This window comes from Benincasa hispida, chromosome 8 (assembly GCF_027475165.1).
Source record: "Benincasa hispida cultivar pf3 chromosome 8, pf3_genome.v1.1, whole genome shotgun sequence".
Classification (NCBI taxonomy): domain Eukaryota; kingdom Viridiplantae; phylum Streptophyta; class Magnoliopsida; order Cucurbitales; family Cucurbitaceae; genus Benincasa; species Benincasa hispida.
Window position 1 is genome coordinate 42,971,841 of NC_143485.1, and position 72,089 is coordinate 43,043,929.

The 72,089-nt window shown below is 34.4% G+C and overlaps 2 protein-coding genes and 1 pseudogene across 3 annotated transcripts; all 3 read right to left on the bottom strand.

Annotated features, from left to right (window-relative positions):
* Window positions 1-18,023: 18,023 nt before the first annotated feature.
* LOC120082876 (DNAJ heat shock family protein) lies at window positions 18,024-21,365 on the bottom strand. 2 transcript variants are annotated; one of them, XM_039038239.2, is made up of 3 exons: window positions 20,594-21,348; window positions 19,022-19,239; window positions 18,024-18,964 (listed from the first exon to the last, which is right to left on the bottom strand). In XM_039038239.2, the coding sequence occupies exons 1-3, from the start codon at window positions 21,187-21,189 to the stop codon at window positions 18,795-18,797; spliced, it is 984 nt and encodes a 327-aa protein (XP_038894167.1). In that variant the 5' UTR covers window positions 21,190-21,348; the 3' UTR covers window positions 18,024-18,794. The 2 variants fall into 2 exon arrangements, with proteins under 2 accessions (XP_038894167.1, XP_038894165.1); XM_039038237.2 differs by having other exon boundaries at window positions 18,024-19,239; window positions 20,594-21,365.
* Window positions 21,366-23,820: 2,455 nt separating this feature from the next.
* LOC120082875 (calcium-dependent protein kinase 10) lies at window positions 23,821-29,161 on the bottom strand. The gene is made up of 7 exons (XM_039038236.2): window positions 28,299-29,161; window positions 27,994-28,137; window positions 27,725-27,877; window positions 25,756-25,871; window positions 25,314-25,481; window positions 24,755-24,985; window positions 23,821-24,438 (listed from the first exon to the last, which is right to left on the bottom strand). The coding sequence occupies exons 1-7, from the start codon at window positions 28,951-28,953 to the stop codon at window positions 24,265-24,267; spliced, it is 1,641 nt and encodes a 546-aa protein (XP_038894164.1). The 5' UTR covers window positions 28,954-29,161; the 3' UTR covers window positions 23,821-24,264.
* Window positions 29,162-43,738: 14,577 nt separating this feature from the next.
* On the bottom strand, window positions 43,739-47,674 carry LOC120084056 (secreted RxLR effector protein 161 pseudogene; annotated as a pseudogene).
* Between the last annotated feature and the right edge of the window lie 24,415 nt (window positions 47,675-72,089).

The following is a 72,089-nucleotide window of genomic DNA, read 5'->3' on the forward strand; positions in this document are numbered from 1 at the left end:
GAGAAGTTGTGGCCACTATGTTCAAGCCCAAGAATCAGCCCTTAAGGGAGCAGTCTCTCTACTTATCCCTGTTTCGGGAAATGAGTGAATTTCATCTTGTGGATTGAGTTCACAGCTCCCAGATCAGACAAGTCCCCAAAAAGGTAGGCATGTTGAGTTGGCAATCTGGCCATTCTCACCCATACTAATCAAAGGACCGCCCTCAAAGGCAGGAGTTCCCAGAACACTCAGGATTGAGGTCGTGTCACCTATGGTCGTTTAGGTGAGATGTAAGTCTCTAGTATCAACGGCGTTATATACAGAGTCTAGTCATCTCGTGGTCCAGGTCTTATACAAACTCTTTGTATAGGACACCCCCGCTCGAACGTCTCCACATGAATGGTCAGGATCAACTATCTGTAGTAGTTTACAACACTTGCAAACTTCTACAAAGTGGGCCGTATCCGTAGTGTCACCAAGATTAAGTATCCCACCTTAATCCTTATACTACAGACCTATTTAGGTTATCACTTAAGGCATGGTCCACTTGTATATCACATATACATGCTTAAGTTCACATAAGATAACCAAGGAGCTTTGTTTATTGGATATGAGTAAATACCAGAATTAAATAACACTTATTTTATTCGTTAAACAATGTGTATCTTTACAAAACAACGAGACTCCGAGAGAATTAGGACACTAATCCCAACAATCTCCCACTTGTCCTAATGACTCGAGAGACTAATGTACAATATAATTTAAAAATGTACAATATACAATAAACTAGGGCATACCTCAGTATCATCTTCCACTTGCCCTAGACAAGATGTCGCATGTCCCACAGGCCTAGACTCTTCAGGTGACCCTCGAACACTTTAGCCGTGAGGGCCTTTATAAAGGGATCAGCAACATTGTGCTCCGATGCGATCTTCGTGACTATCACATCACCACGATGCACAATCTCCCTTATCAGGTGATATTTCCGTTCTATGTGCTTACCCTGACGATGACTCTAAGGCTCCTTCGAATTTGCCACAGCCCCGCTATTATCACTATACAGTGTGATCGAAAAATTCATATTTGGAACAACTTCCAAATCTGAAAGGAACTTTCTCAACCAAGCAGCATCTTTAGCTGCTTCATAAGCGGCTACGTATTCGGCTACCATAGTGGAGTTCGCAATGCATCCTTGCTTGATGCTTCGCTAGACTACAACTCCTCTATTTAGAGTAAACATTGATCCCGATGTCGATTTGCGAGAATCTCGATCGGCTTGAAGGTCAGAGTCCGTGTATTCTGTAAGGATCAGATCCTTATCTCCATACACAAGCATGTAGTCCCTCATTCTCTGAAGATACTTGAGGATCGTCTTGACCGCTGTCCAATGATCAAATCCTGGATTGGACTGATACCGACTGATAATCTCTGCTGCATAGTAAGTGTCAGGTCTGGTACACAACATTGCATACATCAAGCTTCCTATAGTAGAAGCATATGGAATCCGTCTCATCTCCTCAACTTCTTGAGGTGTCTTAGGACATTGATCCTTAGACAGAACGATTCCATGCCTGAAGGGTAACAAACCCCTCTTGGAATCTTGCATCCTGTACCTAATCAACATTTGATCAATGTACGATGCTTGAGACAAGGTTAACAGTTTATTCTTGCGATCCTGAATGATCTGGATCCCGAGAATATACTGTGCCTCACTCAAATCTTTCTTTTGGAACTGGGTAGCTAGCCACACCTTAATATCAATCAGATACCCTACACCATTCCCAATGAGCATGTATCATCCACATACAGTACTAGGAAAGCTACTGAGTTGTTGATGATCTTCTTGTAAACATGAGACTCATCAATATTTTGATCAAAGCCAAATGACTTGACAACAGTGTCAAATCTGATATTCACTCGAGAAATATATTCCCATAGCTAGTCTTCTTTATATTGTACTTTTATTCATTTTTAGGGTTAGTCGCCTTATTAGAAAAATGTATATTGAGAGTTGAGCTTAGAGTTTGTCTAAGCCTTAACCTCCATGTATTTTTATTGAAAATCTTTATATTTGTTGTTGAGAATTTTGGTTCGGCAACCATTGTAGAACTCGGAAGGAGTTTGATTTGATATTATATTTAGGGGGAGCCTAAGTACGTTAAAGATGATGAGAACTCATAATTAGGGGGAGCTTAAATATGATGAATGTGAGGGGATCCCACTCTTAGGGGAAGCCTATGTATGTTTTTATCGAGGGGATCTCATACAAAACTTGAAGAAGCATTATTGTGGAAGTGAGAGGAACTCAAACTTATGGGGAACCTAAGTTGAAACTGAAGAGGAATCTATACGTGAGTCATTGAAGAGAGAGTCTATCAAATAAGTAATTTTGTTGTAATTACTAAACTATTTATAGTGAAGTTTCGTTCCATTGAGTACACCGCCCCCTTAACGTAGATGTTTTTACACTCTATATTGGGCGACCAATCTTTGTGTCGTCATTTTTCTGTTTGTTTTCATGTTATCCACTTGTCATACATATTGTTTGGAACATCGTGCTTGACATTGTATTCTGTGTTAGATCCACCTAATTTTTCAAATATATAGCGAGGCGTTTAGGACACTAAGTTAGTTATTATAGTCTTTGATTATTATAGTTGAGTTATAATAGTTTGTGTATAAGATGTAGATTATTTTAGTTTGGATTATAATAGTATGTGTTTGAACTGCAAACTATTTTAGTTTGAGGAGGAAATAGTAAACACTATAGAAAAGAATAAAAAATAATAATGAATGTAAAATAGTAAATATTGTAGCAAAAGAGGATTTTGAAATAATGTTGATTGTAGCTAATTGGTGATTATAAAATAGTATTTAAGCAATGAGTGGTTTAAATAGTTAAAGTCTAATTGAAGACCCAAACGGTCCCTAACTATCTAGTCCTTGTATTTTATACCATTTATTTGTAGAAAAATGTCATTTAAGATTTAATGATATATCTCACTTATAGAATCATAATGGATCAGAAATCCAATGTGTTTTATAGATTATATTGTTACAAATTTAAAAACACAACAACTAAATTTTATTTTAAAAAAATGTCAAGGATCAAAAATATTTTTTTTAACTACACTTCTATTATGTCATTAGAATTTTAGCTGAGTATGCATAGTATACGTTGTTAACTTAATATTAACTAAAAGGTGATAATACTGATAATTCTAGTCCGCCAATTTCATGGTAGATTTCGTTAGTACTAGCTATAAAACATGTGCAATGTACGTGGCTATCTTTAGAACATGAATTTTATTGGTGAAATCTTAATAACAAAATTAATATGAATTTTATTAAGTTCAAATAATAAATATGTGACATAAAGATTAAACATGATGAGATAGTTAAAAGCCAAAACTATATATATTGTACTTTATTTTAATTCACAACAAATAGAAGAATGAGTTGCACGTGTTTGGGGATCTTTGGAACATTTCAAACATAAATTTTGATGGTGACTTAAATTTTGAATCAATATATTTTTTATAGGAGTAATATAAACTGATTTTTTTTATGGGAGTAGTATAAATTGTAGATTCTGATAAAATTGAAATTGTAGAAATCTAATTAAACATCTAATTGAAACTAATAAAATGATAATAATATAAAATTTCAAGTACTAACAAAAACGGCATGCTCAGCGTTTAAATTTTAAAATAACATAAATATGTAAATCTTTGTTATGATTGAAAAGAAATACACTTAATATAATTTCCTACGAATTGAAAACTAAAAAGTGTTGCGCTCTTTGATTGAATTCAATTACTACATTTTTTAATCCAAAATAATCTTCATTGTTAATAACACTCTCTCCTTAATCTTATTATTTACTTTCACATCCGTACTTCTCCCCTTTTCCTCATTCCAACTCACACCATTTCTTATCTACCGACCCAATTCTTGTTTTATTTTTGCTTCTAGAAAATAAATTTAAAAAAATAAAGAAAATGAAACTAAATTTCCTATGTAATCAAAATTTAAATTTAAGAGTAACCTAAATATTCATTAGTGAGGAAAACAAATCTAATAATCAATATTGTATCAAAATTTAAATTTCAAGATACTTTTTTTCCCTCAAATATAACGGTTAAAGGATAATAATAAAACAAAATTTAAATATAAACATAACAATCACATCTTTTAGTGGAAGAAAATAACTTTATAGATTATCTAGGCTTCACTTTGATATGATCCAATATTTTCTTTATGAATAACAAAAAATTCAGATATCATTCTACAATTCTTTCTATCATGACATTATTAAAATGGAGATGGAGCCAAATAAAACAAGAAAACTTGTATTTATTCTTTAAAAAATGTTTAGTTATTACGTGAAGGGTTGTGCATCATTTGTAAGGAATGTGTAGGGATACATCAAAAGGATTCCATGGCAGATGAAAAAGTGTGATTATTATTTATTTTAAAAATATTTAGTTATTATGTGAAGTTTATTCACAACACGAAGGGTATGTTTGGTGGCGGGATGAGATTGTAATGTAATGTAATAAAAAATCCATATTTGGATTGAGCGTTCTGAGTTCGATTTGTAATACAAAAATTATTCTGTTCCAAAGTTCTCAATCTAACCTTCTTTCTCATTATTTCCATGCTTCACAATCTCATTTTCATTCTGTTTTCGATTACTCACGTGTTCCAACACTCTCTGATTCCCAGTAATCCTGATTACATACTAGCTCCCCAAACACACTCAAAGTGGTACATTTTTTTCGGTGATTGTATTTGTCTAAAAAGAAAAAAATAGAGAAAAAAAAGTTAAAAATATCAATATAAAATCTAAAGAGTACAAATAAAATTGTTTTCAATTATAACGGGTGTGAATATAATTTATACTAACTTACTTTTTCATTCTCTCATCTCTTTACTTTTCATATTGTTTTCCTCTCTCTCTCATTCATGTGATGCCTTCGAGGCTAATTTGTTGAAAACAAAAATCTAAAAAAAAAAAAAAAAAAAGTTACACACACTTAATGGAAATGGTATGATGGACATTTAATGAAACATGAAGGGCAAAATGGGGAGAGAAAGATTCTCCTCATATAGTCTTTTTAATATAGTAAAGATAAGGAGAAATCAAACTTCTGAATTCTTAAAGTATTTATATTGTTAAGTTAATTCAAAAGAGAATGTGAATCATTTTATAGATAGAAATGTAATAAAACTTGAAAGTTTGTATAAAAGCAATGATTTATAAAATTAAGGTTAGAATATTATCTTGATGTATATTTTTCAGCTATTTTAAATATTTTATTTTAGTCTATATTTTTTCAATAAATCTTAAATGTAGTCCCTATTGTTAATTTATTACTGATTTTTTTCACAAACTTTCTTATTAATACAAAGATTACAATGACAAAATATAAAATTAAAGAAGATTTGATGCTATGAATGTCCTTTTAAACATGTATTTATGCTCTATAACTTCTAGTGCTGTTATATATATATACATAAACACACGTTTACAGGAAATGCCAGCAAATTGGAATAAATTTAGGAAACGTGATTATTTTTTATGTTAAAATAAAACTATGTTAAGAATATTCTTGTCTTATAAAATAATTTCTCCAATAATACATTCATTTCTTCTCTTGGAGGCTTTCTTTAATCCCTTTTATTAGAATATTAGATTATGTTTTGTATTGAGGGAGACAAAAGCTAAGCTAGCAAGTAAAAAAGAAAAAGTATTTATGTTTTAATTTCTAATCAAATTTTAAATTCAAGGAGATTTTTGTAATATTGTTATTAATTTTAAGCACTTCAATAAAAATCAACTTTCATGATATTAAGTGATAGCCAAATTAAGAGAAGAGCAAAAAATGTCACAAAAACTAAAAAGTATTGCTAAAATGTGCATAGCTCAATTGACTACTTATATTATCGTCCTCAAATTCAGAGGTTTGATTTTCCCATATCACATATGGTCCAAAACAATAAAAAAAAAAAAAAAGAAAAAACTAAAAAGTGCAAGTTTATATTTGGTACGCTTTCATATTTATTTTTTATTAGTATGCATTAATATAAAATATATATATACAACACATTTTAGGTCTTAGGAGGAGATATTTAATTTTAGGTTAAAAAATACTTTTGATCCTTGAACTTTCATAAAAGTAACAATTTTAGTCCCTAAACTTTAATTGGTAATTATTTAGTTCCTATATTTTCGATTTTATAACACTTTAGCACCTAAACTTTAATAATTGACAACTATGTCTCTGTACTTTACAATTTGTAATGATTTAGTCTCATTTGTAAAAAATATTAATATGATTTAATGAATTTTCTTACATGTGTAGATTGATAAATTGGTTGGAAATCAAATTTATTTATGAACCATAAAGACTATCTTTACATAATAAAAAGTGAAAATTCAATTTTGATGAAAATTTTCACGATAGGGATTAAATCATCATTTATTTAAAGTTTATAGACTAAATTGTTATAAATTTGAAAGTATATGAATTGAATTGTTATACATTTGAAAGTATAAAGATTAAATTATTACAAAATGTGAAAGTATATAGACTAAACCGTTACTAACTAAAATTTAATAACTAAATTATTATATTTACGAAAGTTTAGAGATTAATAGGTATTGATCTAATTGATTACCAAACAAAAAAAAAAAAAAAAAAGTTGTAATTCGATTGGTCCCAAATTAAAACTCATAAATCCTTAACATAGTTATTGGAGATTTAAATGGCATTATTATTCATTTGTTTGATCCAAACACGCAATGAAGGATAGGAAATGTAGTCAAACAAGAAAAGCATTTTAACATTTGAAAAAAGAAACTTAATATCTTTATAATGGCAGATAATTTTTACAAACCTCTCTAAAATTATGCTCCATTATATATATATATATATATATTAAAAAAAAACAAAGAATGAAATTGTTCGATATATATTTTTAAAAATGAAAATTATATTAAAAAAAAAACAAGTCATCTTCATGTGAGAGGAGATGTTTCGAACTACAATGACCACCTACTTAGATTTTAAAATCTTACGAGTAATTTTGACAACCAAATATAGTAGCGTCTAGTACAATTTGTCTCATGAGAATTGTCAAGTAGTGCAAACTAGCCTAATTAAAAACTCATAAAATATATAGTGAAGAAAGTTAAATATTTCAATTTTAGTTCATGTATTTTAGTCTCGATTTGGTTTCTATGTATTTATTAAGTTTAAGTTTAAATCCTATTTTGGTTCCTGAACTTTTAATAATGTCGATTATAGTCATGAACTTTTAAAAAATGATTACTTTGGTCCCTGCTATTCTGCTATTAAAATTTTGTTAACCTTCAAACAAAATGATGAGAAGACTTATATTTTCAGATGACTAGACTGTTAAAAAAGTTCGTCACACTAAAAATATAGGGATTTAATTTTGATTTAGGTGGCAAATTGATTTTTTATAGGAGAACTCAAAAGTCATTTTGCATTCAAGATTTTGGTTGTTCAATATTTTGGTGCGTTGGTTGTCGACATTTTACTTCACTTTCATTTTGCCCAATACATGCTAGACACAATTTCATCAAAGAGTTAATAAAATATTAATAGTGGGAACCAAAATAAACACTTTTTAAAACTCCAAGGACTAAAACAATCGGTTTGAAAATTTTAAGACTAAAATTAAAAACAAGATTCAAAATTTAGGGACCAAAATAGGATTTAAACCTTGAATTGAATTTATTAAATATGGTAAATAAGATTTTTCATGATGGGTCAACTTATTTGAAGACATTTTTATGTGTGTGACAATGATTGAACAAATGTAGCAGTATAAGATTTCAACATCCAACCTCAAAGAATATAGTACATGTCAATTAGTTCTGAATTATGTTCATATTGATAAACTTATGTCAAATCTTAAAGTAGAACGTTTTGAAACAAGTAAAATTATATGTCTATTGAATTGCCGAGTTCACTCCTAAATAACTTATTGCATTGAATAATTTGTATGAGTAAAGATGCCTAGTAAAAGACAGAGGTAACATAACTTTTAAAAGTATATAGACTCATATGTACCTAAAGCAAAGGTTGAAAGGAAAAGAGAGAGAGCAAAGATTTGATGGGATGGGATTAAGATGTAAAGGAAGAAGGAAAAGGGAAAAGAAAGTTAAGAAAAGTAGAAAAAAGAGAGAGGTAGGCTAAGGGGCATGAGCATGTGGGAAAGTTAAGGGAGAATCTAAGGCGATTATATATGTTTCTTTGTTTATATATATATAAATGAAAATTGATGAACAATATTACAAACAATATTGGAGTGTACTGTAATTCGATTTACATCTATCTTTTTGTATAAATCTATCTCTATGCATTTTCTTCAACCACAACAGAAAAAATATATTAAAAAAGATTCAAATACTATTCTAGTATTCATATTTTGATATCTGTTCAATTTAAAAGTACGTGTACACGTACTTTCAAATGTCATAGTTTAGTTTTTGTACTTTGGGTCAATCTTAAATTTAATCATCGAAATTAATTTTTATTGAAATTGATTAAATAATAATAATTTTAATGAAAAAACACAATGTGTGAATATATTTTCAAAATTTATATTGAACATACTAATAAAAAATAAGAAGTAATGAAAAAGTCTATAATAGACTAGCCGTCGTAGAAACTAAATTTAAGATTTATTGAAAGTATACAAAATAAAATTAGATATTTGAAAACATAGAGATTAAAATTGAACAAATTTTAGAATATATGTACCAAAATGATATTTTAACTCTAGAAAAATATATTCTTTCTTTAGAAATTTTTTTGATTATATAACAAATTTTGATTGATTATTTGAATGAATTGCACATAGATGAATGTAACAAGGAGGATTTTTCTAATATTGAGGACAACCAAAAAGGCCAAAAAGAAGCCCTTGAGATTTTTACTATTTGTTTACAAATCCCACATGGACATTTGTACTATACCGTAGCACTCATATGCCCACCACTTCATCTCTTTTACTTTTTCTTTCCTAATTTTCAAGTCTAGAGAATCCTAGTCACTCACCTCTTTATATTACCAACTTTTGATGTGTCATCTTTTCTCTAAACCTTTCCCATCTTTGTCAAATCTTTCATCAACTTTCATTATGTTTATTAGGTGATATATAATTAAATCTATCTTCATCTATCAATTTAAGTTTTTAGGTTTATTGATGATTTAAAATGGTATCAGAGTCCATAAAACCCAAACGAGTATTTGGTCCAATAAAAAAAAATTCATGGTCTGACCAAGAATGGTGAACCCAAAAGAGGCACCATCTTGAGGGAGCATCATGTTGAGAATCCCACATTGGAAAAATCAAGGGATCAACTATTCCTCTGATTGCCAATTGATTTTGAGATAGAATCTCATACTATCAAATATGGGATCATAATGATTTAAGAATTTTTGTATACCTTCGATCAAAAGGTCAGATATTCAAACATCTACTCCACTTAATCGATTAAAGTGTTATTCTATATATAAGTATACTCAAGCTTTTGAGTAATCGTTATATATATTTGGTGAATTTTCTCAATTTTGTTTTTATATAATTTTTTTTTTTTTTTTGACAATATGTAGGTGAGGGATCAGAGCTTCAAGCCTCGAAATTGATAGTACAGATTTATGCTAGTTGAGTTATATTCATATTGCCTTATATTGTCATTAGCATTTGTTGTTAATCACATAAATATTGGTTGAATCAATATGATGTGATAAATAAAGAAATTTTTCACAAAATAACCCAAATCTCAAAAACTTATCTATGATTGATCTTTTGCCCATGTAAAATACTAAATTTACCCCCAATTTAAAAAACTTTTCAAACCGTGACACATTTCTTCTTTCTTCAAGGATTTCTTCAGCTTTTCATTCAATATATATTTAATGCAACACTAACATTCCATCAACACATTTATTCCCAACTAATATTCTACCAATAGCATTGAATAACATTGATATCAAGAATGGAAGGTCACTCCCAGTTATTTATTTTCTGTTGAGCTCACCACGAAGTTCTCCCATTGTTCTCTCAGAGCTTCAGTACAACATCCTCATTGTCGATCACTCTCATCTTTGTTCATTTTATTGTGTCTTCAGGTACAGAGTAAGATTCGTTCGCCAGATCTAGAAATGGAAAGAATGTAAGTGATATTTACAGTGTTTCTTGTCCCCTAGATCATTTATTATTGAATGAACAATATATAGACAATTGTTTATTACAACATATACGCTCGTTCAGTATTATAAACGATTGTTTAGAATTATATAAACGATCGTTTAGTACTATATGAACGATTGTTTATATAATATTTAAATGATCGTTTAGTATTATATAAACGCTTTTATATACTACTTCGCGATCGTGTAGTATTATATAAATGATCGTGTATATAATACTGAACGATCGTTTAATAGTATATACGCGATCGTGTATACAATTCTAAGTGAACACTTATAAATAGCTGGACGATTCCTTAAAATTTGATAGGGTATTGCTTAAAATTTGCTAATCCGATTGACTCTACTTCGCATCTTTGTACAATTTGATGGAAAATAGGACCAATCGGAAGTAATTATGTTGGAGGTCATATGAAAGATTTTAAAGTCAGAAATGATATAATTGTCAGTGAATTAGTGAATATTATGCACCAACAACTGAATATCAATCTAGATATATTTGATATACACATCAAATGTTGCTACAATCTATTGATCCTGGCTCTTTCAATTGACATAATCAACGATGAAGATCATAGCTTCTTTTTAAAAGGCAGTGATGCATCCCGGATGTCGTCATTTGTATCAGTTACACCATGTGAAAGTCATGAAGTACACACCGAGAATATTTACTAGCAGTACAATCCAACGAATCAACCCATTCCAACTAGTCAAAACTTTGGATATACAACCATTCCAACACATAATATTTCCATCATGTCTTCATGAATGATCATATTGAGCCAAACTTGGGGGAAGATCGAAGTGAAGCTTGGTTTGGTCCCAATAATAAACCCAAATGTACTCCATAGTTCGATATAGACCATGGATATGGATAATCTTCAGAACCACAAACTTTTCCAACACCTTACATTCATGTTCCAACCCCACCAGTTATGATGCCTCCGGTTCAAATGCATTCCACTGTTCCAACCCAATCATTTGTAGATATACCCAGACCATCAGAGGGTCCATCGTATGACGACCTCATCACAATACCTCATGACTACCTAAATGAAGAGGATATAAAGGTCGGTCAAATTTTTTTTTCGAAATCGCCGAAAGATGCTTAGCCATAAGCGATTAAGGGGGAAGGTAGAAGCTTTGCCCCTTACTTTACAAAGATTGTTATGAAATGAACGGACTAAATTACTCGATTCTCCCAAAATTCTAGCTAAGCTAATACATAGTCATTTCCCCCTTAAATCAAATTAAAAAGCTTATTGATTGATTAAGGGCGCGGATTATCCACCTAAAACCAAGGCTGTTATAAATGCTACAACAAAATTTCGTAAGAAAATCTCTCGAGAAATCTATGAAGATTGAATTCAGTCTTGATCTTAGAATTAAGGGAATCTTTAATTTTCCTCTTTGCGAAGGTAAGCCATAAAAAGTGACGGGCTAAGCGGGTATACTCATCCCTTTGCCGAACCGCCAACTTTCTGTGCATGACTTTCCATTGACACCTACTACTTACCACTCCATAGGAACATCTTAATCTCCAATCAACAAATAAGAAATAGGAAGCATCTGACTGGTTAGTAGCTGAGCGAACGCGCGAGTGGTGTTAGATTCTTTTTTTGACTTCTTAAGAAGACTGCTTTCTTTTGAAAGAGCTGTGGGCATAGCTAAACTTTGTGATAAAAAAGGTCTAGTCTAGATCATTTTTTTTTTTACAAGAGAATATGTTGGCAATGATCCTTTTATGGGAAGGGAATCGCTAAGACCAATCATTCCCTAGTCTTGCCTATATCCTATTGCTATTATATATGAGATATTATCTCTATTAAAATAGAGGAATCAGAGGTAATATCGTATAAGTCTAGCCTAAAATCATTCCTTTAGTTCCATTTATTGACTTGTCAGTTAAATTGCTAATACTTGTAATAAAAAAGAACTTCGACTAACGTCTAAAGAATTCAACGAAGAGCTTGCTAACTGTATGGTGTTCATTGGAGGAATGCAAGTGATGGGTTTGTACAAAAAAAATTGAAAGAAAGTGATTCTTTCAAAGTGACGAAATATCCAATTGAACATACATGTTCTCTTGAAATGAGAATGGGTAATCATCGAAAAGCAAAAAGTTGGGTTATTGGACACTTAATCAAATCTAAATATGAACAAGTTGGTCGAACATACTGCCCGAGGGATATCATTGAAGACGTCCAACGAGATTTTGAAGTGAATATAAGTTACGGATGGGCTTATCACGCTAGAAAATATAGATTGGTGTTTGCACAAGGGTTGCCGAAGGATCATATGCTATTGTTAGGGCATATGGCAAGGCGCTTAAGCTTGCAAATCTGGATACGATATTTGAGGTTGAAGTAGAGGACGGATATTACTTTAAGTATGTCTTCATGGCACTTAATTCGTGTATTAGGTGTTTTTTGAACTGCATCCGCCCAGTAATCGTGGTTGATGGGAACATTTGTATGAGAAATATTAAGGTATGTTGTAATAGCAACGTGCATTGATGGCAATAACAACATATATCCTATCACCTTCGGTATTGTAGATGGGGAGAATGATACATCATAGAATTGGTTTATGACTCATTTGAAGGTTTCTGTAGGAGACATTCTGAATTTAGTGATTATATCGGATCGTCACATCTCAATTGCAAAGGATGTCTCAAGTATATTCCCTAATGCATTCCATGCCCTGTGTATATACACTATTTGGAACAATTTGATGGATAGGTTCAAGAATAAGAATATAATTCCACACTTCTATCTAGCACTTAAAGGACAAATACCTAAACGATCGTGTAACAAACAACTAAACGATCACATCACAAATACCTAAATAATTGTGTAACAAACAACTAAACGATCGCATTACAAAGAACTAAACGATTGCGTAAACAAAACTAAACAATCCCACATCTTTATCTAAATGGTCGTTTATGTTTCTCTAACTGGTCGTTTAAAGGATACTAAATGTTGAACTAGGATTATCTAAACAATCTCTTAAAAATTAATACACGATTATTTAACAAAAGCTGAGTGATCATTTAATAAAAAGTAGGCGCGAACCTTTGTGAACTCTAAATGATAAGCAAGAACCCTAAACAAAAATCAACATGCATTCAAGGAGAAGAATCACATACCTTTTAGAGATCGACGACAGTGAAAAATGTGTACAAACGACCAGCGAGAAGGGGGCCAAACGTTCAGATGAAGATGGGAGACAATGAGAGAAAACAAGAGAAAAGTGAGAGAAAATGAGAGCCAAAATCGCACAGTAAGAGATGTAAGTACAAAAGTGGGATGGACGATCCTTCGTAAAGCAGTTTGAAGAGTTTTTTTAAATTGAGGATAAAATTGGTATTTCTCATGAATAAAAGATAAGTTATAGATAAGTTTTTGAAATTTTGGTCATTAAATTTTCCATAAATAAATGACAAAGAGATAGTGTACATGATAAATATAAAATAAAATGTGCAACAAACTCTCTCTTTAAAGTAATATTCTATTTTTATTAATAGAAACATAGTACTATACAAGTTTGTTTTCTGGTTTCCAATATTATCAATTTCTATTTAATGTATTAAGTTCTTCTTATTGTTTTGAAATCATATATAAACGTTCAATTACTTTAACACATCTTAAACTATATTCATATTTGTGCATCTCACATCATAATCAAATATTCCTTTTTTTTTTTTTCTTTTTGGCATGATTAGTATATGAGACAAGTACATTTATTGATGGCATCTTTTGGCTACAATAAAATAACACTATATAATTTCAATTTTTAGATTTAAATATATTGAGTGGTTGATGAAGCTTGAACTTACTTCAATTTCAATGCTTTTAATAATATATATATTTGGACCACCATGCAAAAATATTTAATATAATGTAATTTAGGTTAGAGTTTTTACCTTTAGACCCTTTTCACTCATATTTCATATTTTATATATACACATATTTTAAGGTTTCATAATGAATATGGCATCAAGAAAAATGATTGAAACCCCATGAGATTCATTCACCAAAAAGAAAGCAACCATCCACAAGGGGAACAATCCCATATCAATCATTTTGTTTACAATCAATGAATTGCAAGTTATAATATATATAATTGTAAAACAAGTATAACCGATCATATTTTAGCTTATTGAGTATGATAAACACACAAAACAAAAAGGTGGATTAATCAAAGTAATATTGAAATAAAATGATTGATCAAAATTGAGCTATCGAATTCTAAAATAGTAATTAATGGCTTATACATTATATTGAGAATAAATTTTCATAACTAATGAAAGTAATTGTGAAGAAAAAACAATTTTATAGTGAATATAATTATAATTAGATGATGATGAAGAGTTGGTGTTGGTGGGGAGTGGATGAATTTGTGGAATCTGTGGATGAGAATGGTCTTATCCCATTATTGAGAGGTGTCTTTCAAATGGGTTTTAGAGAGAGAAAGAGATTTGGATGTGTAGAGATGATGGCTAGGCTGGGATTAGGCAGCTCACATGTGCTGTTTTTCCCCCCCCCTTTTTGAAGTGGCCTGCATGCAGCCTGCAACAGCCTAAGCCCTTTCATTTATGGAACAATATCAAAGCCCATGTTCCCAAGCCATAAACAACACACACACACACACACAGAAATGGGTCCTCAAAAGACTGCTGATTTCAAACTACTCAATTTAAAGCCAATCCTAAAAATCTACATTATCCAATCTAAAATATAAACATTAAATTGAGTTCGATTAGATTAAACTTCTTCGAATTTTTCGGGTTGAATTGGATTGCAGATTGACTATAAAAAATTTTGGATTGACCTAACCCAACCCGATTTTTATATATATATATATCTTTGTTTAAAGTTTGATTACTTTAAATTGGTTAATTTGTGAACTTTAAATATTTTTCTTTTAGAATTATTATGATACTTGTCTTTTGTTTTAAGTTTGTGATAAATATCATAGATATTTGGTTTTTAACATTTGAATTTTATAAGATTTTAGTTATTAATTATGTGTTGTAAATAAATTTACATGTTTTTAATTAAAAAAGAAAAAAGTTATAATCTGATAACACCAACCCGAATTTTGGGTTGGTCTAAAAAATACCCTTAACCCAACCTATGTATACCTGTAGTGTGGGTCATTTGTGCTTATGCAAGAAAAAGTATTTCCTAATCCCAATTCTATTTCATCATTTTTCATATTCATGATATTTTTTTTTAAAAAAAATGAGTAATTGCAATGGGTAACACTTTTAGAGTTAATAATTAAATGTATGATGATATTATTAAGTATTTACAAATATAGGAAAATCTATAAATGATAAACTAGACTCTGTGAGCTAAATCTAAATTTTACTATATTTATTAAAAAAAAATTGCATTGTACTATATCTGCAAATATTTTCAATCTTATAGCTATATTTGCAACTGTCCCAAAAATATAAATACTAAGACTTATAAGAGTGTAGATGGGTTAGGTTGGGTTTGGAGTTTTATGAACTAATTAAAAAATTTGAATTGGTTGGATTGGTTACCCAAAAGACTTAAAGACTCGAGACGTGGGTTGTTGGATTTTTGTAAATTATTTTAAAACATTCAAATTTATCCACAACACATAACTCTTAATTAAAATCTCATAATATTCAAATGTTAAATATCAAATACAAACTTTAAACAAAGATAAAAATCATAACAATTCTAAAAGAAAAACATTAAAAATTTACAAATGCATTAATCCACCGTCAGTTAATTATATATGTGTGTAAAGTTTTTTTCAGTTAATATATATATATATATATATATTATTCGAATTATGTTGAGTAAATCCAAAAAAAAGAAGAAAAAAAAAATTCTAACCCACCTCAATCTTTATATTTTGGACTGGATAGTTTAAATTGTGGAGTTATTAGAACAATTTGAAAGATTCGTGAAATAATAGTAACATATTATAACAATAAATAAAATGAGTATATAGTAGAGGAAATATTTTCTATTGGAATCAGTGGCTGTTGTTATATTGAGAACTGAGAAGTACTGTTTGGTGTTGCAGCAAAGAGATAAGAAATCACATGAATTGATGAAATGGGTATGGCCAATGGCCAATCCAATTGAACAACAAGCATAACACCTCTTTTTTGGAACAATTTCTTGTTTTGGTAGAAGCTGAAACATTATTAACTCTGAAGCTACAGACTTTGTTTTGACTCACATTTATTGTTCTATCTTCTTTCTTACAATGACTGCAACTCACCTACAAAAAAAAATCAACCATAGTTGGACTTTTTATATTCCATTTTGGAGATGTTTTTAACCCACTAAATTTTTTAAATATTTCTCTTTTCTTTTTCTTTTTCATATATATCAGCAATATTTTTAATTCATTAATTTATCAAATTGTATCAATTTTAATCATAAACACCTCAAACTTAAATTAGTGTTACAACATTTACCTTAAACTTTAAAAAGGGCTCCAATTTCAATCCTCTAATAAATTCTCGTTTCAAATATTTTTTTAAAAGTGTTCTCTCTTATACATTCTCAATAGATTATAAAATATTTCTATTATATGAAGTCGATCAAATTTGAGAGAAAAACAACATTAAAGTTAAGTTTTCTTTGTTAAAATTAATGAATTTTGATAGAGTTATTCAATGTTTTTGTGCAAAATTTTATTTTATTGGAATTTAAGAGTTCATGAAGATATTTATACTTTTTTTGGGGTTAAAATTAGTAGATAAATTAGTGAAAATTGAATCAAGGACAAAAAAAAAAGGGGGAAATTGCTATACTTAGTTGAATTCGATGAAATTAAAAAATTAAGGTTGAAATTGATACAAGCTACCAAGTTTGAAATAAAAAATGATTTATTGCTTACGTAACCGGATCTTTTATTGGCATGGCTACATGTCAAGAACATGCCATATAGTACATTTATACATTAACAATGTATCTAAATATGAAAATGTCTTTTAAGAGCTTTAATGTAGGGAAGTGGTCCTCCAAGGGGACCAAAAACATGCCATTTATGGATGTTCTTTTATCCTTCAAAACCACATACAAACTTATTGCCCTACCCTAACTCATCAATGTTAATTGTAGTACAAATTCAATACTCTCAATGGTCATTTTTAGAGTATAAATTTAAGTAATACCGTAATATGGAGAACTGTCCATACTATCTCCATTCATTACGTGTCATGTAGCATTTAAGAATAATGTGAGGTCTACAAATTAAATCAATGATAAATTAATAAATTATTTAATGATATGTCAAATTATGAATGAGAGTAATAGGTCCTACAATAGTACTAGATATTTTCTCCGTTGAATTATGCTCACTTTGGTAAAGTAACGATTTTTTTTGCGTACATATCTTTCATCACATAACCCTATTATATTATTCCCTCATTTTGTATATCACAATTAATGTGGCCACTAAATTATATTATGATATAAATAAAAGAAAATGTGCAGCATGAAATAATATTGGGGTCATAAGAAGGATATACGAGAGAAAGAACATACAAAATTCAAATGGGCTGGTACGTTTGAAGATGAGAAATGTCTATTATCTTCTATTAACAGAAGATTTAAAATTAATCAGTACAGAAAGTAGTTTAAAAGCTGAAATAAATTATTACTATTTTGTCTTATTTTGGTAAATATATTATAATATTCATATCTTAATGAAATATTACAATGTAGATTCTATGATATATAAAGTTGAGAATGTTGACAGAGACCTAATGATAATGACAAAATAAAAATATACAAAATGGAAATAATTATGAGATCATTATAATCAATCAGTATCAAGTATGTAAACCATCCAATTACACTTCAAATTGCATATATTCCACATTCCCAACATAAAATAAAATGAACTTGAAGAGGTCAATTTTAACTATCAAAATTTAATTTCATTAAATAGAACTCCTTTGAAGATTGTATAAGTGGTGAAATCAACCTCTTTATAAACCCAAGATGGAGAATTAATAACAATTAGACAATAAGACATCTAAAATCAAGCTACAAAACACACAAATTCCATAAGAAAGCCAAATCTAAAAGAAGAAAAAGGGAAAACAATGCCTATGATAACCATAAAATCAACCCTTTCACAAAGACAAATCTTTTAGTCATAATAGAAAATCGATTTCACCACCTATTCAAGTTCAGAGTTCAATTTGATGAGATCAAAATTTTGAAGTTAAAAGTCGTCTAACACTAAGTACAGAGCAATAAGAAATTTCCCTCAAAAAACTAACACTAAAGAGGGAAAGAAAAACACTAACTCTGTCAAAAATCATCACAGATGACATACCCCATAAATAATATATACTGATCTAATGCCTCTTCTATGCCTGCCAGTTACCAAAAATTTCATTCGCAAGCAAATGATCCCCCACCCAAAATAAAGAAAAGACTTACCAACATTTCACATTCTTCAAGATCATGCAGAGTTTATATTTACAGGGAATAATATGCTATCTATGTGTTAATATGGGCAACTCTTTTTATTCCCAAGTGGGTGTGTATGCTATGAAACTACACCAAGAACTCTTATCAGGTCAGACTTCTGTTCTGTTGTAAGCCTTGATGGATACTTGACATCAAATTTGATTCTCAAATTTCCCTTCTTCCCAGGTTCCTTTGAGATTGGCATTCCTTCATTTGCCAGAACCATCTCATCACCAGGTTTGACAATATCTGTTATAGGGATCATGAGAGTCCTTCCATCCAGAGAAGTAAGTTCGAGAGTTTTACCTGTGAGTGATTCCAGCAGCGTTATTTCATGGTTCATCACAAGATCATTCCCATCCCTCCGGTATGTAGCATGCGGTTTTTCATCCACTACAAATATAAGATCTGCTGGAATGATGCCAGGCTCCTGATTTCCCTTCAGAGGAAAAGTGATCTTTGTCCCCTTCTTCCACCCCGGCTTTATATCTATTGTCAATATCTCTTCAACTGTCCTGAACTTGCTGCAAAAGAATCGATCAACACCACATCAGATATAAACTTCAAGGCATATTCTTTCACAACGGTATAAAAGAAAATCACATTACTAAAAAAACCAGCACGTCCCAAGTCTTGGTTTCAATCAGATTCATAATCACATCTAAAGTGTGCATGTGAGACAATTGCAAGCCTTGGAATACACGAAATTATTCAAGAACTTGTACCTATACTCCAGAGACATTACAATGCCTGCATATGCCTTGGAATGAATAATAGACACGGTGAAATAAATAGTTCATACATTTGAAATCATGCCCCTGCTACATGTTAAAACTAGAAAGTTCATCTTATAGAAACGGCTGATATCTTTTATGCTCAAAATCAGCTTGTTATGGAATCCGGTCATCTACTAGACGTTGTCTAATAATAACAAGGAATTGAATTTTGAAACCTGAGAAAGTGCACCTAAAAGTAAACAAGCGGACTACCCCCAACGCTTTAGGCAGCCCCGAGACTTTCTTTGTCTAAAGAGGCAAGGCATAAGCCACAACTTAATTTTCTTTTTCTACAAAAACCATGGCAATGTATAATCACGTATCTTATTAAAAAAATGCATAATCAAGTATTATTAGACTTAATAATTATATGAAAGCAATAGAAAAAACTCACACAATCAGTAGTTCCTTCAATGAGAATTCTAAAGGATGGATCTTAGTTAATAGTATTGGTTTATACTCCTTTCATGGTAGAGGAGTAGGCAATAAATTAACATTATTCTTCTAACCATTATATACAAGGTATAAGGACACAAAACCTCCAAGCCTCAATGTGTTCTTAAGGAGGCACAAACTTCTTCCACTAGAGCCCATGATCCGAAGGCATTAGCTTCAAGGCTAAAGATTTGTGTCTAGCCTCAAAGAGAGGGCGTAAGCAACAATAACTCTTCGAAACATAGTTATTGTCATGAAATCTATTGGGCTCAAGAGTTATGCAGCGACGTATGTATTCAAAATAGCAGTGAAAACCAAGCAAGAACTTCTTGATGGGGGTAAATAGAACACATTACGAAACATTCTACCAGAACTAGAAGGGGGCCAAAGGGCAATCAGAAGTAAACATTCTTTATCGTGCTAAGCTCCCATGAGCCATACGGCAAGCATATCTCAATCACATACAAATTCTTCAATCTTCTTTGCGATAGAATTCCATGAAAAGGGAGATTGAAAAGAGGCCAACGTAAATACACAGAGCTCAGTTACCAAATACAATCCAAAGGAGACGGCATGCAATGAAGAATAACATAACGCAAATATCAAGAATCAAAACAATACAACATCGAATTGAAATTTGAAAGAAGGAAACCGAAAAGTCACATACCCAGAAACATCATAAACATTCCTCGAAATTCTCATCTTCTTTTTAGCGCCTTTATAGAGCTCCTCCAAGGTACAAGGCAACGCATTCTCAACTGCAGCCGCTTTCTTCCCTTGAACACCATTCCCATTCTCCGTCCCATTCCGAAACCTAAAAAACTCATCCCTAACCCCTCTACTCTTCCCACCCCCATCGACATTATTACTCCCGCCACCACTCTCCGATCCGAAAAATTCCGCATAAATATCATCCGCGTTCCTGGGTTTAAACTTGAAGGTGGAAGTATTAGGATGTTGGCGTTGAAAATGCTGGTAAACCGGAGTATAAGCGGAGGAGGAGGTGGCGTGAGGTGTGGGCGGCGGAATCTTGCCGGACTTGAGGGTTTCTTCACCGTAAAGGTCGTAGATCTGACGCTTTTGAGGATCGCTAAGAACATCATAAGCCTCAGAAATTTGCTTGAATTTGGCCTCAGCTTCTTGTTTGTTAGAAGGGTTCTTGTCTGGATGCCAAAACAAAGCTAATCTCTTGTAAGCTCTCTTCAAATCTTCATCGCTGGCGCTTCGGCTTACTTTCAGTATGTTATAGTAATCCTTCCCCATAGTTTTGTTTCTCTGTAACAATGAAAGAAAGAAAGAAAGAAAAAATCGTTCTTCTTTGCTTTGCTTTGCTTTCTTCTTGCTCTTCGTTCGTTGGGGTTTTCTTTTTCTCGCCGGAAATTGGGAAGAAGAAAGATTGGCCGTTGGATGAGTAACGGAAAAGAGAATCCAGCTCCGAATCTGACGGTTATTTGGAAAGAATTCGTGTAAGAAAGGAATATTGTGTAGTGGGACCCACGATCTTGTGGACTCGGTTTCTAACACGTGCCCGAATCCGGGGCGTCAGCAACCCGACCCAGTTTTTCCCTTAAATATTATTATTATTATTATTATTATTTTAATGTAAGTTTTAGGTAAATTAGACAGGTGCAAACTCTATTCATGGGTTGGGTTGAGTTAACTTGGGTTGGATTGAAGGATTTTTTAGGTTCAACTCAATTGTTCGATTGGTGAATTTTTTCAACCCAAATAATTCTTATTAAAAAACGAACTCAACCCAACCATGAAAATTTTGAATTGGGTCGGTTCGGGTTACTTGAGTTATACATCTAAAATTTTATTTTAAAATAAGTAAAATTTTGATTTAATTATGTATATATACTTGTGTCATAAGAAAGAAAAATAAATTTTAAAATCAATAATAAGTTTGAGTTGGTTCAGGTTATTTTAGGTGAACTCATGAACCAACTCAATCTATAAATGAACTCAACTCAACCCAAATGAGTTGATAATCCAACCCAAATAGCATGGATTGGATTAGGTTGATCAATTTTTTGGGTCATCGGATTTTTTTAACGCTCCTAGTAAAAAGCAAACAGATAGTAATATTATTTTTGTCTTACTTTGTAGTTTGTTCAATTTTGGTCTCGTACTTTCAAATGTTCGGTATTAGTCTGTGTACTTTTAATAAATATTAAATTAATTTTTTCGAAGTTAATTTTGAAATTGGTTAACTAATAATAATAATTTTCATGTAAAAAATATATAATACGTGGATATATTTCTAAACTTTATAATGGAAATGCTAATAGATTAAAAAATGACAATAAGTTATCAATAAGGACTAAATTTAAGACTTATTGAAAATACAAGAACTAAAATTAGAAATTTGAAAGTATAGGAACTAAAATTAAACAAAAGTATAGAAACCAATACCTAATATTTTTTTTCCACTAAAACTAAGTGGTTTTTCATTACTCACTTTCAGTTATTTTTATCGATTGATATTATTTCTAGTTACTTTAGTAGATTGACATGTGGTAAAAAGTGAGACATAGTTTCAATAAATGCTAAAAAGTTGAGTGTTCATAGTGGCTACATAAGTTGACTCGGACACTAACAGATATTAAATGAAGAATAATTTTATTTAAGTGATTTAAAGCTGATTTTAGATGAAACTAGATGAAGATAATTATTAATTTTAATCCGTAATGATTAAATCGAATTTAAATTGATACAATCATTTATTTAGTATTTTAATAGATACATTTCCAAAAAAAATTGGATATAAGTTGATATTTGCTATTTTTTCTTATTTCTTATTGGGCATTCTGCAAAGTGGAAAGTGTAGTATAATAATAACTTGATAATAAAAATGGAAAGTCGTTTTAAATAATTAATTTTGTGTTTCAGCGTACAAAACTTATAAAAGACAACTAAACGTTCCAAATGATTCGCATTATATTTTGATGTTAATTTAATGTAAAGAAATGTAAAGAAATCAAGTCCGATCAAATAATTAATTAAATGGTGGCTTTAATTTATAAAATTGTGAAATACAGAATAATTAAAGAAAAAGAAAATTCTATTTTCTTTCCCATTACGTTTTTTTCCCTTATTTTTTGAGAAATACTCTCACGTTACGTTATGTCAATGTTATTTTAGGTGTAGGTTATGTGAATGTTAAATAGAAAAGATATCTGATTCAGTGATTTTATTACTATTGTTTTGAAAAGCACTTTTCACTCATAATACTTGTGCATAAAGGAAGTAAAATTTAAAATACTATATGGTTGCAATTTGATTGAGTGATTTTTGGTTGATTTTTTAAAAAATAAAAGATATCAAATTTGACTTCATATCCTTTTAGTTAGGAAAAAAACAATGTCGTCATGATTTGAAATCTAATGAATTTGAACAAAAATCACTCATTATTTGGAAGGAAATTTTATGGTACAGAGTAGGAAGTGAGAAAAATCCACCAGTTTCAGTCGGTGGGCATCTAATGAAAGTGATTGAAATAATAAAACTTTGGATAAAAATAATCATCAATTTGATTCATTTCACCCAAAATTAGAAACATTGCATTACCTAACATTGGCAACTTGCATTGATTTGATGTTATTGTCAAAGTTGACTGATCATACAAACAATTACTGTATTCCTTTCTGATACCGACAGAAAAATAATTAATTCAATTAAGTACGTTAAGGTGAGTTAAAAGTGAGTATAGTTCAACGGTATTTGACATATACTTTTTCCACTGGTCAAACTAATAAGGGGAGAGAAAAAAATCAATTGTGCGGCATTCTATTCTTAGAACAAACTTCCAAATTTTGGGTTTGAGTGCCAAAAAACCCTACATGAAGCTAAGGCTGTCATCCAAGAGAGCAGAAATTTGGAGTGTTTCCAATCTGTACAAACAGAAACCATTAAATTTCCTCAAACTCAAATCCCAACAAGCAGTTCCACCGTCAACTTCTTTTGCTCTATGGTGTTCCTTCAAAGTTATGAAGGCCCACCCAGTAAATCATCACAAGCAAATAATGTAAAGAAAAATATACAAGTGAAGAAGATTTTCAGGAATAAAATGCCTATTTACTCTACCTCCCTCCATGAGATCCAGGACAAGCTGCACCAAGTACTTGTTCCAATAGTGTTGTGATCTCTGCAAACTCAGAGGGTACCTAATGTCAGAGGCAGCACATTGAGGAAGCTCATCCTGGTAAACAAATCTTGCCGCCCGCTGTTCGAAACCTCTCGTACTATTCTATAACAGGCGTGATTGGGATAAATGGAATGGAAAAACTACTACACTCGGCAGGATAAACAAAAACAACATCAGGAAATGAATTCACTTCACACGACTACGGCTTTTCCAGTGACCCCGTCATGAAGCTGCAACGATCCGTCTTTCATTAGGTTAAGACTCAAACTCTTGAACCTCTCTCTAGAATACTGCCTTGATGCCTTTCGCCAATCCGTTCCAGTTTTCATCATTGCCACAAACTCGTCGTAACTTATTTGTCCGTCCTGACATTTATTGTTTTTACAAGAAATTAAAATGAGCTTATTAGGAAGAGAACTAAAAAAAAGTAAACATTGAACCTACAGATTAGAAGAGAGAGCTAATGGACCATATTTCAAAACGTTCAGATACAAGACAGCATTTCATCCCCTCTTGATCTTTTCAATGAACATCCAGTTGTGCAGTAGTATGGTGGAGTAATAAATAATTATTGTAATTTTAGTCTCTCAATTGATTTAGCTAAAGTATACCATATACACAGTTATTTTTTTCTTTTCTTTTCCGGGTCTAGGGATAGATTAGTGGACTAGAAAGTCTCACCTTGTCTGTGTCAACCTCGCGCATGATCTCATTCAGCACATCACTATCGGTTTCACCTGCTTCATCAGATAAGGCTACCCGTAGCTCATCTAATTCAATGAACCCACTTTCATTTTTATCAAAAAACATAAATGCTCTGCGAAAATGCTCGTCATTTTCCATCCTTTGCAAATGTATTGTAACTGCTACAAACTCTCCATAATCCAGTACACCATTACCATCAACATCGGCCTGTCGAGAACAGACGATCAGTTGAAATAATTTGCAATATGTAATACCAAAGTAAGTGAACTGAAATTCTTCAAGTTCCATTCAGGCAGGCAGCATTCCATGTCAAATGTCCCAAACATTTCAGGGTAAAAATGGTTGACATGAATTCATATCCAAATGATTATTAAGAGATAGCATGGGGAACAACATTGCAATTTGGAAACAAAATATCAGGAAAAAGGATTGGAATGCTTATAAATCATTCAAGTAAAAAGAGTAAGCACATTCAGCGGTAAACTTGAAACCATAAAGCAAAATTTCAGTCTGAATTGAGGACATAGAAACTTACCACTTCCATGAGCATTTTCATCTCGGGCTCAGCCAATTGTGAGCCAACCTTTTTTAGTCCCGCTTTCAGTTCCTCAAAAGATACTTTCCCATCATTGTCAGTGTCCATCAAAGAAAACATATCTCTGATCACTTCAACTTCTTCAACAGATAAGTGCTCTGCTATCACCTACACATTTTAGAAGTTTAGGTATCTCCTAGTTATCATGAATTCCATCACTGTAATACTTATTCAGTAATTCCACTTTTCTTCTTCTTCTTTCTTTTTTATTTTTTTATTTTTATTTTTATTTTTATTTTAATTGGGAGCTCAAACGTGAGGTGGTGATCGAACATCTAATATTTAATATTTAAGTTAAGTTAGATGTGTATGTCTCGACTAATTAAGCTATGCACAATGTCATTTAGTAATTCAGAAAATAATAGATCACTTTAAGGCTTACCCTTAGGGCTTTCTTTTTGAACCTATTCATAACAGAGAACTGCTTGAGTCTCATCCTTACAATATCTCCTAGTGGAACATTTGGAGCTTTTTTTGCATTTTGTAACCAAGGATGATCTGTAATTATAGTGAAAGAGCTGTCAGAAGACAAAAAATTGAACATATGCTGTGGAAAATTTATTCAAAGATCTATTATTGATGATGAACGTCAGGAATAAAAAGGACAAAGAAAAGGCAGGTTCAACATGTATTCTTTGTAGCCCCCCCCCCCCCAACCCCGCGGGGGGAAAAAAAAAAAAACTGCTAAGTCGCATTATTTTGCTAAATGCCGTGTTTGTTATGCTTGGATATAATTCGTCATGAAGCAAACTTCCAACTCAAGGAAAAAGGTTAGATATAGGTAGAGGTACCATCATTTTAGAAAGAGAAACGGATACTGAACACGATGATAATGCAAGATTGGAGTACACAAATCACAACCGTGAAGCAAATTTCATCTCCAGGAAAAAAACAAAGAAACAGATTCTCTAGTCTCCAAATAATAGAGATGTCTGACATGACAGCAAAGGAAGCCAAATGTATCATGTTCAAAGAAAATGCGGATTAGACAGGTGCCAGAGTGATTCTGAGCTCCACCAATAAATCAGCATTGCTTCAAGTTTCTACCCTTAAATTTCATTGGGGGCACACAGACTTTAAACCAACTTTATGTGTATGCCAATGAATCAAACAGTACTCAAAGTTGAACCAATCAGCCCTTAACAGCACCCACCAACAACTAACTGAAACAATGGCCATTTCAGGCTTCAAGAATTAACCCAAGACAGTAATGAGAAGCAGCAGTAAACTACTTTTTTGGTCGCTATATCATTGAACAATCTGTACTTAGCAATGTGTTAATTTTGTCAATTGAGTAAAGGAGAATTTCTAACTCAATTTCATATTTACATCACAAATGTTAGAGAACAGTTGATAAAACGAATCAATTAGATTTCATGGTAATTAAGAGATATAATTTGCCATGCTGTCTAAATGTTGTTCCATGTCACTCGATGTACCAATATCTCCACAATGCTTTTTCCAATTAAATATGCCGGAATAGTAAAATTGCAAAACTTCGTCACTTTAAGCACTAAGTTGAACTGATCAGTATGTCAATAATGATACTGAAATAGTGAAATTTAAGTTGAAATTGAAAATGAAACCAATAATAAAAAGCCAAAAGAAAAAGTAACTATCGGATTCAAGTAACCATGAACCTACTCATGGGGTTCTCGTATTTAAGCCGATAATTTGAAGGCAATGCAATTCAGTATGCTATGCTTAAAAAATGACCAGTGTGATAATTTTAAGACTGCTATGAAAAATGCCGCAGTCCACTTGAAATCATTGTTTCGTGGGAAAAAAGGTGGAAAACAGATATTACTATTTGATTCAGAGATATAGCAGATTTCAGCTACACTGAGGCATAACTCATATCTCATAAGAACTAAACTAAATGAAAGAGATACCACACAATTCTCAGTTCCGGGCAACTAACAAATGGCCTGTTTGAAATTCTCAAAAAAGTATTTTTAAGTGCAAAAACATATTTTTAAGCATTTTGGAAAGTCCATCCAACCCAGCCATAAATTTCAAACGTCCAGGATGAAAAAAATACACCAAACCCTGATTCAAGTGAAAAAGATAGATAGTTGCAACTTTGCACCCAAAACTCAAAAGCAACTAGCCAAAGAGCAATCTTTGGGTGCATCCTCAGCTGCCCCCATCTTTGTGCAACCCACCCCAATCACACAGTAAAAGAAATTCAAAATTATTTTTAAAAAGAAGAAAAAAGAGTTTGCATGAAACAGACAGTAATTGGACAATTGGATAATTTGCTAGGTTGCACAAAGTTAGGTGCAACCTAAGATGCACCAAAGTATTTTTCTTTGGATGAATGTGGGAAAAGAACAAGCCGAGCTACTTACCAAGCACCTGCTGAGCAGTTAAGCGCTTCTTAGGCTCTGGCTCCAACATCTGCCGGACAAGGCTTTTAGCACTCTCTGAAATCTGTGGCCATGGTTCCCTCTTAAAATCAAGTACGCCCCTTAAAATTGCCAGAGCTACTCCTTGTTCAGTCTCTAATAACAGATTCCCAAAATAGAAACAATCAAAAGACTTAACCATTTAACTGATCTTGAAATCAGATTAACTTAGATTTGGAGAGGTCTAAAAATGGCAAAGAAAACCATATTACCAGCCCAGAATGGCGGAACCCCGCACAATAAAATATATAATATCACACCCGCACTCCAAATATCAACCTCTGGTCCATAGTTTCTTTTCAATACTTCTGGCGCCATGTAGTATGGACTCCCCACTATCTCCGAAAACTTTTCCCCTAAAATCTCGTTAGATAGAAGCACTTAAGATTCAACACACAATCGATAAAAAATGCCATAGCTTCCAACCAACGAAAAATGGAAACAAAGGAACTTAAAAGACAACCGAATTAAGCTCTGCTGTACTCAACGAAGAGGAATCGAAGTCCAACGAACTTACCAGGCTTGAAAAACACTGAAAGACCAAAATCAATTGCTTTGAGAGGCGAATGCTCCTTCTTGTTCGCAAACAAGAAATTCTCAGGCTTCAAATCTCTGTGCATAACTCCGTTAGCGTGACACATCCTCACCACTTCAGCAATTGTTCTCGCCACGTTCGCTGCAGCACGTTCGGTGTAGTGTCCTCTGGCTACAATCCGATCGAAAAGCTCACCTCCCTCGCAAAGCTCCATAACAAGATGAACATTCTCGTTGTCCTCGTAGGTCGCTTTAAGCTTCACTATATTCGGATGTTCAGGCAAATTCGACATTATAGCAACCTCTCGCCTCACGTCTTCTATATCCACTGCAGTCCTCAGCTTCCTCTTCGATATCGATTTACAAGCCAAAGCCTCCTTCGTCTCTCTATCAGTACACAGATACGTGATCCCGAACTCTCCACGGCCTAGTTCAAGCCCCAGTATATACTTGTCGCTGATTCTCGTCCGGTGACTAAGCGGCATCACATCTTTCAAAACCCTAAGTGGAGCCGGCGACCTAGCAGCAGTATCTCGAGTATACGGATTCGATTTCCGCTCTTTTTCATTCTTCTTCCGATTCACCGACTTCTCGTCCTCTGTAGTCTCCGGTCTCACACACGCGTTACAATTTCCCATGCTCCAACAAGAATCGCAAGAAAAAGTTCCTTGTCCTCGATCTTCAGTAAAACCTCGAGTCCCCTGTGGTCGTCACCGTGAAGAAGTCAGTCGCCGGCGGCAAGGCAGGTAGTTATCGGCGAGGAGAGAAATGCAGGGGAGAAAAGAAAACGCGGGGGTCGGTTGAGAAAAAAGAAGGTATTTTGAAAAAATCATGGTAATGATATCTAATTATTATAATATTGGTTGAAAAGGGTAAATTAGGAAGACGACGAATTATGATTTGGAGTAATTAATTAATATAAATTAAATTTTCTAATCATAAGAAGTTGGATTAAAATAATACGATTTCCGCTACTAAATTTCTCTCATTTCTTCTCCCCTTTGTCCATTCCCCAATTTTGCATTTAAAAAACCATATGAACTATAAAGATGAAATTATAGTTTTAACTTTTTTTTTTTTTTTTTTTCAAATTGTATGAACTAAATTTATAATTTAATCTTTTAAATATTACAATAAATTAAAAAGATTTAACTAACTCGTAAAAGAAAGGTAATATTTTCTAGCCAACATGAGAACGTGTATTTTACTATCAATTTCATGGTGAGTACATATACTACATATACTTCATTATCAATCTTGCGGTTCGAATTCCCTTCTTTGTAAGAAGGAAAAAAAGAAAGTTAACTTTTCTAGCATTTATTACATGTAATCAATAGTTTAATTATATTGTATCATTTGTGTTTAAATATTAATTTTAATTTTTTATATTAAAATTTGGGCTAAATTAATAAAAATACTCATAAAATAAAAGTCATGACATTAATTTTGATCTTCGTATAAGAGTGTTGGAAAATTAAGATTAAAAATTGTGAACCACAATCATTTTCAATCTCAAATTTCACCAAAATTTTAAATGAAATTTAAAAGTAATTTTGAAGCTTTAGGAAAAGTCAATAATAATATTACAATTATTTTTAAAGAATGCAAATATTATCATAAACAACCTAAACTTTACTAGCTAATTATCACATCAACTGATAATCTGGGCAACATTATAAAGTATAAATTATAATTTGGGGCCAAATGAAACTACATAGTATTTAAGCAAAGAGTCAATCTCAACCGTTGATCTTGCAAATTTTTGTTGGTGAGGTTGATGGAAGGTCAAGATTTACAGCCAATAATTGTTGAAGTTGTTCACCAGCTGAAGGGATTGATGTAAGGGGCATTGACTCATTCGACTTTGCCTAACCCAAAAACATCTTAATTAATAGTATTATTATTATATTATATAATAATAATAATAATTATTATTATTATTATTATATGGGTAGTTTTGTCCATAAGATTTTGGCGCCTACTAAAGGTATAATTAGACTCCCCATTTTTCATATTAACCTAAATCTGGTTTTTTTTAAAAAAAAATTATAAATTTAGTCCTTATAATCTAAACAAGATCGATATTTTGTATCCATAATTTAAAAAGTTAGAATTTAGTCCTTATGACTCGATAAAATCCTACAAATAATTTCAATATGATTTGATAAATCCTTCATAAATAATCTCTATCATAGTGTTTAAATTCTAATTTCTCTAAATTATCGGAACCAAATTCTCAATTTAATCTAATCTTTTCTATACTTGTTTTTTTAATAGTTCAAATGGGTTATTTTTAAAACTTAGAGCTGTTTTGAAGCATTGGTTTATAACAAAATGATAAATTAATTCGATGTTTGCACGTGAAAATGCATCAAATTAAATGACTAAATCATTATGTCATTGTTAATTAATAAAATTGATTAAAGAAATTTTCTTTGTTCAAATTATTTAAAAGAAGTGACCTAAATGAAAGTCTTTACATGTTGTGTAATTCATTTTTTTAGTTAAAATTAGGTAGAATAGTTGTCCAAGTACAGTACAATAGCAAAAAGTACATCCCTCACTAATTTTTTTAGTATTAATTAGTTAAACATTAATACGAGTGATCAATCGATATTGTTCATTGTTCAAAACACAGTATAACAAAATTACAAAAATACAAAAAAATAAAAATAAAATAACTAGCAAGAAATTTTAACTTATTTATTTGTTAGTTTAAATATTTATTATTTATATTATTTTTCAAATTACTATACAATAATGACATTTCATTGATATTTCTATCAACATTATCATAAAAATAAGATATCATTATTTTCATTGACATTAGCGTCTAAAATACTTCTAACAAATTTTAACTGGTTAATCCAAAATATGTAATAGGGTATTAACATTTTGTTTTTTAATTGAGAACATGTGGGTATAGAAAAATTCAAACTTCTAATATCTTAGTTGATGATATATACATAAATTAATTGAGTTGTGTTCAATATCATTAAGGTATTAACTTAATAGGACCAAAACAATATCAATATATTTGTGCTTGATTATAGTAATAAAGATTACTAAAACACAAAATTTTCAAATTAAATGGTAATAGGATAAAACACACAAGTCTCTAAGGATGTTCATGGGTTGGATTGAATATTTTTTTAGATTCAATCCAATTATTAGAATGGTAAATTTCTTTAACCCAAATGACTTTATTAAAAAAAAAAAAAAATGAACCCAACCCAATCATAAAACATTTTGGGTTGGGTTAGTTCAGATTGGTTCGGGTGACTCAGGTTGTTTATTTAAAAATTTGATTTAACTATTTTCATATATTGAATTAAGATTAACGGCTTAATTTCAATTTATATGATGTAAAATCTCTTTCCAAAATACTAAAAAAAACTATTTTTAAGAATTATTGGATAATAAATTATCTAAAAAAACTAATGAAATTAAATAAAATTAAAATAAATATATGTATATTTAATTATATTATAAAGAAAAAAATATATATTTTAAAGTTAATAATAAGTTTGGGTTGGTTTGAGTTATTATAGGTGACTTATGAACTAATTCAATCTATAAAATTTTCGTTTATTTGAATCTAACCCAACCTAAAGAGTTAATACTCAACCGCACGTATTGAATTTGGTTGATCGGTTTTTTTGGATCACCTGATTTTTTGAACACCCGTACGTGTTTCTTTCTCATGGTATAAATAGATGTGTAAGCAAAGAATATATCATAAAGAAGAAAAAGTCTAAAACATTGAGCAAACCAAGACTAGAAGAGATGAGAAAGGGAATGAAGGTAGGTAGAGAGATTTAGCTTGGTCAAGGAAATGAGAAACTAAAGACTTTGAGAGTTCTATTTTCTTCATCATCAAGCCAATTTACTTATTTTTTTTCTTATTATATTTTAATTTCTTGGTAAGGTTCCAAAGCCAAAGTCAACAAAAATAATGAGCCTATACTTTTTCCCATCTCCTTTAATTTTGACAGGCAAAAAAACAACCAAACAAAAACTTAAAACTTCCCCCCTCTCTCTCTATTTGTTTTTTCTTTCCCTCTTTTATATATATATATATATATAGAAAAATATTTAAATTCAAATTTAAATTGATATTTATTTTATAAAAAAAAATCTCAAATTAACATATATTATTTTTTGAGGAAATTAACATTAAAAAATAATAAAGAATATATTAATTTCAAATCTAATTCAAATTAATAAAAATAAATAGGTTATATAAATTAAGATTATATTAAATTAATGAACCACCATAGTATAATTCTTTGAACATTATGTAAAATTAAGATATTCTTGAATAAAAATATTGCTATACAAATACAGTTATCCAAGTATTCGCAATTATTTGAAAAAATATTATTACAAAACAAATATTATTATTTAAAGATGTCGAAGATCTTTAATTCTAGATAACCATAATCTTAATTAGTTATCTTTCTCTAAAAAAAAACAAACAAACAATTTGATAAACAATATTTACATTTATAAGGTCTAGAAACTAGGGTTGGAAATACTAATCTTAAAATGATAACTATTTAGAAATTAAGAATGAACATAAAAAATTCAAAAATAAATAAATGAATGAATATATGAACATTTCAACGTATTTAACTCGAAAACTATGGTTGGTTAGAGGGATGTGTTTTAAAAGATAAGATACAAAAATGGATATATGGAAAAGTCTTGAGATTTGGGAGTGGCGTTGGAATTGCCACGTGGTGCAATGCAAAGAAAAGAAGACATCTTATGGTCCCCCTTGACTTTCCCCTCAGTTTCAAATTCACGTTTATTTATGATAAATTTTCACTTCGAAAAAATGCGAAACCATTTATAAAAATAACAAAAATATATATATAGATAAATATTTATGGATTTTTATCTGTATTTATTAGTGATAGATTTTTATCCGTTTTTATCGTTGATGGACACTAATAGTTTCTATCCGTCTTTGTCAAAGAAGATTAAAATTTTGATTTTTTGTGTTAATAATTTTTCTTATTTTTTTATTTTTGAAAATCTCCCTTTGTTTATTATTTTTACATATGATTTTTTTTTTTATCTTTGTAGCTAAACTACATTTATGTTGGTATTTAAATTAAAATTTTAAGAAAATAGAGAGATCCATTTTGTATCTCATATCTACTTTCTCTTTTAATTTTGTGTCTAATATGATATTTCAATTTTATATTTAATATATTCTTAATTTCATTTTTTTAAAAAAAAGTTAATAATTCACAAAATCTATTATATAAAAGAAAAAAAATTAAAATGATATTTAGAAATCTTAATTTTAAGTAATCTTTTAAACGTAAAATTTAAAATGTCCAATTATTTGAATCTCGACTTCCCTACTTGAGTATTGTATGAATATACAGGAAGTGATCCTCATTGGTGTGTGTGTGTTGGGTTGTTTTTGTTCGTGATAATGAATTTCTGGTCAAGTCAATTTGAGGGTTATGGATACACGTGCGAATTTAGGTAACAACTACTGAAGAAAAAGAGAAATGAAACTACATCCGACTAGAGATGGACGTAAGCTCATAAGCTACGTAAGGTATGGATAATCGTCCAAGTCTTTTAATGTGAAACAATAAAACCTCAAATATTTGATTATCATGGTTGGATTTGGTTGAGTTCATAATTTAATAAGAGTTATTTAGACTAAAAAAACTTACAACCTGAACAATTGGGTTAGGTCTAAAAAGTGTTTCAACTCAATCCAACTCACACTCATAACACATCCGTGTGTGAAACAATAAAGTTTTCCTGCAACTGCAAGCGGGTTAGTTCCAACATACAAGACTAAGTTTGTAATTCACTCGTTGAGAAAAGTAATAATACAGATCTTAAAGAGAAATTTGAAGGACGATCAATATTTTCTTCAACCTAATGGGTCTATCGTAAGACTAGCATTTTTTTTCCTTTTGGTTTAGGTGAACTAGAGCCTCATCTAAAAGTAGTGTAATCTTTAATTTGATGGAAAAGTAGGTTTCAAATGTACAATAATTTCAACTCCATGGCAATAGTATTATAATAGTTCTAAGAAGAAGATGTACCAAAAGAAAAACATGTCTAGAGGGGGCAGATTGCAAAGTGAATTTGTAAGGTAGAGGGAAAGGGAAATAATAATAGAGCCAAAAAAAAGAAAAAATTAAAAAAAAAGAAAAAAAAAAAAGGAGGAATTGGGACTGAAAAAATATTAGTATATATGGCCAAAAGGGAAAAGGGAAAAAGGAAAAAGGAAAAAGGAAATAATAATGATGATCATTGAAAAGGTGATGTTTGAAGGTGAGCATAGGATACTTTAAAACCTGGCATGCATGAATGAATAGTATGCCTATAAATAAACAAATTAATAATAAGAGGAAAAAAAATAGGTTTTGAGTCTAAAAAATTCACACAGTTCAAAATGTTAAACATCTGAGTTTGATTTTTAATTTAGTTTCTAAGTTTCTTAAGTTTATTTCAATTTTTATCCTCAATTTTTTACTCAATACTTACTTTTCGTCTTTAATATTAGCGTATATTAATTAATTGAAAAAAAATTATGATTAATTAAGTTATACTATTTTTCATTATTATAAAAATTTTAAATTTCACTTCATAATTAGTTTAAATTAGTTAATCAACATTAACATCAATAATTAAAGGTGAGTATTTAATGGAAAAAAAAACAATGTTAAAAGTGTAAATCATGAAACCTAAAGACCAAATTGAAATGTAACTCGAATCTTGTAAAATTGTAACATTTTTTTAAAATCTTTGTGACTAAATTGAAATTAAATCCAATACTTATATACTAAGTATATAATTGGATTAACTTTTCAACCGTTTGATTTTGAAAATAAGTAATTTTGGGGAAAAATTTGGAATTATTTGACAGTCATTCAAAATAACTTTTGAAATACTTCCAATGTGTATTTAAACCGTTTTTAAAAGAACTTTTAAATAAGAATGATTTTTCTAATTTTTTTTTCTCCAGTAAATCAAAATAAATCATAGGTGTATAACATTTTAAAAGTTAGGAGAGATTAACAAAAAATATTTGTCCCTAATAATAATTAAAATGAAAAGAAAGAAAAGGGCATGTTAGGCAACATCATGAAACCATGTGGCCTTCTCCTACCCTTACTTCCACGCCATCTTCCTCTTCATAAAGTTGGACCATGTCCTTCCTTTTTCATTTCTTCCTTTTTCTGTAATTGCCTTTAAATCTTATTTTATTTTATAACATTCATACCTCTTGACGTTGTTTTTTATTTCACTTATATGTATCATTCAATATTTGTGCATAGAGTTATTTGAGGTGCGAGTTTGATATCTTAATCTTAGATTGAGTGAGTTTTGAGTTTAATCGAAAGTTCGGAGAAATTTAGGTTTATAAAAATTGTGTTTAAAGTGTAAGTTTATAAAATACGGCTTTTAAAAAAACTCATAATATGATGATTTGAATGATGTCATATATTTGTTAGTTAGATTGGAGACGTGCAAACTCTAAACCTTAGGAAATCCGATTATTCTAACTTGCGCCTCAAATTAGAGGTGGACATAAAACCAACTAAAACCAAACCAAACAATTCATATTATATATAAAACTACAAACTGAATTGAACCTATATTATATATAAAATTGAATCGAACTAAACCAAATTAAAATGTAAACGTGCGTATATATAATTGAAAACTGGACCAAATAAAATATTGTGATTCGGTTCGATTCGATTAGGTATATGTATCAAAACTATTCCCATCCTATAAGTTAAATGAATATGATGTATGTTTGTTTAGAAGTTTTTACTAAATAATTAATGACGACTATTGATATATTGATTTAAGAAAGCAAGAACTTTGAAAGATATTTTTGTTAAGGTTGACAACAGGGCAGGAGGGGAGTTCCTCGTCTTGGTCTCGGTCTCTGATGAGGGAATTTACCCCATTCCCACCCCCATCCCCCTCCCCTGCGTCCCCAGAAAAGGTCCTCAGTTTGACCCCCCATCCCTAGATAAATTGGGAATTCAATTCGGTTCGATTGGGGTAGGACCCGATCTCGCAGGGAATTTTCCAACCCTAATTTTTATTTTGTGTTAGAATTTACTTTTGGTCTCTAATCTTTCAAAGTAACAATTTAGTTTTAAATTTTTAGTTGGTAACAATTTAGTCCGCGTCCTTTCAAAGTTGTACGAATTTAATTCTTGAACTTTAATAAATATGATTTAGCCTATGTACTTTACAATTTATAACGATTTAGTTCTTATAATATAATGGAAAAGATTATTAAAATTTAAATAAAAAAATGTTACACATATGTAGATAAAAAAAATTATCGGGAATTTATATATTTTTTTAATAAAATCCAAAGATTAAGTCGTTAAATAATAAAGTTGATACTTGATTTTGAAGATGATTTTTCATAATAAGAACTAAATTGTTACAAGTTTCAAAGTGTAGAAACTAAATTTATTACTTATTCAAATTTATGAATTAAATTGTTATAAATTTGAAAGCATGGAAATTAAATCGTAACCAACTCAAGTTTAATTATTAAATGGTCACTTCTAAAGGTTGAGAGGAAAAAAAGTATTTTTTTAATTGTTCTTTTAATATGGTTATTATTATTGACAAAAGGCTAATTCCCGATTAGAATGCCCATTATCGTGTTAACAGGACAATGGTAAAATTCATTATTCTAAGAAAATGGTAGTTACCTTATTAAGAAAATAAGTATATATTATAATTCACTAGAAGCAATAACCCTTAACTAATGTTCACACCAAAAACTTGTTATAAAAATTGCTACAAATTTTTAAGTTCAAAGTCAATATTGCAATACCTATATTTCGAGTGGTATGTACTCGAAGAATTGGCTTTCATATACCTATGATAGTCATTTACCAAATGAATGATGAAATTACAAATAATTGCATTTGAGATTAATTAAAAGTTGACATGTATCCTAAATTGAAATTGAAGACATAAATTAGCGAATTACAATAATGTCACATGTGAATCAAGACACTTAGATTGAATAAAATTAATTTGGTACAATTTGACATTATTATTTTGGCTAAAGTTCAATTGAGCCAAAAAAAAAAAAAAAAAATAGGCATAATTTGACTAAAATGTCAAATAAAGTCCAAATCTAATTAATTAGACCTAGAGGTCAGGTCCATGAACCAAGTAAATCCAAGTTCATAAAGCTCACCTGAGGACTCTATAAATAGAGGAGTTCTCTTCATTTGCGGAGATAAAAAATTTTAGATCCCAAAGAGCCAAATCTCTACAATCAAAAAACTTTTGACTCCTGAAGTTGATCACACTTGAAGATTGAAGTCTTTTGGAGATACAAATATTAGAAAATTGAAGACCTTTGGAGATACAAACATTCTTTCAAGACTCTAACTTCAAGAACATCTATCGCTCCGCTTCCATCAACACAAGTTTAAATATACAAAATACGTTCCTCCGGAGGCCTCGTGGGAACATTGATCCTCTAAGAAGATCATCAAGCCCAAAAGGTCGATCATCAAACTCAAGGGTTGATCATCCAAGAAAATCAACAAGTTTAAAGATTGATCATTCAAAAAGATCAACCAGTTTAAGGATTATAATTTATTTTGAAAACGTCAAAAAATTATGTATTAAAGATTGTATTCGCTATGCTGAAATTAATATAAAAACCAAATTCAACTCCACGAAATAAATTTTTCTAGAACTCACGTACGGCGTCAATACTTGTGGTAAAAGTTGATACACCACTTGACAAATTTATAAGTAAATTTTGATTTTTTTTCTTGATATTTATTAAAAGAATAATACTTAAAATCAGGGTCTCCCTTGGTCTCCTTTTATAGTTCTTAAATAATAAATAATAACTTTTTTATATATTATTTTAGAAATTTGCTTTTTGTTGTAAAACCGAACTTCAAATGGAAATGAAGCCAATGTGTTCATATTGAAGTTGTCTCAAAAAAGAAAACAACGGTCGTATTAAATAAAGAAAAAAGCAAGCTTTATATCCGTCAAAATAAATATATTTTCGTCTACTGTTATTATTGTCATTATTTGTGAACGAATTCCCTTCTTTTACGAATACCTTTGTTTTTTTTTAATATATATATATATATAATACTATTACAAAACAGCTTCCGAACCGTTCCAAAACTAAAATCATATCAGTATGTATGTTATAATTAAATAAATCTTGTATGTGCATATAGTATGTCATTTAGATTTAAAATCCCACCATTGGATGCATGTTACATGCATTGAAAGTATGTTATAATTGTTATAATATATAGTGTGCATGTTAGGGTTTCTTGTATTTAATATAAATGTTATATTAAATTTGAATGCCTCATGTATGTTATAGATGAATAGCATGTCTAAAGTTTTATAAGTTATTATAAAATTGGGTTAGACATTTAAAATCCATAAACAACAGTTGCATGCTCACGTAGGTTGACCACCTGTTTTAATTGTTAAAACTTGTAAAACCTAGGTTACAAACTCAACCGGTATATAATCCTGTCTAAAGCTGGGGTACTTAAGTTGACGGGTTACAGAACTCCTACCTGGGGATTATGGTCGAATTATTGAGCATTGGTAATCGGTTTTATGAGCATACGTGAGTGATGTAAGGTAATAAAATGGTTTATTACCTAGACATCATAGGTTAAAATCCAATTATAAGAGTTATACTTGGATAAACCACATAGACTTAGGGTTGTTTTATTAGCTGAAAAGAACCTAAGTATAAATCTACCCAAAATAGAACACTTCAGTAGTAGTTTAATAACTTCTATATGATAGAGTTATTAGAAAACTTCAGTGGTAGATTAATAACATATACGATACGTTATTTTTAGCTCTCACGTCTCTAAGAGTTCACCCTAGGAGTGACCTCCCTACGGAGAGTATTTTTTAGCTTAAATCTAGATTTCGGTGAATAAGAAGAAGTTGTTCAAATATAAGTCTATTATATGATAAATAGATTTCAACTGTCACGTCTCCATATAGTTTACATCGTGAGATTCATATGACGCTTCGTGTCACCCTGGGAGTGACCTCCCTACGAAAAGTGTTTTGTATGAGTCAATATCAAGGTAAACGGAGGAAGTAGTTCATAGTAAGTGGGTGAAGGATATGTGTCAATATATCCTACAGTCTTCTCTATTAGTCTGAATCGTGAGATTCCTATGTTGCACTTGCTGGTTAGCTTTAAGCGGCCCTTTGCTAGTCGTTTAGCGACGGCTGTCCCCACGGAGGGTTGTAACATAGGATTCGGAACAACACAGGCTTCAGTAAAATGAATAGGGTCTTATAGTTCCGTTTTGGATGTTGTCTTCTATTTCAGAGGCAAATTCATACCGTCCTATAGGATATGAAAATGGCGGGTCACACTTACAAGAATTACTAAGTTGTTAGTAAAGATCTTGACCAAAAACGATAACTAAATGACTATAGGAATAAGAGTTATTCCGGAGACAGTAGGAATAAGAGTTATTCTGGGAATAATGTTTGGTCAAAATTGTTTATCTTAGTGAAAGAGTATCTGAATGCCCCTTGGTAACACATATTCTGACTCACTAAAATATCGTTGCAAATAAATAATGGTTATGGGTACATTATTGCTTTTGCTAAAATTTAATTTTGGATTTAGTTACAATTTGCTAATTAGAATTTGTTTGAATTTTATCAGCATGTCGAATTCTGTAATACTCGCTTCCTATGTACAAAACAGTAAAATCAAATCAACAAACAAATTACTAGTGGTTGATTATACCAAAAGAGTTTTAACAGAGGATTGTCCTCTATCTCTCAACTTATCTAAAATTATGAATTATGTAGATGAGGATGCTGAATTCAAACAACAAGATAAATATGATTTACTTGTTATCAAAGCATGTTTAGTGAAAAACAATAAAATTTTGATAATTGATTCAGGTGTTGCTAATCATATATGTACTATCTCACAGGAAACAAGTTCCTAGAGACCGGGGAGATTGTTTCAGCCAAAGCAGTGGGAGATATGAAGTTATTTATAGGAGATAAGTACATTATTTGAAAAATGTATATTATATTCCTTCTATGAAAAGGAATCTAATTTCTGTCTCCTGTTTGCTAGAACAAAATTATAGAGTTTATTTCGAAAATGATGAAGTGTTCATCAAAATGGGAAATAAACAGATTTGCTCTGCAAAATTAGAAAATAACTTGTACATGTTAAAACCAATTGAGGTCAAAGCTGTTTTGAACATAGAGATGTTTAAAACTGCTGGGACTCATAAGAAGAGGAAGATTTCTCCAAATGCCTATCTTTGGCACTTGAGATTGGGTCACATAAATCTTAACAAGATTGAGAGATTGGTTAAGAACGGTCATCTAAATAAGTTGGAAGACATTTCATTACCACCACGTGAGTCTTGTCTTGAGGGTAAAATGACAAAAAGATCTTTTTCTGGAAAATGTCTTAGAGCCAAAGAAACCCTAGAACTGATTCACTTAGACCTTTGTGGGCCTCTAAATGTTAGAGCAAGAGGAAGGTTTGAATATTTCATCAGTTTTATAGATGATTATTCAAGATATGGGCATATTTACCTAATGCACCAAAAGTCTGAAACTTTTGAAAAGTTCAAAGAGTATAAGGTAGAGGTTCAAAACCAATTAGATAAAAAGATTAAAACACTTCGATCGGATCGAGATGGTGAGTATATGGACACAAAATTTTAGAACTGTTTGATAGAACATGGAATTTAGTCTCAACTCACAGCCCCTGGTACACCCCAGCAGAACGGTGTGGCAGAGAGGAGAAATAGAACCTTGTTGGACATGGTTCATTCCATAATGAGTTACGCTCAGTTACCAAATTCTTTTTGGGGACACGCAGTTGAGACCGTGGTGTATATTTTGAACATAGTTCTCTCGAAAAGCGTTCTGAAATGCCTTACAAGCTCTGGATGGGACGTAAAGGAAATTTATGTCACTTCAGAATTTGGGGTTGTCCAACACATGTGTTGGTGCAAAATCCTAAAAAGCTGGAACATCGTTCAAAAGGATGCCTATTTGTAGGCTACCCAAAAGAAACTAAAGGTGGTCTCTGTTATGATCCTCAGGAAGATAAAGTATTTGTATCGACAAATGCAACCTTCTTGGAGGAAGATTATATAAAGAACCATCAACCTCGCAGTAAGCTAGTAATAGAAAAAATGTCCAGAGAAACAATAAATGTATCAACAAGAGTTGTTGATCAAGCAGGCCCATCAACAAGAGTTGTTGATGAAATGGAAAAATCGACATGCGTAGCGGAAATAAGAATTGATTTTACTCTAATCGCCCAAATTAAACATGCAACCCAAGAGAATTAATTAGGGTTATTTTGAAATAATACCTTTCAAGCTCCCGAAACTCATCTATCTCTGCTCGAACACGAACCGGACAACCACTAGAACTTACCTACTATCCTCTGGACTCGGAACTAGGTTGTAGGACCCGATGGATGAAGAACCCGAGATAGAGAAAAAAAGATGAAAATAGTATAGTGAAATTGGGTTGGTTTTTTTTTCCAGCCCAATTTTAAAAACTAATTTTGCAAAATTTTCAAAAAATTTTAATCCAAAATCACAAGCCCATATTTATAGAAAAGGGCCATGCAAAATTGCATGAAAAAACTTCACAAAATCCCAACACCTAGAATCCACTATCTAAGTGGGCTTAATGTCTCCACTAAGTCAACACCTAGCCCACTATTTTGTTAGTGGAATTATCCAACAAAAGTTCGGATTTTCCCACTAACTTTAGTCAAAGGGCAAAATAGTCATTTGGTCAAAGTCAAACTTTGACCAAAAAGTCAACATTTTGACTTTTTATGATTTTTTCCGTGTAATTTTGACCTCCCAAGCATGAATCCGCATTCATTTTCTCAAAATTCAAATCACAATTGAATATAAGGTCAGTCAAAGTTTGACTTTTCAAAGTCAAAAGTCAACTATTTGACTTTTTACATCTTTGACCATTTCCATTATTTCCAAGCTTCCGAATATGAACATATTCATATTCATGATATTTAAATCATATTTAAATATTAAAGCTATATCTCTAAACTAAAAAACCGATCACTATATCACATATACTTATCTGTTTTTCTCTCTTCACCTAATTCGAACAGTTCGAATTATTCTATCATACTATTCTAAATTTATTCCATATGAGCTAGTAGGGGAATCTAATGGACCTATAGATCATGGGCTCCAACGATCCGAGATTAGCTGGCTAAACTCTTTAGACGAAGCTAATCAACATTCGTTAACTAACGGGTCATTCCACTATAATCCCGTAGTTGCACTCCCCTCACTATAGATATATTTGTATCCATTTGATATAACCATGATTAGTAAGTTAATCCTTCACAGGTTATTTGTAATCTCGGCTGGGTCATAAAAATCGTTTTACTCCCGAGACTACATCTTATTCCTTAAATTCCACTGATCCTCTAATGAATAATTGGTTTAAGATCCAACCTATAAACTGAACCCCTCTCGGGCCAATGAGAGGGTGTGGCCTCTTGTTCAAGATCTGGATTCAGTACTAAAGGGAATAACCTATCTACTATCCCTATAACGGGTAGGAGTGAATTCCGTCTTGCACCCTATGTTCCCAACTATCCACCTAATCTTACCTCTGAAATGGGAGGCTTATTGGGCCAACGATAATAAGATGTCCTCACCTATGCAGATCTAAGGATAATTTCGAGTGAACAGGAGTTCATAGTTAGCTCAGGATTAAGATTAAGTTACTTAGGTCATCAATTAACGAAATAGTCAGTTTTATACATTAAACGGCATTTAGAACGTAAAAGTGACTATTTCATGGTTCAATCTCATGTAACTCTTTACATAGGATGCCCCCATTTTCATGTCTCCACGTGAACATTTTAGGATCACATTGTTTGTACTAACTACAAAATGGGCCGCATCCATAGTGTCCCCAGAATAAGGCGTCCAATCTTATTCGAATACTATAGACCATTTTGGCTATATATTTGAACTTGATTCACATTTATGTCACTACATAAAGTTCAAACTTAAACTTAATAGCCTCGGATCCTTAGTTTATTGGATTCATGAATATAGAATTTAAATTTACTAAAGATTTTCAATAACAACTTTATTAAACAAGAATATGATATTACAAACTACGAGTTTTAGGATATAAAATCCAACAAACTCCCACTTGGACTAAAACTCCTAGTAGGATCAAACGATGCTGAATTTAACTATGAGAAATTAATATTACATATGAGTACAATAAACATATGAATACAATAAACTAGGGCATATACCTAAAAGTTCTCCCACTTGTCCTAGTTTACAAATACTGTAGACCTAAACTGTGTAGGTGACCCTAAAAAACTTTAGTCGTAAGGGTTTTTGTAAAAGGATCAGCAATGTTTTGCTCAGAAGATATCTGGGTCACTACAACATCACCACGATGTACGATTTCCCGGATAAGGTGGTACTTGCGTTCGATGTGCTTTCTCCATTTATGGCTTCGAGGTTTTTTTGAATTTGCAACTGCACCACTGTTGTCACAATACAAGGTGATGGGTAGATGTATATTTGGAACAACTTCCAAATCTGTCAAGAATTTCCTCAGCCATACTGCTTCTTTTGCTGCTTCGCAAGCAGCTATGTACTCAGCTTCCATTGTGAAGTCAGCTATACATGTCTGTTTTATGCTTCTCCACACTACTGCTCCTCCGTTAAGAGTGAACACTGATCCAGATGTAGACTTTCTAGCATCTTTATCAGTTTGGAAATCAGAGTCTGTATATCCAGTAAGGATCAGATCCTTAGCACTATACACAAGCATGTAGTCCCTAGTTCTCTTGAGATACTTTAAGATGTTCTTAACGACAGTCCAATGATCACGTCCAGGATTAGACTGGTATTTACTGACGATCCCTACTAAGTAGCATATGTTAGCTCTAGTACATAACATTGCATACACCAGGCTTCCAACTGTAGAGGCATAGGGAATATTTCTCATATCCTCAACTTCTTGAGGTGTCTTAGGACATTGTTATTTCGACAGATGAATTCCATGTCTGAAAGGCAACAGACCCTTTTTGGAATTCTGCATTTTATATCTAGACAACATTTTGTCTATATAAGATGCTTGAGACATGGCTATTGTCCTATTCTTGTGATTCCGAACAATTTAGATCCCAAGAATATACTGCGCATTTCCTAAATCTTTCATTTGGAATTGTGTATCTAGCCATTGTTTGACGTCAGTAAGATATCCTACATCATTCCCAATGAGTAGAATATCATCGACATGTAAAACTAAGAACGCTATAGTAGAATTGACGATCTTCTTGTAAACACAAGACTCGTAAACATTTTGTTCAAAGCCATAAGATTTGATCACAGTATCAAATCTTATATTCCAAGATCTAGAAGCTCATTTCAACTCATAAATGGATTTTTGAAGCTAATAAACCTTTTGTTCTTGACACTGTGTAATAAACCCCTCTGGTTGAACCATATAGATACTCTCTTCAAGATCACCGTTTAGAAAGGCTGTCTTGACATCCATCTGCCAAATTTCATAGTCATAAAAGGTGGCAATGGATAAGAGTATTCTAATCAACTTAAGCATGGCAATGGGAGAGAAAGTTTCTTCATAGTCCACTCCCTCTCTCTGGATATAACCCTTTGCCACAAGTTGAGCCTTAAAAGTCTGTACTTTACCAGCTTGGTCTCGTTTTCTCTTGTAGATCCACTTACAACCAATTGGTTTTACATCATTTGGTTGATCTACAAGTTTTCAGATAGAATTGAAGTACATAGACTCCATTTCGAGGTCCATGGCTTTGACCCACTGATCACGGTCCACATCTTTCATCGTTTGTTTATAGGTCGATGGATCCTCTATGCCGTCATCAGGTATGATGACTTGTGTTTCTGTTAAACCCAAGTAACGGTCAGGCTGCTGAACAACCCTTCCACTACGTCGAGACATTCTCAACTTTTGAGAAGTATGTGACTAACCTGATGTACTAGTTTTATCTAGTACTTTAGTAGATGAACTAGCTCTATCTGTAGTGTCTTTTGAAATTTCATTCAATATTAGTTTAATGCGAGGTTGATGACTTCTTATGTGGCCTTCCTCTAAGAATGTGGCATTTGTCGATACAAATACCTTATTTTCTTGAGGATGATAAAATAGACCACCCCTTGTTTCCTTTGGATAACCTACAAATAGGCATAATTTTGAACGATGTTCCAATTTTGTGAGATTTTGTACCAACACATGTGTTGGGCAACCCCAAATTCTAAAGTGACGTAAACTACTTTGACGCCCTTTCCATAGCTCATAAGGTGTTTCTGAAACACTTTTAGAGGGAACATTATTCAAAATATGGACAGCAGATCCAAGTGCATATCCCCAAAAGGAATCAGGCAATTGAGCATAGCTCATCATAGAGCGAACCATATCTAATAAGGTTCTGTTTCTTCTTTCTGATACACTGTTCTGCTGAGGTGTATTAGGTGCAGAGAGTTATGACTAGATCCCATTTTCTATCAAATAGTCTTGGAATCGTATGTCTATATACTCTCCACCTCGATCTGATCGAAGTGTCTTTATTGTTTTACCTAATTCATTCTCAACTTCAGCCTTATATTCTTTGAACTTTTCAAGAGAATCATACTTGTGATGAACAAGTAAACATGACCATACCTTGAATAATCATCAATAAAACTGATGAAATATTCATACCCACCTCGAGCCTTGACATTTATTGGTCCACAAAGGTCCAAATGTACGAGCTCTAAGGGTACTTTGGCTCTGAGACCTTTTCCAATAAAAGATATCTTGGTCATCTTTCCTTCAAGACAGGATTTACATGGAGGTAAAGAGTTATCTTCTAACTGACTTAAAAGTCAACTTTTGACTAATCTCTCAATTCTATTGAGATTTATGTGACCAAGTCTAAGGTGCCATAGATAGGCGTTGGAAGAAACCTTTTGTTTTTTATTATGAGTTTCTAATGTTCTAAATATTTCAGTATTTAAAACAAAATTTTCTCTAGTTGATCTTAACTTATATAAGTTATCTTCAAGTGTAGCAAAACAAATGTGAATACCTTTATAAAAAGTGAATGCTTCATTTATATTAAAAGATATTGTATATAATTGTTCTGTAATACAAGCGATAGATATCAAATTCCTCTTCATAAGAGGTGCATACAAAACATTTTTAAGTACTAGATATCTATCTTCAAAAAACAACTTCAGATCTCCCACTGCTTCAGCTGAGACAACCTCTCATGTTCCAACTTTGAGGGTTATCTCACCTTCTTCAAGCTTTTTCCAAGAACTAGTTTCCTGAAATGAGAAACAGATATGATTAGTGGCTCTTGAATCTAGTATCCAGATTGAAGTATCAGATTCCACTAAACATGTTTCAACGACCAGTAAATCATATTTACCTTGTGCCGTTTTCTAAGCTTTCTTCTCTACAAGGTACATCGAACCATTTCTCTTCCAATGCTCGTTTTGTTTATAGTGGAAACATTTTCCTTTATCTGTATCCTTCTTTCTCTTCTTTATCTTGGGAGCTTGCCCTTTTCCCTTCTTTTTCATTTGAGCTTTAGAGGGTCTAGCTTTGGTTTTAGAGGACGATCCTCTTAAAAACTTTTTCTCAGTGGTAGCAACATTTGCTTCCACTTCCTTCCCCTTACCTAAAGTAAGGTTTTGGAATCGCTGGAGCTCGTTAAGAAGGGTAGTGAGGTTAAATTCTATCTTATTTAAAGACGCATTTGTCTCGAAAGGTATAAAACTCTTCGGAAGAGATTGTAAGATAATGCTAACCTGGTTAGCCTCATCAATGGGTCCGCCATTTACTTCAGTGATATTGAAGTACATCATCATGTCCAGGACATGTTCTCTACAGAGGTCCCCTCCTTCATCCGCTTCGTGTAAATGTGTTTAATTGTCTCGTGTCTAAGGGACCATGATGGTTGCCCAAACATTTTTCTTAATGAATCTATTATCTCTTTAGCTGTAGCTAAGGATTCATGTTTCTTTGCCAAAACATCAGACATGCTGGCAAGAATGTAAACACAGGCCTTTTCATTGACTCTGACCCATCGATCGTATGCTTCCCGCACAGTTCGATTAGCATTTGAGGTTGGGGCTTGAGGACATTCCTCAGTTAAGATAAATCTAAATCGTCAATTACCAGTATTGTGTTTAGATTTTATTTCCACGTCAAATAATTATCACTGTTTAGTTTCTCAAAAGCTAAGAGTTGAATTATTGAGCTATTCATGCTGAAAAAGATAAACATGTTCTTTTAGAAAAAAAACTATAATCACAAAGAAACCAATTTAATTTAGCAAAAACTAATAATGTACCCTTTATTATTATATTTTGTAACAATATTTCAAAAGTTTAGAGTAACCTCCACCGAAGGGCAGTCGATTATTCCTCTTTTGAACCAAGACAATCTTGACTAGATGTTAACCCCAGAATAACTCTTTATTCTTATAGCACTTTAATTATCGTTACTTTTGTCACGAATATACTAACATTTTATTAATTCTTGTAAATTTAACCTTCCATTTTTGGATTTCAGAAACCAGAATCAACATGCTCCCGAAAGTGTTTCAATATAAAACTGATCTACGAGAGCCTATCCAGATTTGGAGTTCGCAGTGTTTCGAATCCTATAATACAACCCTCCGAAGGGAAAGGTTGCTCTAGGGCAGATATACAGGCACATTATAGATGTGAGGTAAGGATCTTTACCTTTCAGGCATGAAATTCACTTGTCTAAGGAGCAGAGTCCTTTGACACCTCACGAGGTTGAGGAGATGAATCAAATTCCATATGCATCTGCAGTTGGGAGTTTTATGTATGCAATGTTGTGTACTCATCCCGACATATGCTATGTCGTAGGAATTGTCAGCAGATTTCAGTCCAATCCTTGTCATGACCATTGGATTGCTGTTAAAAACATTCTCAAGTATCTTCGGAGAATGAGAGATTATATGCTCGTGTATGGTCCTAAGGATCTGATCCTTACTAGATACACTGATTCTGACTTTCATACCGATATTGATTCGAGAAAATTAACTTCGGGGTCAATATTCACTCTTAACAGAGGAGCATCAAACAGAGTTGTATTGCGGACTCCATAATGGAAGCTGAGTATGTAGCTACAAGCAAAGCAGCAAAAGAAGCAGTATGACTCAGAAAGTTCCTAACCAATCTGGAAGTAGTTCCTAATATGCACCTGCCTGCCACTCTCTACTGTGATAATAGTGGAGCAGTTGCAAATTCAAAGGAAACACGAAGCCATAAAAAGGGAAAGCATAACGAATGGAAGTACCATCTCATCAGGGAGATTGTACACAGAGGAGACGTCATTGTCACTCAGATTGCTTCCCAAGACAACTTAGCTGATCCATTTACGAAGGTCCTCTCGGCTAAAGTGTTCGAGGATCACCTAGTAGGACTAGGTCTACGAGTTTTGTATCACTAAGGCAAGTGGGAGAATTGATAGGTATTGTAATGCCCTAATTATTGTATTTGTACATTTTATTCTCTCTATGTAAACTCAACATTGTATATATTTGTATATATTGATCCACTGGAGTTTTTGTCCAAGTGGGAGTATTGTTGGGTTTTATGTCCTCAAATTTGCAGTTTGTAAAATGATAAACATTTTCTATTATCAATATACTTGTTATTGATCTCATAAATTGTATGAAAGTCTAAATCCAATAAACTAAGACCCATGACTATTGTATGAGTACTTGAACTTTATGTGTAGACATAAAAGTGGATCAGATTTGAGTGAATAGTCAAAATGATCTATGATACATGAATGAGGTTGGGTACCTTATCCTGGTAACACCATTGGATGCGACCTACTCTGTAGTTGTTACAAAGAGTTGTAAAGTGCTGCATATGATGTGATCTTAATTCGTACATATTATGACATAAGGAGTGGGGGCGTCCTATGCAATGAATTTGCATAAGATTAGGACCAAGAAATAAGTCACTCTTACTTTATAACGTTGTTTACTGTTTAAGATTGACTATTTCACCTAGATGACCTAAGTAACTCGATTTTAATCTTGAGCTAACTATGAACTCCTGTTTATTTGAGATTACTCTTAGTTTGCATAGTTGAGGGTTGGTTCAACAGCGTCGACTCAACAAGACTCCCATTTTAGTGGTAAGACTAGATAGATAGCTGGGAACATAGGGTGCAAGACAGAGTTCACCCCTACTCGATTTAGGGATAGGAGAAAGATTGTTCTCTCAAGTACTGAATCCAGGTCTTGAACAAGGGGCCCCACCCTCTCACTGGGTTGAAAGATTTTGGTTTAGTGATTGGATCACAAACCAGTTGTTCATTAGAGGATCAGTAGGAACTTGAAGAATAAGACGTAATCTCGGGGGTAAAACAGATAAATGAACCAGTCGTTATTACGAATAACTTGTGAAGAGTCGACTTGTTGATTATGGTTAAATCATGTGAACATAATATATCTACAGTGAGGGGAGTGCAACTATGGGCTTTAGTGGAGTGACCCATTAGTTAACGAATGAAGATTAATTTGGTCTAATGAGTTTAGCCAATTAATCTTGGATCGTTGAAGCCCATGATCTGTAGGTTCACGAGGTCCTTCTACTAGCTCGTAACGGACTAGCTCTAGAATAGTGTGATAAGTTAATTTGAAATGTTCAAATTAGAATTAAAGGGAGTAATTATATGAGATATAATTATGTTTAATTTTAGAATTAAACAGAATAGGAAAATTTTTATATTTAAATATGATTTAAATATATAAAGATAGATATGTGTTAAAATTAATTTAATATTTGATATTAAATTAATTAAGTTTTATTAATAATTAATTTATGAAATTAATTAATTTTTCGTTTTTAAAATCAAATAGATTTTTAAATCAAAATTTGATTTTTAGATAAAATTGAAAAATTGGAAAACTAAAACACTTAAATGAAAAAATGGTTTTTTCCATTATCCATCTTTGAACTAGCTCACACATGAAGCAATATATTTTCTTTATCTTCTCCAAGCATGAGCTGCAACTTATGCAGCTCTTCTCTTTGCATGTTGATTTGCAATATAATGAAGATATTGGAGTGAAAATCGGCCATGCAATCTACAAAATTTTGAGAGAAAATTCGGTTTGAAGAATGGTTCTTCAACAAAGGTTGCTGCAGTGAGCTTTTCTCCTTCATCCCTTGAAAATTCGGTTTGAAAATAGTGGGGAGGATCTTGAGGTGGTCTACAATAAGATTTGGAGAATATTGCTGCTAGAGAAGGAGCTTTGAAGAAGTTTCACAAGAGGTATGTTTTGAAACTCATTTTTTGCAAAAGCATGCTTTATATTTTGCCAAAATTAGTGAATTTGAATACTTAGATGATCCTTATGCTTCCGCTGTTGTTGATACAATCCTACAATTGGTATCAGAATATCAAATAAGCATTCAATTAAGTTTAATTTTGGTTTGATGGGTGTTTTATATGAGAAATATGAAACTGATGCACTGATATGATTTTCAGAGTTTTGGCTATTTAATTCTCTTTAATTTATCATTTAAATTTATAATTGGCTTTTACTTGATGAGCTTTAATGTGTTCCTAAGAGCCTGTAATTTATTTGGAGTCATTAAAGTTGAAATTAAGCTGTAAATGGAAGAAACAAGTGAAGGGGCCGAGTTGAAGTTCCAGAAAATCGGCCTCTGTTCTTATCGATGCTGAGGTTCCAGTTGCTAAACGATCGTCTAGCTCCAGACGATACACGATGTGTAGAAAAGCTAGATGATCGTATAGCAATAGGTGTTGGTTGCTGTGATGTTGAACGCTAGACGATCGTGTACCTGCGGGAGCTAAACGATGCGTTCAATTTGCTATACGATAACATTAAACAATCATTTAGCTTTGGTGTGGGAACTAAACGATACGTTGAATTTACTATACGATGGTACTATACAATCATTTATCAACGATGCGCTCTAATTGATGCGATGAAGTGTTATGTGATAGCGCTGAGCGATCGTGTAGACGAAGTTCTAAGCGATGCGTTGAAGTTTCTATGCAATGGAACTAAACAAATCGCTTACTTACGATGTTGAACGACATGTTGATGTTCTATACGATGGAGCTAAGCGATCGTTTAGTTATACGGCGGATACTGAACGATGACATGCAACACTAGACAATGGTGTTAAACGATCGTTTGGTTCTATATAATAGAACTAAGCGATAGTTATGAAGAGCTATACGATAGCCTTGAGCGATCGCTTACTACAATCGTTTATCTTTGATCGGGAGCTAAACGATATGATGAATTACTATGCGATAGCACTACATGATCGTTTACCTCTATGCAATAGCTAGGCGATGCGTTGAGTTGCTATGTGATAGCATTATGCGATCGTATACCTTTTTGTGCTAAACGATCAAGCATTTACTAAACGATCTAGTAAAATGCTTGACGATGATCGTCATTGCTATACGATGAGACTTAGCAAGATGTTGAACACTTGCAAGGGTTGTTGGTTCAACCGGTTCTTTTGTGGTCTGGTCTGGCTCAGCTTCGAATGGTTCTTGGCTGATTCAATTCAGACGGTTCGGGTTCGATTCAAGCTACTTGAGTTCGTTTTGGGGTGGTTCGAGCAATTCAGAAGTTGTTTTTGTAATAGTTAGACTTCTGTTTGCTTTTTTTTTTTTTCTTTTTTGCCAAAACTAAAACCATATCAGTCTGTGTTTAATTATTTATGCATTTGATGTATGTTATAATTAAATAAATCTTGTATGTGCATATAGTATGCCATTTAGATTTACAATCCCATCATAAGAAGTATGTTACATGCATTGAAAGTATGTTATAATTGTTATAATATATAGTATGCATTTTAGGGTTTCTTGTATTTAATATAAATGTTATATTAAATTTAAAACGCCACCATATGAAGCATATTTTTCGCACGGTGCGCACAGACGGTTTTGGGAACAAAGCTCATTTGGTGCCCAAAACGACTGTCAGGCCTAGCGGGGTGCCCCGGGGCCCAATTGTTGTGCGCGAACTTTCCGGTAGGCAAAAAATTGAAAACGGACCCAGTTATTCAGAATGATGAGAAAAAGTCGTGCGCGCAGATGGTTTTGGGAACAGAGCTCGTTTGGTGCCCCAAACGGCTATCGGGCCTGGCGAGGGTGCCTTGGAGCCCAATTTTTGTACGCGAGCTTTCCAGTGGCCGAAAATTTGAAAATGGACCCTGGGGTTCAGAACGATGAGAAAAAGTCGTGCGTGCAAACCCTTTTGGGAAGGAGCTCATTTGTTGCCCCAAACGGCTATCGAGCCTGGCGGGGGTGCCCCGGGGCCCAATTTTCGTGCGCGGACTTTCCGGCGGGCGAAAATTTGAGAACGAACCCAGGGGTTCAGAACGATGAGAAAAAGCCGTGCGCGCAGACGGTTTTGAGAACGGAGCTCGTTTATTGCCCCAAATGACTATCAGGCCTGGTGGAGGTGTCCCGGGGCCCAATTTTTGTGCGCGAATTTTCTGGTGGGCAAAAAATTTAAAACAAACCCAGGGGTTTAGAACGAAGAGAAAAAGCCGTGCACGCAGACGATTTTGGTAAGGGGTTCAGAATGAAGAGAAAAAACTGTGCGCGTAAACGGTTTCGGGAACAGAGCTCGTTTGGTGCCCCAAACGTCTATTAGGCCCGGCGGAGTGCCCTAGGGCCAAATTTTTGTGCGCAAACTTTCCAGCGGTCGAAAATTTGAAAATGAACCCAGGGATTCAGAACAATGACAAAAAACCGTGCGCACAGACGGTTTTCGTAACGGTGCTCGTTTGGTGCCCTAAACGGCTATCTTGCCCAGTGAAGGTGCCCCTAGGTCCAATTTTTTTGTGAGAACTTTTCGGCAGACGAAAATTTGAAAAAGGACCCAAGGGTTCCGAACGATGAGGAAAAGCTGTGCGCGCAGAAGGTTTTCTTGAACGGAGCTCGTTTGGTGCCCCAAACGGCTATCGGGCCCGGCGAGGTGCCCAGGGCCCAATTTTTGTGCGTAAAGTTTCCGGCGGCGAAATTTTGAAAACGGACCTAGTGGTTCAAAACGATGAGAAAAAGTCGTGCACGTAGACGGTTTTGGTAACGGAGCTCGTTTGGTGCCCCAAATAGCTATCGGGTGTGGTGGGGGTGCCCCGGATCCAAATTTTTGTTCGCGAACTTTTCGGTGGGTGAAAATTTGAAAACGAACCAAGGGGTTCAGAACGATGTGCGTGCAGACAGTTTTGGGAACGGAGATCGTTCGGTGTCGCAAACGGCTATTGGACCTGGTGGAGGTGCCCTGAGCCCAATTTTTGTGTGCGAATTTTTCGGAGGGCGAAAATTTGAAAATGGACCCAGGGGTTCAGAACGATGAGAAAAAACCGTGCGCACAGACAATTTTGGTAACGGTTTTCCGACGGGCGAAAATTTGAAAACGGACCATGAGGTTCAAAACGATGAGAAAAATCATGCGTACAGATGGTTTTTATGAACGGAGTTCTTTTGGTACACCAAACGACTAACGGGACCGGCGGGGCTGCTCCGAGGCCCAATTTTTGTAATCGAACTTTTCGGTGGGTGAAAACTGGAAAACGAACCCAGGGGTTCCGAACGATGAGATGAGAAAAAGTCGTGCGCACAGACGGTTTTGGGAACAAAGCTTATTTGGTGCTCCAAACGGCTATCAGGCCCGGCGGGGGTGCCCCAGGCTCAATTTTTGTTCACGAACTTTCCGCCGAGCGAAAATTTGAAAACGAACCCAGGGGTTGAGAACGATAAGAAAAAGTCGTGCACACATACGATTTTGAGAACGAAGCTCGTTTGGTGCCCCAAACGGCTATCAGGCCTCGTGGGGGTGCCCTGGACCCCAATTCTTTTGCGCGAACTTTCTGGCGGGCAAAAATTTCAAAACGGACCAAGGGGTTCGAAGAGAAAAAGCCGTGCACATATACGGTTTTGGAAACGGAGCTCGATTGGTGCCCTAAACGACTATCGGGCCCCGCAAGGGTGCCCTGAGACCCTATTTTTATGCACAAACTTTCTGTCGGGTGTAAATTTGAAAACGGACCCAGGGGTTTAGAATGATAAGAAAAAGCCATGCGCAGACGATTTTTGGAATGGAGCTCGTTTGGTGCCCTAAACGGCTATCTGGCTCAGCAGGTTGCCCGAGGGCCAATCATTTGTGCGCGAACTTTCCGGCGGGTGAAAATTTGAAGATGGACCCAGGGGTTAAGAACGATGAGAAACATTCGTGCGTGCAGACGATTTTCGGAAGGAGGCTCGTTTGGTGCCCCAAACGACTATCAAGCCCGACGGGGCTACCTAGGGCCCAATTTTGGTGCGCGAACTTTCCGGCGGGCGAAAATTTGAAAACAAACCCAGGGTTTCAGAACGATGAGAAAAAGCCGAGCACGCAGACGATTTTAGGAACGGAGCTCATTTGGTGTCCCAAACAGTTATCGGGCCCGGTAGGGGTGCCCCGCTGCCCAATTTTTGTGCGCAAACTTTCCGGCGGTCGAAAAATTAAAAATAGAGCTTAGGGTTCAGAACGATGAGAAAAAGCTGTGTGTGCAGATGGTTTTAGGAACGAGGCTCGTTTGATGCCCCAAACGGCTATCATGGCCCAATTTTTGTGCATGAACTTTCCGGTGGGCGAAAATTTGAAAATGGATTGAGGGGTTCAGAACGATGAGAAAAAGTCGTGCGAGCAGACGATTTTGGGAACAGAGCTCGTTTGGTGCCCAAATGGCTATCAGGCCCGATGGGGGTGCCTCGAGACCCAATTTTTGTGCACGAACTTTCCGACTGGCGAAAATTTGAAAAAGAACCTAGGGGTTTAGAACGATGAGAAAAGGCCGTGCGCGCAGACGAATTTGCGTACGGAGCTCGTTTGGTACCCCAAATGGCTATTGGCCCCCATAGGGGGGACCCGGGTCCCAATTTTTGTGAATGAGCTTTCCGGCAGGTGAGAATTTAAAAACAGACCCATGGTTCAAAACGATGAGAAAAAGTCATGTGTGCAGACGGTTTTGGGAATGGAGCTCATTTGGTTCCCTAAACGGTTACCGGGCCTGGCGGGGGTGCCCCGCGGCCCAATTTTTTTTCGCGAACTTTCCATAGGGCAAAAATTGGAAAATGGATCAGGGGTTTAGAATGATGAGAAAAAGTCGTGCGCGCAGACGGTTTTGGTAACGAAGCTCATTTGGTGCCCCAAACGGCTTTCGGGCCCGGCAGGGTGCCTCGAGGCCTAATTATTGTGCGCTAATTTTTCGATGGGCGAAAATTTGAAAATGGACCAGGAGGTTTAGAACGATGAGAAAAAGTTATGCACGAAGACGTTTTATATGAACGGAGCTCGTTTGGTACCCCAGATAGGTATCGGGATCGGCGAGGCTGCTCTGGGCCCAATTTTTGTGCTCGAACTTTTCGGCAGGTGAAAACTTAAAAACAAACCTAGCGGTTCAGAACGATGAGAAAAAGACGTGCGTGCAGACGGTTTTGGGAACGAAGCTCGTTTAGTGCTCCAATTGGCTATCAAGCCCGACGAGGGTGCCCCGGGCCCAATTTTTGTTCGCGAACTTTTCGACGGGAGAAAATTTGAAAACGAACCCAAGGGTTCAGAACGATGAGAAAAAGTCGTGCGCCAGACGGTTTTGGGAACATAGTTCGTTTGGTGCCTCAGACGACTATCAAGCCCGGCGAGGGTGCCCTGAGGCCCTATTTTTGTGCGCGAACTGGCGTAAATTTGAAAACAAACCCAAGGGTTTAGAACGATGAGAAAAAGTCGTACGCACGGACGATTTTGGGAATGGAGATTGTTCGGTGCCCTTAACGGCTATCTGGCCCAACGAGGTTGCCCGGGGGCCCATTTTTTGTGCACGAACTTTATGGCGAGCAAAAATTTGAAGACGGACCCAAGGGTTAGGAACGATGAGAAAAATTCGTGCGCGCAGATGGTTTTCGGAACGGAGCTCGTTTGTTATCCCAAACGGCTATCAGGCCTGACGGGGGTGCCCTGGGGCCCAATTTTTATACACAAACTTTTCATCGGGCGAAAATTTGAAAATGGACCAAGGGTTACAGAACGATGAGAAAAAATCGTGCGCAGACGGTTTTAGGAACAGAGCTCGTTTGATACCTGAAACAGGTATCGGACCCGGTAGGGGTGCCCCGAGGCCCAATTTTTGTGCGCAAACTTTCAGACGGTCGAAAATTTGAAAACAGAGCTAGGGGTTCAGAACGATGAAAAAAGCCTGTTCGTAGACGATTTTAGGAATGGGGCTCGTTTGGTACCCCAAACAGCTATGGGGCTCGACGGGGTGCCTTAGGGCCCAATTTTTGTGCGCAAACTTTCCGTCGGGCGAAATTTTAAAAACGGACCCAGGGGTTCAGAACGTTGAGAAAAAGTCGTGTGTGCAGACGATTTATTTGGAACTGAGCTCGTTTGGTGCCCAAACGGCTATTGGGCCCGGCGGGGGTGCCTCGGGGCCCAATTATTGTGTGCGAAGTTTCCGGCAACGAAAATTTGAAAACGGATACAAGGGTTCAGAATGATGAGAACAAGTCTTGCACGTAGATGGTTTTTAAGAACAGAGCTCGTTTGGTGCCCCAAATGACTATCAGGTGTGGCGGGGGTGCCCCGGGTCCCAATTTTTTTGCGCGATCTTTCCGGCGGACGAAAATTTGAAAATGGAGCCAGGGTTCAGAATGATAAGAAAAAGTCGTGCGCGCAGACAGTTTTGGGAACGTAGCGCGTTTGGTGCCCCCAACGGCTATCAGGCCCGGTGAGGATGCCCCGGGGCCCAATTTTTGTGCTCAAAGTTTTTGGCGGCTAAAATTTGAAAACAGACCCAGGGGTTCAGAACGATGAGAAGAAGCTATGCGCATACACAGTTTGGTAACAGAGCTCGTTCAGTGCTCCAAACGGCTATCGGTTGTGGTGGGGGTGCCCTGGGTCCCAATTTTTGTGCTCGAATTTTCCAACAGGCAAAAATTTGAAAACAGACCAAGGGGTTCATAACGATGAGAAAAAGTCGTGCGCACATACGGTTTTAGGAACGGAGATCGTTTGGTGTCCCAAACGGCTATCGAACCCCGGGGGGTGCCTCGGGGCCTAATCTTTGTGTGCGAACTTTCCGGTGGATGAAAAATTGAAAATGGGCCCAGGGGATCAGAACGATGAGAAAAAGCTGTGCGCGCAGACGGTTTTGGTAATGGAGCTTGTTTGGTGCCCCAAACGGCTATTGGGCCTGGCGGGGAGCCTCGGGGCCCAATTTTTGTGTGCGAACTTTCCTACGGGCAAAAATTTGAAAACGGACCCAGAGGTTCAAAACGATGAGAAAAATTCGTGCGCGCAGACGGATTTTGTGAACTGAGCTCGTTTGGTGCCCCAAATGTCTATCGGGCTCGACGAGTGTGCCTCGGGGCCCAATTTTTGTGCGGGAACTTTTCGACGGGCGAAAATTTGAAAACGGACCCAGGGGTTCAAAACGATGAGAAAAAGCCATGCGCGCAGACAGTTTTGGGAACAGAGCTCGTTTGGTGCCCTAAACGGCTATCGGGCCCAGCCGGGCTGCCTCAAAGCACAATTTTTTGTGCGCGAACTTTCTGGCAGGCGAAAATTTTAAAATAGACCCAAGGGTTCAGAACGATGAGAAAAAGTCGTGCGCGCAAACAGGTTTTGGAAAAGATCTCGTTTGGTGCCCCCAAACAGCTATCGGGCCCAGCTAGGCTGCCCTGAGGCACAATTTTTGTGCGCAAACTTTCCGGCGGGCGAAAATTTGAAAATGGACCCAGGGGTTCAGAACGATGAGAAGAAGTCGTGCACGCAGACGGTTTTGGAAACAGAGCTCGTTTGGTGCGACAAACGGCTATCGGGCCCGGCGAGGGTGCCCCCGGGCGCAATTTTTTTGCATGAACTTTCCGGCGGGCGAAAATTTGAAAACGGACCCAGGGGTTCAGAACGATGGGAAAGATCCGTACGCGATGACGGTTTTGGTTACCGAACTCGTTTGGTTGCACAAATGGCTATCAGGCCCGATGAGGGTTCCCTAGGGCTCAATTTTTGTGCTCGAACTATCCACGGGTGAAAATTTAAAAAACGGACCTAGGGTTTTAGAACGATGAGAAAAAGTCGTGCACGTAGACGGTTTTGGGAGTGGAGCTCGTTTGGTACTTTAAACATCTATCGGCCCGGAGGGACTGCTTAGGGCCCAATTTTTGTCCGCGAACTTTCCGGCAGGCGAAAATTTGAAAACAGACCCAGTGGTTCAGAACGATGAGAAAAAGCCATGCGTGTAGACGGTTTTTGGAATGGAGTTCGTTTGGTGCCCCAAACGGCTATCTGGCCCGGCGGGGTGCCTTGGGGCCCAATTTTTGTGTGCAAACTTTCCAGCAGGAGACAATTTGAAAATGGACCCAAGGGTTCAGAAGAATGAGAAAAAGTCGTGTGCGCAGTCAGTTTTGGGATCGGAGCTCGTTTAGCGCCCTAAACGGCTATCTGGCTTGTCGGTGGTGCCTCGGCGCCCAATTTTTGTGCACGAACTTTTCAACAGACGAAAATTGGAAAACGAACCCAGGGATTCAGAAGGATGAGAAAAAGTCGTGCAGGTAGACGGTTCTGGGAATGGAACTCGTTTGGTGTGCCAAACGGCTATCGGACCCTAGGGGCCCAATTGTTGTGCGCGAACTTTCCGACGGGTGAAAAATTGAAAACTAACCTAGGGGTTCAGAATGATGAGATAAAGTCGTGCGCGTAGACGGTTTTGGGAACGGAGCTTGTTAGGTGTCCTGAACGACTATCGGGCCTGGCGGTGGTGCCCCGAGGCCCAATTTTTGTATGCGAACTTTTTGGCGGGCGAAAATTTGAAAACGGACATAAGGGTTCAGAACGATGAGAAAAAGTCGTGCGCGCAGGCGGTTTTGGGAACGGAGCTCATTTGGTACCCAAAACGCCTATCGGGCCGGCGTGAGTGCCTAGGGACCAATTTTTGTGCGCGAACTTTCCGGCGGGCGAAAATTTGAAAACGAACCCAAGGGTTCAAAACGATGAGAAAAAGTCGTGCGCGCAGATGATTTTGGGAACGGAGCTCGTTTGGTGTCCCAAACGGCTATCGGTCCCAGTGGGGTGCCTCTGGACCCAATTTTTGTGCGCGAACTTTTCGGCGTGCGAAAATTTGAAAACGGGTCCAGGGGTTCAAAACAATGAGAAAAAGTTGTGCGCGCAGACGGTTTTGGAAACAAAGCTCGTTTGGTGCCCTAAATGGCTGTCGGGCCTGGCGGGGGTGCCCCGGGGCCCAATTTTTGTGTGCGAACTTTCCTACAGGCGAAAATTTGAAAACAGACCCAGGGTTTCAGAAGGATGAGAAATGTTCGTGCGCGCAGATGGTTTTTGGAACGGAGCTTGTTTTGTTCCCGAAACGGCTATCGGGCCCGGCGAGTGCCTCAGGGCACAATTTTTGTGCACGAACTTTCCAACGGTCGAAAAATTGAAAACAGACCCATGGGTTCAGAACGATGAAAAAAAGTCATACGCTCAGATGATTCTGGGAACGAAGCACATTTGGTGCCCCAAACGGTTACCCGTCGGGCTCAATTTTTTTGCACGAACTTTCTGGCAGGCGAAAATTTGAAAACGGACCCAGGGGTTCAGAACGATGAGAAAAAACCGTGCGCGCAGACGATTTTTGGAATTGAGCTCGTTTTCTGCCCCAAACGGCTATCGGGCCTGACGTGGGTGCCCCAAGGCCCAATTTTTGCACGTCAACTTTCCGACGGGTGAAAATTTGAAAATGTACCCAGGGGTTTAGAACGATAAGAAAGGGCTTTTTATAGATACAAAAAATGTTAAACTATTTATAAAAATAGTTTAAAAAAATGATAAATATTGATAGACAATATTAGTGTCAATTAGTAATAGACATAGACTTCTATTAATTTCTATCACTGATAGACACTCTATCAATCTCGATCAAAGAATATTAAAATGATATTTTTTGTATATAGTTTCCATTATTTTTCTTTATATATAACTTTTAAATTTAGACAATAGAAATTAAATCATACAATAGTTTAATCACATTTTTAGGGTTGATGAGATCTAAATTCCAACCTTTTCCCTGAAGACATATATTTTAATCAGTTAAGCTATATTCAAGTTGACACGTAATTTTTTAATTTTAGATATTTAAATTCTATTTTAGTCATCTATAACTTTTGACTCTAGTTGGTGTAAAGAATCTATACAACGTTTTAATAATCCTATTATGTGTTACAATTGGAGAAGAAAACACCTATTTCAATACGTTAAAGGGCTTGTTTGACAGAATTAAGTCGTGAAATATACTTTTAGTTATTTATCAATTTCGAATATATGAAAACTGGGTCTCGAAGTATAAAATTAAAAACAAATAATTTTGAATGATTAATGAAATATTTGTTTGGAGTAATTTTGAATACATTAAAATTAATTGTAATCAAATCCCTCCCTATAACAAATTGTTGCTTTTATGTTTTGTTCTACTTGAGCATATTTAGCGTACAGTTATTGGGCCCAGAAAAAAGGTCTATTACCCAGAGGCCCATCAAGAGAGAGTGGCCCAAGAAAAGGACCGAAGGAGTCTAATTTCATTGGAAAAATAAAAATTTATAAATATATATATATACAATTCCAAAATTCTTCCGAAAATTGTCAGAAATAAATGTTGGACAAAATTTTGAGAAAAATTTAATTAGCTGAATTTGAACTTTGTATTGTTTTGATATGCGGTATATAAAGATACAATCCCTAATATATATTCATTTGATTATTTCTTCAAATGTTACAATAAATTTAAATCTTCCAAATCTTCTTACAAGTTTAAGAAATTTGGTCTTTCGAACTTGATAACTTTGAAATTTCAGTCCTTTGGAGCTTGAGAATTTATGAGCTCCGAGATAAAGCCTCTAGAGGTTTCTCGTGGACTTAGACCTGGTTATTGTTGTTGGACCCAAATATTGGGTTTGAGGTCAATCTTTAATGCGACCCAAATTTTTCACCATGGCTTGAATTGGGTTGGGCCCAACTGACTTTAATTATTTGATCCGATCTAATTTATAATTTTCACAATGGGTCTTGGTTTTTGTTGTGATGACATGGCAAATTTTAATTGGTCGAAATTGCTCCTTTTCGAGATTTATGCACATTTATACGGTGGTGAATCTCGACAAACAATTTGAAATCAAAGTATGATTTTGACTCTTTTAACTTATGTACTATCCTGATCAAAATATAAGAATTTAGTTCAAAATTTTGATTTGAATTTTTGTTAGCTTGACACATTTTTTGCCTACTAAACACAAGATGAATTTTGGGCAAGATTGACCTTTTTATTCCCAGGTAAATTTTATTTGAACTAAAGTAGGAATTATATGTTCTACTTTAATTGCAAATGATTTTTGAGTAATAACCCAATTTTTTTTTTTTTTTTTTTATAAGATTTGGAATATACTCAATTCTTTACGTGAGGTTGAAGTAGAATTTCAACTTCATCTTTCAAGTTTGACTTGGTGTCTTGGTGGATATTTGAAGTGTACCTGTATTTTGATTTAAGGCATCAATTAAATTTTCAATTTAGATGATACCGAAATCTTGGTTTCAATTTGGAACAAAATAATTTTTTTTTTTATTCTAAATTGGACTTTTCATGAAATTCGGAGCATGACTTAGTTTAATTTGGAGAAAAAAAAATGTATATGGTTTGGATTCGGATTAAACTCTCCCATATGTACAAATTGGTGTACACTCATATAACACATATCGGAAAGATTTGGGCTTCCAAATGGTTTAAATAAAATATTTTGATTAAAAGTATACATATATATATTTTGCTGGAGAAGAAAATCTGCTAAAATAAAAATTAAAAATTAAAAATATATAGAAAAACAAATCTTCAAAATTGAATTTTAACTTCCTTTCCAATATTAGCAATCTTGATCAAGCTATTTTCCTATAAATTGGAATGAGATCCGAAATAAAATTATCCTCGAACACCTTGCATCCGTATTTTCTGGTTGGCCTCCGTCTTAATTTTTTTTATTACGATTCTTTTCTGCACTTCCAATCAACAAAATGATTTTTTATTATTTTTTTTTACCTGTGCAAACAGCCGCCATCGAATCGCCATCAATGGTAGAGTTTCGATTGCGCATTTTTTTTTTTTTTTGCCGCTGCCGGAGTCGAGATGTTTTGTGAGATAGGGAGAGAACGGTGAGTGTGAAGGAGAGAGAGACTAAACCGGCGTGCGAACCGTTCAAGTAGCAGTGGCGACTAACAACACTATGACTTGCACCGACGGCAAACTCCGACGTGAGCGCGACGACGAAGACCGGTCTGGTGGCACGGTTGGCAGATCTGTCGGCACTGACAAAGACTAATGACTGGTGGCCTATGAAGCACATATATTTTATATAAGAATCAATAAAGAAAAAAATAATAAATAACAGATCTTAGACTAGAATCAATCTAAATCCTAGATCTACAATCTTAGACTAGAATCATCAAATCCAAACCCATCTAATCTAATTATCCAAATCCTAGACTAGAAGCTGAGCTGTGTAACTGTATAGTCCCGAGAGAGAAAGGCCACCGAGAGAGAGAAAGCCCACAGAGAAAGACGAGAGTGAGAAAGCCCACAGAGACGAGAGAGAGACTTTTGAGATGGAGGTTACAAAAGGGTTGGATGCAATTTTAGGTTTTTTTTTTTTTTTTTTTAAAAAAAATATAATTTTAATTTAATTAACTTTTTTAAAAAAATATTTTTTCCACATTTTTTTGCCTTAATTTTTTAAAAATAATTTTCTCTTTTTTTTTCCACTTTTTTTTCACTTTCCTTTTTTTAGTATATTTTTTAATGATAACTTACTTTAACTTTTTATTTCTAATTAATTTTTTTGTTTTATATTTTTCTTTATTAGCATTCATTTTACTAAATATTTGTTTACAACAAACTTTTTTAAGCAAGTGAATTGAATTTGTCATATATATATTATTTGCCTTTTATTTTCTCAACTTTATGTTCCACATTAAGTGGTTAATAGAGAGACTCTTCTATATTTAAATTAGGGAATACGCTTCTTTTAAAATTGCCTAATTGCCTATAGTGAGCTTAACTAAAGGACCAAATCGACCTGAATGACTGAGCTAAGTTGACAAGTTGAAATTGAACTGGACTAAAATGAACCGAACTAAAATAGGTTGATTGAACTCTAAGCCCATGACTATAAGAAGATCTGGGTGGGCAGTAAATCTCTAGTTGGCAATTCCACGACGGCATCTCTAGTTGGCAATTCCACGACGGCACAACTTTTAGACCTTCCCACCGGGTTTTCCTATTTTGGGACGATATGCAAGATGCAAATGCATGCAATACTTAGGTGTAGTTAGGTGGTGTGTGCTTTTTGAAAATAGATGACCCTAAGTTTCTACATATTCTATCATTTTCAAGTCAAGCTATTGAGAACCCAGAAACCAAAAACCATAGGGTGAAAATTAAAACTAGAGAGAACCAACTTTGGGCTATGGGTTTGGGCCCTAAGGGTACCCATGGTTTGGGGGACGCACACGCGCTGTTTAGTTGGGCAAGTGAGGCGAGTCACATGTGTGACTATTTTTCATTATTTTTCAGTTGGCCTTCTCGGTCTTCCCCGTCCACCTTCCACGGGCCGGTCTTCCCCATCCACCTTCCGCAGGCCAGTTATTTGTTAGTTCAGCTCCAGACCCTGGACGATTGAGCAAACTCCAATGGAAGATGCGGGTCTAGGTGCATTGGACGATTTGGGCATGACGAAAGACTCGCGATCATAGCTGAGGTGGATCTTCTAAGCACGATTTGGGCACGACAAAAGACTCGCGATCATAGCTGAGAGGTGGATCTTCTAAGCACGCTGGAAGCTAGGCATGTGATGAGTGGGCAGAGATGCTAGAACCTGTGTCGGATTAACTTTACTAAAATCCTAATGGACAACGAGTTTGCCTCTATCGTTAGAGAACGAACTTTGGCGGCTAGGATTAAATGAGACAAAACCTAATGATTTGATTTTATGTTAATTTGGTATATATTGAATAATAAAGAGTGCATAATCAACATTTTATAAGTGAATAAATAGATAACAAGAAACCAATAAAGAAAAGTATATAAATGAAAAATGCCTAAAAAAAAGAAATAATAATTGAAAATAAACTCTAATTTCATTTTAACACAAGAAGAGCAACTAGAAAAGCTCTCTAACTTGGTGCTTGAAACTCAAAAGTGGGGAAGAAATTGCAGTTTTGGCTCCAACGAGCAATGTCATCTCTATTAATGGTGGTGACACAAAACTCCAAGAACCCCCAAAATTCGAAGTGGGTCTTTAACAAAACTCCATATAAGAAATCATTTCACATAAATCAAAGATGAAAGAGTATAATAACGGAAAGAAACCTGCAACATAAAAATGGGAGAGATCGAAGTACAAATGAAGGGTTCATCTCATTAACAAAAGAGCATAACTCATCAAATGACAACAAACAACAAAAGTTAAAAGCATAATGCATTAGATTCTAGCTTTTCAAAATATTACACTTACCTATAACAATGTTGTTCTATCCTGACAATAACGCAAGAATAAAAACACAAGGTCAAGTGGTGCAATCTTAAAAGAACCTTACAAAAATGGTCTATCTCAAGACTTATCAAATTTAAAGACAAACGAACAAAACTTGTCAAATGACCAAAAGTAATTAAGCCCAACTAAAACATCAATCTATAGATTAAGGTACAAAAAAGTGTAATAGTATAAGGTAAAGGTGATAATTCAATTGTATCCCTTGTAGTTTAAACAATAAGGAAAAATAAGGGATACGAACAAAAACAAGCTTTTACACGCGATAAAAAGAGACACAATACTATTGAGCTACAAAGCCTAAATAACCTACACAATATGTTGCAACAACAATAGGAAAACGAAAACAACTTTAAACATTTTAAGGTAACCAAAATGTACGAGCAAATGACAAAACGCTCAATCTACTCTTTCAAAAGGAAAAACATATGAAAAAGAATCTTATCAAGTGCCTAATACTTGAAACAAGATGGTTTTTTTTTTGTACGAATGGCCTCATTTGGAAGGCCCACATGAAAAATAGCCACCTATAGAAAATGTAATGAAAAGTAGTCTACTGCTGATGTCATCCACGTGTGATTTTACTGCTTTGCCCCTGAGATACACCTCACACGCCTAGGCCTACCAAGGAACTCGATCCTCGATTACTCATCACACGATTCTTGATGCATGATCACTTGATACTTGGATGCATGGTCACTCGATACGTGTGCAATCAACACGTGTATACTCGATCATAGCCACATCATACTCGATACTCGATTAATGTATACTTGATCATTTTGAACTTTTTGAATTCTTAACCCATTTGTAGTCCATTATTTCACCACTTCAACTCGTTTCTCAGACTATTCTCTCTTGTCTTTTGATTTTATATTCCTCGATGACTGCACCACTACACTCAAAACTCTCTCTCGATTCTCTCTGCATTAGATAACATTCTTCTCTGTGTTTGTCTTTTTGTTCGCTATATTTTGGCATCATGTTCCTTGATACTCGACTGATACGGTTTTCATTTCGGTTTCATATCTTGCATGTATGATTGGAGCTCAAATTTCGTTTCAATTTTCATATTTTTGGTATTTCGAACCGTCTAGAATTTAGGGTTTTAGTAGGATAAGTCATGAAGGTGGAAAATCAAATCGAGTCATCATGTATCGTGTATCGTGTATCGAGTAAGGCACACTATGTAGCATGTATCGAGTAAGGGACAGTATGTAGCATGTATCGTGTATCTGCTATCGAGTAATCGTGTATTGTGTATCGTATATCATGTATCGAATATCGAGCATCATACACCGTGTATCGATTATTGAATAGAATGCATAATTTCTGGTGTTCTTTGTTATTCTGTGTAGTATGGCTAAACAATTCAAGATTCCTCCCCAGGATCGTTTCTCAAGCCAAGCGACCAATCTATCCTCTCACATTGGGGCGGCTAACAATATTGTGAAAGTGAAGCTTACTCTCACTCAGCTTGCCCTCTTCAAGAAGACAGTATTTGGGCGATTTGTGGACATGGACATTATCTTCAACAGTCCATTGGTTCACTATATTCTATTGAGAAAGGTTGTAGATGATAGGAAGGATCCAGTGACCTTCGATTTGAATGGTACAGTTGTTACATTCTCTAAAGAAGACTTCCTGTTGGTAACGGAACTGTGGTGTTCACCTAATCCAACAGTTGTGAAGAGGGGTGAAGCACATGGATAACTACGTAGTAAGTACTTCAAGAATGATTTTGCAGGGATGTTCACATTGGTACTTTAGAGACAGTGTACAAGGAGATGGAGTTTGATAACGATATGAATGTTATGAATGTTGGGGTTGATGCCCTAAATCTTGTGGGTCATGTAGTTTGTAATTGTAATGTATAAATAATTTTATTTATTTAATAAAATATGAGATGTTTTATTCGATATTTAATAGCATTAACCCACAAAAACAATAAACTAACATCTAAGGTTATCATTTGTAGTTTAAATATGTATGTAGAGACATACATGTAGATCATGTTTAAATGATAACCTAAATGGTCTGTAGTAGATGGGTAAGATTGGATACCTTATCCCGGTGACACTACGAATACGGCCCGCTTTGTAGGTGTTACAATTGTTGTAAAGTACTACAAATGATCTAATCCTGATCATTCATGTAGAGATATGTGAGTAGAGGGATTCTATACAAAGGGGTTTGTATAAGACCAGACCATAAAATGACTAGTCTTATTATATAACACCCTTAATAATAGAGACATACAATTCACCAAGATGACCATAAGTGACATGACCTAAATTCTGAGTTAGTAGTGAACTTCTGCCTATAAAGGCGATCCTTTGATTTGTATGGGTGAGAGTGGCCAGATCGCCCACTCAGTATGCCTACCATTTTGGGGATTCGTCTAATTGGAGAGCTGGGAACACAGCTACACAAGACAGAATTCACTCATTCCCTAATGTTTGAGTAAGTAGATAAATTGCTTCCTTAAGGATTGATTTTGGTACTTGAACAATGTAGCGCCACACCCTCTCTTGGCTCAAGAGGGGTTTGGTCATAATTGAACTATGACTTATTGTTCATTAGAGACATCAATGGTACTTAAGGAGTTACATGTAACTATAGGGGCAAAAAGGTAATTTTGTCCAACTGTACTTACGAGCAATTTGTGAAGGATTATCACACCATTGACTGGTTATATCCAATGGACATATAAATATATCTGTAGTGCGAAGAGTGCAACTGTCGGTCTTTAGTAGAGTGACCGACAGTTAATGAATGTTGAATAATTTAATTAAAGGAGTTTAATTAATTATTCAAGTATCATTAGAGTTTCAATCTACATGTCCATAAGGTTCTCTCTGTAGCTCAAATAGATATTAATGAGAATTAATTTTGGACTAATTTGAATTATTCAAATTAATTGAGAGAATTAATTATATGTAATATAATTAATAGAATGTATTTGATACATTATAATATAAATTTTATTTGAGAGGAAATAAATATTTAAATATAATTCAAATATTCATCACGTGAATTAAATTCATACAATTAAATTTAGTATAAATGAGATTTATATTAAATACCATGCATTAATGAGAGAATTAAAACTATAGGTTATATTATATTATATTATATTATATATATTAAAATTAATTATAATTTTAAAATTAAAGGGAGGGAAATAACTTCCCTCCCCTTAATTCTCTCTTGATTTATCATGGTGAGTGGGGGTGGTTGAGACCTTTATCTTCTACCCAATAAAATATACAAAAAAGCATCACTCACGACAATTTTTCTCTAAGACACCTTTCCCTCTAAAAAAATCTCTCCCTTTCTTCCAAAAATCTCAGAGCCCACATCTCAGGAGAAATTCTCATCCCAAGAGAATACAAAGGTAATCCTTATGGTGGTGCCTTTTAGTTTTACCGTTTGTGGTTTATTGTTCGGGATCCTTTTGGGGAGGGGATTTCGTGAAGGTTTCAATATCTACAAGGGTAAGTTTCTTGAAACCCTAACCCTAATTTCTTTTTCCCTTCTCCCAGCATACTGTAAAGTAGTTGATTTTATGCATTTTTTGTTATATAATTTTAAGTCATTTATGAATTATGGTTGGTGTATGCCCACACCTACCATTCTTTGGCCATACGAAATTTCGTATGCCCACAACTACCATAGTTCATAAACGATTATAAAACAAGAATAAATAGTAATTCATATTGTAAGTAAAATAAGTAGATCTCGTATGGCCAATGAATGGATATTACTTGAAATACATGAGGAAACTCCGGTAGTTTGTACTTCACAATGTAGTTCTTATTATTCTTGGACCTTTTTTTATAGGTATCTACCTTGCCACTCCATCCTCTTTGTAGTCCAAGTAACATTCTCTCCCATAGCACGTTTCCCCAATCCATGAAATTAAAGTAATCCAAATCCTCCACATCAATTAATAATTTCTTGTCAACATTGGTCCTCATCTTCTTCCTCCTCATCAAACCCAATTCAGTATAATAGACCAATGTCATCTTCACAACATCCATGTCGTTATCAAACCCCATCTCCTTGTACAATGTCTTTTAAGGTACCAATGTGAATCATTCTTGAAGTACCTACTATGCAGTGATCCAAGTGCTTCACCCCTCCTCACAACTGTTGGATTAGATGACCGCCATAATCCTGTCACCAACAGGAAGTCTTCGATCTTTCCTATCGTCTACAACCTCCATGTAGTGGACCAATGAACTGTTGAAGATAATGTCCATGTCCACGAATCGCCCAAATATCATTTTCTTGAAGAGGGCAAGTTGAGTGGGAATAAGCTTCTCTTTCACAATCTTGTTAACCGTTCTAATGTGAGAGGATAGGCTAGTCGCTTGGCCTGGAAAACGATCCTAGGGTCTTAATATTATCTAGTCATACTGCACAGAATAACAAAGAGCACCAGAAATTAAGCATTCTATTAAATATTCAATACACGATGTACGATACTTGATACTCGATACACGATATATGATTGCTTGATAGCAGATACACGATACATGCTACATAGTGTCTCTTACTTGATACATGGTACATGATACACTACAAGAAAAATGAGCTCCCCTGATGCCTAAATTGGTCGCTGGGAGCTCGGTCGTCGGGAGACAGGGTGTCTCCCGACGAAGTAAAACGACACCGTAAAGAACCGTCGGGAGTTCCCAGGGAACTCTCAAGGGAACTCCCAACAAATAAAATAGATGACGGGAGTTCCGACGCCATACCCTTTCGATGCCCATCGGGCGGTGTCAGGAGATGGGATCTGGTAAAAACCAGATCCCTTCTTCTTCATTTTCCCCATTCTTTCTCCATATTTAACCTAACCCGCCGCCGCCCACGTTTTCCTCTCTTCCCCGTCGCGCGATCTCCTCCGCCGGTCTCCCTTGCCGTTGAGGGAAGTCCCGACGCCTTATACATGCGTCAAAAGTTCCTCGACTAACTCTTGACGCCTTCTTTTAACTCCCGACGACCCATTATTCGTCGGGAGAGACTCTCCTGACGCATTTTCTACTATTTCCCGACGAATTGTGATGTCGGGAGAAATTCGATTTCTTATAGTGATACACAATGGCTCAGTTTGATTTTCCACCTTCATGACTTATCCTACTCAAACCCTAAACTCTAGACAATCCCAAATATAAAAAAATATGAAAACCGAAATGAAAAAAATTGGAGTTCTAGCCAAACATGTTGTTGGGTTTTATGTCCTAAAACTCGTGGTATGTAAACAATGGAGCTTATTTTGAAAATTCAATAAAGGTATTATCGAATAAATCTATTACTTGAATAGAAATCTAATAAACCTAAAAGTCCCTTGACTATTGGATGAGTACTTGAACTTTATGTGGAGACATAAAGGTAGATCAAGTTCGAGTAAATAGTCAAAATGATCTATAGTACATGGATAAGGTTGGGTACCTTATTTTGGTAACACTATTGGATGCGGCCTGCACTGTAGTTATTACAAGGAGTTGTAAAGTGCTACAAACAAAGTGATCCTAATTCGTTCATGTTGGACATGAGGAGTGGGGGTGTCCTTGTGCAAAAGAGTTTGTATAAGATCGGACTACGAAATGAGTCATTTTTACTTTATAACATTGTTTACTGTTTAAGATTGACTATTTCAAAGCGATGACCTAGGTACCTTTTCCTTAATCCTGGGCTAATTATGAATTCCTGTTTATCTGGGATTGCCCTTAGATTTGCATAGGTGAGGGTTGGCTCAACAGCACTGGCTTAATATGACTGTCATTTCAGAGGTAAGACCAATTTTTTAATTGAGATTTTCTTTTTTGTTGTTGATATGTCAATGATATTAGCTTTTTGTGGTTGGATTAGCAGAGGTTGGGTATATACTTTGTTCAATAATTGCAGAAAGACTTAATCTGCACAGTTTTCCACTCACCAATGAAAGTAGTCTTTGTTTTTTGTTTGTCCCAAGTGGTTAGATCATGGACAATTGATCTCAAATCGGTGATGCTACACTTTTTCAATTATATTTTAATGCCTTGTCTCCATGGAAGGAAACTTTTCTTTTTCTCATTTATTAGTGGAAAATTCAAGTGTTCTGAAATTGTTTGAATGTGAATTTGATGGGAAGTGTATCTTCATGCTTTTGTTGATTATTGTTCATTGCAATAATATTGCCAATCTGGATGTAGCTTATAGATTAGGCTTCCATTATTATATTAAAGGTCAATGGTTCGATTTTTACTAATTCTAATGTAGTTAAAAGCTATTTAAGTGAGATTTATATTACATATCCCAAAAAGGAAAAAAAATTGTCAGAATGATATGACTACTACAGTACCGCTTAAGTCAAGAGGAAATTGACTCCTACCCACTTTAGGGATAGTAGAGAGGTTGTTCCCTTAAATGCTGATTCTGGAGCTTAAACAAGGGATCCCGCCCTTTCATTTGGTATGAGAGAGACTCGATTTTGTGATTGGATCACAAAACAATTGTTCATTAGGGGATCAGTGGGGACTTAAGGAACAAGAGGTAATTTCGGGGGTAAAACAGATATTTGACCTAGCCGTTATTACGAACAACCTGTGAAGGGTTAATTTACTAATCATGGTTATATCGAGTGGACATAATATATCTACAGTGAGGGAAGTTCAACTATGAGCTTTAGTGAAGTGACTCATTCGTTAACGAATGGGGGTTAGATCGGTCTAATGAGTTTAACTGATTAATCTCAGATCGTTGAAACCTATGATCTGTAGGTCCATGAGGTCCCCCTACTAGCTCGTGAATGGATTAGTTTTAGAGTAGCGTGATAAGTTAATTTGAAACATTCAAATTAGAATTAAACGGAATTGGAGAAAATATATTTAAATATGATTTAAATATATGAAGATGAATTTGTGTAAAAATTAATTTAATATTGGATATTTAATTAGAATTATTTAAATTGTTTGAATAATTATTTATTAATTTTATTAGAAAATTAATTTATGAAATTAATTTG

Excerpts from the sequence above, each read along its gene's own strand:
- LOC120082875 (XM_039038236.2), bottom strand. The coding sequence starts at position 28,953 with ATGGGAAATTGTAACGCGTGTGTGAGACCGGAGACTACAGAGGACGAG. Across the intron at positions 27,878-27,993 it reads GGTTCCGCCATTCTGGGCTG|AGACTGAACAAGGAGTAGCT; the intron begins GTAATATGGTTT and ends ATCTGTTATTAG. Across the intron at positions 24,986-25,313 it reads TGAAAATGCTCATGGAAGTG|GCCGATGTTGATGGTAATGG; the intron begins GTAAGTTTCTAT and ends TGTTCTCGACAG.
- LOC120082876 (XM_039038237.2), bottom strand. The coding sequence starts at position 21,189 with ATGGGGAAGGATTACTATAACATACTGAAAGTAAGCCGAAGCGCCAGC. Across the intron at positions 19,240-20,593 it reads AATGTTTATGATGTTTCTGG|CAAGTTCAGGACAGTTGAAG; the intron begins GTATGTGACTTT and ends ATTCTTTTGCAG.